Source organism: Cannabis sativa, chromosome 9 (assembly GCF_029168945.1).
Source record: "Cannabis sativa cultivar Pink pepper isolate KNU-18-1 chromosome 9, ASM2916894v1, whole genome shotgun sequence".
Classification (NCBI taxonomy): domain Eukaryota; kingdom Viridiplantae; phylum Streptophyta; class Magnoliopsida; order Rosales; family Cannabaceae; genus Cannabis; species Cannabis sativa.
The window spans coordinates 49,793,627-49,864,155 of NC_083609.1; the positions used below are offsets into that span (position 1 = coordinate 49,793,627).

Genomic DNA, 70,529 nt, shown 5'->3' on the forward strand with positions numbered 1-70,529 from the left:
TAAATAACTAAAATGTATATGATCATGAAAAATAAATTAGGCGTAAAAATTCTTTTTAGTATCGAAACATATAGAAATGTAGCGGTACGCCTATTTTAAGGAGTGTTTTATAGAATTTTTATTGGAATTTTATTTCTCAAGACACTTTTTGTGAATTACCTTATTATTATACTAGAGAATCGCGGGTTTTAAAAATTTTAGAAATTATAATTAAAAAAAATAAATATGAGTGAAAGTTTAAGCCCAATACTTTTCAATGTTTTATGAATAATATGTACATATGTATAAAATATTTATCTGTTATATGTAATTAACATTGATATTAATCATATAAAATAAAAATTATGACCGGTGGCGTAGTGGACTTGCAGTTCATACTTGCACTTGCGGCTTGTTCCAGTGCATGAAGTTTCCTTGTTCTCATGCATGTGCTGCATCTCAGGAGCGAAGTATTAACGCGTACACACTATGCTCGCCATATTACACGACAGAATATTAGAGGAGGACGTATGAAGGAACAATTATGTCAGTTGGTGACGAGGATGATTGGCAATTGCCTGATAACATAAAGAACATGACAGTTGGAGTGCATGTTGAGAAGCAAGCAGTAGGGCGACCCAAGAAGCAAAAGGTTGGAAGAATTAAGAACAACTGAACTGCTTGTAACAGTGAAAGGATTATTAAATCACGAAATTGTAGCAAGTGCGGTGCCAATGGGCACAACAGAAGCACTTGCACCTACCGAGGTTAAAAATGAATTTTTAGTTTATTTGTATTGTGATGTCTTGGACTATTATGTATTGTTATTGAATTAATGTTGGACTACTTTAAATATTAGAATTTGTGATATTTTATGTTTACGTAATTATTATAATTTGTTGCATGAAAGAAAGGCATAAAGTTTGTATGAACTCTTAAAAAAACATAAACATACCAATAAAAAAAACTAGTTACATTGTTATCTTAATAAATACCAATTAAAAAAAACATATTTGTTCATGCTAAATTCTGGTAAAACAAATCTACACACCACCGCTCTCTAAATTTCTTCATATTGTCATCGTGCACATTATCAAACGTAGTCTCTAGCATACTATGCTCGATGTGCTCTATCACATACATCCCGCAGTCACCGCTGTATGAGACAATAAAAAGTAAATAAATAAAAGTATGCAAATTAAATTCAAGTTAAATAACAAAAAAATCAATTGTAATTAAGTTACCTTGATTTCGTCTGTTGAACAACGCCCCGGTCCATGACTTTTGAAGTAAAACTTCTAACCTGGCTCTCTGAGGCGGTAAGTTGAGGCACGAGGATCATGTCATGAGTCTCGAATAGGCCAGCCTGCAGCATCAAAGTTGGTAGTAATTTTTCCCACATTGCCAAGTGACTCTTTAATTCATTCGGGGAAATCGATCTAAGGCTCGAGTCAAATATGTTCAACAACCAATGATCCAAATCTACATCTAGTGTCACCCAATGCTTTGCACTATCGAAGTAGAAGGCCATATATATTCTCTCCTTATTCTTCCAACTGGCCAAGTACTGACCTTCATCCCCTTGAATCAAATCTGATATGCCCTCATCCCACTGATAGTTAGCGTGGTCATCACCCGCAGCTTCCCACCGAGCAATAACTCATGCTGGGAAAATACACGGCATGATGACACATCTATTTGGGTACACCTCCGGATAAAAGTGTTGTCGCCTCCTCATCAAATGAAATGCCGCATCCAAATGCTAAAACATGAAAATTAAATATGCCAGAGATTAAATAAAAAGAGTTAGATAAAGTCTTTAAAAGCAAAAGAAGTAAAAAAGTCTTAAAAACTTACATCGTCCCCAAGCCATGTCCTAGGAGTATTTAGTTCGAGGAACCAAGCCGAATCGTGTCTACCGGTGAAGCACTCTCTCGGGTACTTGTTCCCAATCTGGCCGAGTACCCAACTGTGAAAAGTCCTGAGCAGCTTCCGATCAACCACTCTAACTGGGTCCGCATTCACGAGTGTGTTCGTAGCCCTAGACTTCTTTTTCATTTCAGTGTACTCATCGAACCACCTAAGGCCGCTTTCTCTTCCTCCGGTTCTCCAAGAGTTCTGGAGCTATCTCTAACACCTGTACCTCAGAATCCTGAGTATCCCCGATGTTGGTGATATTCGTCTTCTCAGGTGTACAGAACATGTCATCATCATCCGGTCTGTAATTATTTGGGAGAATGAAGTCATTTTCCGGTGACTGAGCCTCTTCTTCTTCTTCTTCTGGCTGTGGCTGTGGCTGTGACTGTGAATTTGTCGCGATTTCCCCTGATGGGGGGTGGCTTCTTGAAGACTCCATTTCTCTCTTCGATTGCATAAATATGGTCTCGGGGTACTGCGAGTTCAGTATAATTGACGAAACGAGGTCCGCCCTTCCTCTTCGGCGAGGATTCCTTCTTGAGAGGAGACTTGGCCAACTTCGGACTTCGCTGTCTCCGCGGGCTGCGTCTCCTTGGGCTTCGGCCCCTGGAGTTCTTCCCTCGGGGACTGCGAGATCGTGAACGCGGTATTGGTGATTTGCGCTTGTCTTTACCCTTCTCTAACTCTGCCAGAGAATTCTCGATTCTCTTGTGGGGTTCGGCCATGGCGAAGAATTCGACTAAGGATTCTGGCCTTCGAGCTTGTAACTCCTTCCAGAAGTCGGTCCTCGGCAAAGTACCTGTTATCAGCATACAAACAAGCGAAGACTCGGGAGCCTTCTCGACTTTTGTTGCCTCTGCATTAAACCGTTTAAAATAGTCTTGTAAAGACTCACCAGGTTTTTGTTTGATGTTGGCCAAAGTCGTATAAGGCGGCCTATAGGTCATCGTAGCCTGGAAATGTGTGAGGAATAAGTCGACGAAGGTTTCCCATGTCGATATTGATGCCTCAGGCAATTGGGTAAACCAATAGTGGGCGTTCTTCTCGAGTGTTGCTGCGAGAATGCGGCATTTTGCAAGCTGTGGTACCTGATCCACCTCCATTATAGTATTGAATTTTTCAAGATAATCTATAGGGTTAGAAGTACCTTTATACTTTAGGGATTCGGATAGACGAAACCCCTTGGGAAGTTGGGCTTGTCGCACTTCTGTAGTGAAGGGCGAGGTACCATGCAACTTGTATATGGGCTTTCGTTGCTGCTCGAGCATTTTCAAAGCTTGCAGAAGCATGCTTTGGTCAATTCCTCTAGTCGCAGGAGTCGGGGCTGCTGCGACTGCGGGAGTCCCAACTACTGCGGCGAGATTTGCTGGGACATTGATCCCAGTGGTCGCGATCGGCGCGGTGGGCGGGTTATTGTAAGTGTTGACACCCTGATCGTCCGCATGGGGATCACGGAATGTCTCCGTATTATGAGGGGCGCGAGAACACGCTCTAAAAACTGCGTTGAGGTGATCACGCAGATCACCTCGATGTACCTGGTAATGTCCTCCCTGTTGCGTCTGTACAGAGTCGGACCTTGTATATCTACTCGGTGTACGACCATGCGATGACGAAGAGGCTGATTCTGCGTCGTTGTCTCTTGATGGTCGACTGCGAGGATTGCGTTGTTCAGGGTCTTCATCAACCTCCGTGCCTTGGTTTGGATACCTTACGGATTGATCCCTTGATGTTGGATGGTTCAGGTCCAAACCTTCAGGGTTGGTTCTTCGTTCCCTGCGTACACGGTTAGTATGACGTCTAGAATTTGTTACCTGAGGGTTGTTCGTGCGAGTAGCAGGAACTCGAGGGGGGCGTCGAGCCCGATTTTGTCCATCTACTTCGGCCTGTAGTGCACGCAGTTGGTCCTGAATCGCAGTATATTGATCAGTGGTGAGCTGGATGATTCCCTCGGATACCACTGCCGGAGTGACGGGGGGAAAATGCATGGTTGCTGGTGGTGTGGATGTGTCCCTGACTTGAGGGTCAGTTGTTTCTGGGAACAGGTTGAGAGGTCTGATATTGCTTCTCCCTACTCCGCCATTAATGACATCCACAGGCGGCATTCCAGCTCCGGATAATGGTACGTTCATCATCCGAATGTTGATGGACCCGTTGTTAGCTCCTCCGTTTGTTTGATTTCCAGCCATGATGGTATTTTTCTTGAAATGAATAAAATCTTAGTTCTCGTTTCCCACAGACGGCGCCAAATGTTGTCGAGTGAATTTCGCAACACCAACTTATATGATATCATTAGTGACAAGAAGCAATTTACGTGAAAAGACAAGTGCAAGTATTCAACCTAGAATGGCGAGTACTCAACTGGGAATGAGAAATAGTTAACCAAAAACTGGAAAATAACAATGAGACAGAGAAATTATAGTGGTTCAGTCAGACTATGGTCTGCTTAGTCCACTATAGCAAGAGATTCGTAGGTGCCATTTCACGGTGGATCACCCCTTTATATACAAAGCAGGTATCCGATCAGTTGTACAAGGATTGCATTCATTGTTAATCCGTTTTTACACATTGAATTACAATAATTAACCTAAGCAATGTTAACATTAATAAATGAATGACAGTTACTAAGTTCATCAACGTATGCGTCTTCCGAATCTGCGAGTTGACTATTCATATTCCGATGTTAAGCTCGCAGGGTTATCATTATGTTTAGGATGTCTGCGTCCTTAGGTAGTTGCTTTTTGTAGACATCGTATGTCGAGCTGATAGAACCTAGACATGCGAGTCTATATTGCATTATAAAGGCTGCAGGGTTCTTAAGACTAACTCGTATTTACAGAGAATCGTTCTCCTGGTTTACACAAGGACAAGGGGAGGATGCTCGCATATATTCGATATATGCGATCTACCCTCTTGTTTCGGATGCGATTAGACTTCGGTCATGCTCGCCACCTCTCGCTGGTTATATCTTAAGCGAGGTTTAAAACTTCGAGGAGTCCCTTAGGGACATCTCAGCTTTCTGTGGAAAATCTGAGTATACGTGTCCTTTAAGTAGGGGTCTGGTCTCAAGTTTCTAGGTGAGAGAAATCTCACTATAACAGTTACAGTATCAGCCTATACTCAGTACACTGGTCATACTCCAGGTGCTAGTCATACTCTAGCCTGTACTGATGTGATACGTCAAATAGTACAGAACCACCAACCCTAGTATCAGCCTATACTCGGTACACTGGTCATACTCTAGCTGCTAGTCATACTCTAGCCTGTACCGATGTGATACAGTGTCAGCCTATACTCGGTACACTGGTCATACTCCAGCTGCTAGTCATACTCTAGCCTGTACCGATGTGACACAGTCGGATGGTTCGAAGCCAACATACATATCTAATGTAATCTAACAGGCTTCCTACATGCACGCTAACACATGTAATATATATGCATACTGTTATACTAATCTTACCTCAAATCCGAATTCAGGTGTGCCGGTCAACCTGACTGGAACGAACTGCGCGGCGGTTTACAGGCTTCTAAACCATAACAATCACAACACTATAAGTGATACGCTAAATCACTTCCCGAAGACTTAAACTAGAAACTAAAAGTTTCCCTATCGATAAAAAGCATGGCAATACCCCGAATAACATAGAAACGAGAAAATTTAGGGTTTCTGAAAATCACCCAACTGGCAGACCGGTTGCACAACCAGAATTCCGGTTTTGGAAATTTCAGAACCCCATCCGGAATTCCGGATGCACAACCGGAATTCCGGTTCCTCGCAGGAAACATTCAAAAATTCATACTTTGCTCAAATCAATTCCAAACCATACCAAAACTTCCAGACCTGTTCTAAATACCCCAAAGAACATTTCTAAAGCATTTACACGGCCCAGAAACACACAGAATCGAAAATCACCATTAAAGCTCCAAGTTTTGAGTTCAAAACTCAAACTTGGTTAAATCTAACTAACATGCATCAAAATCAGTTCAAATCTACTTACACATGCATACAATAACCTCTGTAAACACAGGAATTCGACCTCAACAAACACAGCAACAAAACTCACAATTTCACTTGAAAAACCATAGCTTTTGAACTACAAATTCTCAAACTAGAACAAGGATAACTAGCATGCATTTCAACCTATCCAATCACATTCAATTCAGTATTTTAAACACAAAAACAACAACAACAACTAACAGCAGCAACAACATAAAAACTAGCATGCAAACATCATCTTTTCATCAAAAATTCAAGAAAATAAAAGAAGATAAACTAGACAAGGATTACCTTCACTAAAATCACTCTACACTTGAGAAGAACACTAGAATTTTGCAAAGAATCACATCCCTAGCAGCCCCCCAAGCTTGGTCGAAAAGAGAGAGAGAGAAAGAGCTTGAAATTCTAACTTTTCTAACTTTGAAATTGTTTTTTGAATAATGAGAAAATGAAATGTTATTTTATCACTTTACCTCAGCCAAAAGAAATGCTACAAACACTTATAATTACACCATATAAAGTCCACTAAAGGACAAAATAACAATGGGGTAAAATGACCATTTTGCCCCTTCCCACTAAAATAGAATAAAGAGCACTAAAGGGGTATTTTGGGAAATTCTAAATTTCCGACCAATCCTGACATTCCCAATGTCTAAATAACCTTCCCCTAATACTAACATACTACGTTGTGATTTTACTGAGCCAAACACCGAGTTCCATGTTACCGGGCACCGGAAATGTAAAATTATAAAAATCACTAAATGACATAAAATGCATTTCAGAATTCAATAATAACAGTATAAATAATTATTTAAATATCTATAAATAATTTTCCATAATTAAACATAATTAACTGCTAATTTCCAAATTAAACTAAGCGGTCTTTACAAATAATTACTAAAAAAACATAACTAATAATTAATAAACAATAAAAATTAATAATTACTAAAAAAACATAATTAATAATTAATAAAACAATAAAAATTAAAACAATAATTAATAATTAATACTAAAATAATAATTAATAATTAATAATAATTAAATAATTATTATTTAGTATAAAACAATAATTAATTAGTTATATATGACACTGCTTTGCATGGGAGAGATATCAGTAGTGTAGTGATCGAGCAAATCAAATCTTTTGCAATAATTTAATTAATTAAATGCAATCAATCCAATTAATTAATATATAAATATTTGACTGTAATTAATTCATAATTTTTTTCTTTTGCCATTGATTTCGTAGATTTAATGTAATTTACTTAATTATATATATGGGTTCTTTACCGAACAAATTCTGTATGCATGTATTGTTTTTATTTGATTATAATTGTAATTAAAGACCTTACTAATTGTGTTTCATATTTTATATCATCATTTTTATATTTTACTTTCCACATATATTTTCTCTTTATATATTGCTATGGGAAGAGTTTGAACAATAATTATTAATAAAAAAATAAAAATTGAACAATAATTATTAATTAATAAAAATTAAAACAATAATTAATAATTAATACTAAAACAATAATTAATAATTACTAAAAAAACATAACTAATAATTAATAAAACAATAAAAATTAATAATTACTAAAAAAAACATAACTAATAAAAATTAAAACAATAATTAATAATTAATACTAAAACAATAATTAAAAATTAATAATAATTAAATAATTATTAATTGGTAATAAAACAATAATTAATTAAAAATACTTAATAAATCATTTAAAATAAAATAATACCTAAAACAATAACTAATTAATTAATAATTAATAAAATCAAAAAAAAAAAAAAATACACGGGTCTAATGGCTACCAATCAGACCAATTATGAAGGTCCGATTGGTAGCCATCGGACCCAAACAAAACCCATTTTTGGCACCCATCGGACCCACTTATCCCCATGAGACTCGGACCCTCGGACTTGGACCATCGGACCCAAGACACTCGGACCCCATCGGACGCGTACCATCGAACCCCTACCCATGACCGTCGGACCCATACCATGGACCATCGGACCCTCTTCTTCCCCACATCCGAAACACCCCAATCCCTTCTCCTTTCACAGATCCGAAACACCCCAATCCCAATTCCACAAAAAATTTCTTAAATCACAAATAATTCCAAACAAAATCACAAACCTAATAAATCTTAAACACTTTCCTAAAAAAAAAAAACAAAATAATCAAACCATACCTTCGATTTAGACATGGTTCGGCGTGGATAGGTGGGCTTGTCGTCGATTGGATGGGTCGAAGGCCGCTGCGCCGTGCGCCGTCACCGTGGGTTGAGGCTTCGGGTTTTCGGTGGGTTGAGGCTCACAGGTTGAGAGAGAGGAAGAGAGAGGGGGGCTGGGTCCGAGAGAGGGGGGCTGGGTGGTCCTCGGTGGTCGTTGGAGGTGGTGGAGGTGAGCCGTGAAGGTGAGCTTTTGGGTGAGAGAGAGAGAGAGACAAGCTTTAGATTTGGTTTGGTTCAAATGTGAGGGGTATTATGGGGATAAAGGAAAAGTAGCCATATATGGTCTATGATATAACATTGAGATTTTTTCTATTATAAACTTAAAATGTAATAAATTTACATTTATGACCCTAAAAAAGGAAATAAACAAAAATAGAAACTATAAAGTTGTTAATTACAAAAATGCCGGCCAAGCAAAACGGAACACCATCTTCTTCGTGACCCAGCCGCAGCCTTCTTCGTGACCCAGCGATCCAACCCCAACAACCCAATCTCAACCATCTTTCTTCCAAAACCAGCAAAATCAAAATCTAAAAAAATGTAGAACTCCTAGGAAACAAGCTGAATCCCGAAAATCCAAAATCAAAAACGAAAAGGAAAAAAAAAAAAACCAGTAAACCTCCATTGATGTACAAAAAAACTCAAAAACAACAATCATTGAACAAAGAAATCGCGATCAGAGGAGAAGAACCGAGTAGAAGGAGAGCTGGAAATCAAAGAAACTCACCCATGATTGAATCAGAAGGAGAATTGAAGGTAAACAAATTTTTTAATGAACGTGAAAAAAAATTTTAGTGTAGATGAATAGAAATTTGATATTAATTGATGAAAACCGGATTAAATTGAAATAATAATGAAATATTGATGAATCTGAGAAAAAAACAACAACGGTTTGCATGAAAATAAACATTAAGGCATATAAATAGTTGCTACAGTGTTTTATTCTGAAACTGTTGTTTACAAGTTGTTTTACAGTGGAATAATAGTTGTTTGGGATCTACAAACTGGAAAATATGAATCTACTGTTATTAATTGGTGATCAGTTTTGAAATAGTTGTTTGATAGTTGATTTAACCTATATAAATAGTCGGTCAGATGAAAGTGTTAGATGCATAAGTTATTGTTGGAAAGAGTTGTTTATTGGTTGTTTTGACAGATTAAAATAGTTGTTTGCAACTACAAAAACTGAACCAAGTAAATAATTTACATTATTTCAGGAAACGGAACCATTACAAATATTGGTGCAGAGCAATGGGCATTGGGATGACAACAGAAACTATGTTGATTATGAATCAAGTGGAGAATTAATTTCGACCAAGTGCACTTTTGAGGAACTAATGAGAATAATGATGGAAGAACTCCAATGCAACCATGAATCAACACAACTACAACTGAAATATCAACTGAAGGAAGGAGGCCAACCACTACAAATCAAGGATGACAAAAGTCTGTTGTTCTACATAAAGCTATTAACGAAGGAGGTTGATTTCACAAGGTACCCATTGTGTGTGAACAAAGCCAGTAACACGACACCACCTAACCAAACAATGGTGTGGAACAATATGATCATGGAATCGTATGAGAACAACGCAGTACAGGAAGACTTGCAGCAACCTGGAAACAACACGGCAACAACTTCCAAGCAACAACTATCTGCGCAGACGATGGGATCTGGTGAAGTTGATGCATTTTTCCTAGAAACAGTAACAGTGTCATCAGAATCAACCATACAACAACCAGACAACAACAGAGAAAAAACTACAGCAGTAGATGAAGATTTCGACTTCACCGACTATGCAAAGCTTGTGGCTGCAGAAATGGTACAGCAACTAGAAAACAACCAGGAAGAAGAAGAGGAAGTGGACAACACAGAAATGATGATCATCAATGACAAACGACATGAAACAATAGAGAAGGGGCAAATTTACAAGGACAAAGAAACATTGATAAGTACACTATGCTACTTTGCAATCAAGAAGACATTTCAATACAAAGTAGTGAAATCTTGCACAAAAGAATACAACATAGTGTGTTTGGACACAAACTGCAAATGGAGTTTAAAGGCTACAAAAAATGGAAACACAGAAACATTCATAATAAGGAGCTACGAAGAAGAACACACATGTGCAGTTACAATAAGATTTGGAGATCAACGACAAGCTACATCAAAGTTGATAGTAGACTTTGTAAAACCAAAATTCTTGAACCTGAAAACAAAGTGCAGCCCTGCAGACATAAAGACAGAAATGAAAGACAAATACGAAATAAAGATGAATTACATGAAAGCATGGCGTAGTAAAGAGCGAGCACAAACCCAGCTACATGGAAATGCTAAAGAGTCGTACAATCTCTTGCCAAGATACCTGTACATGCTACAGAAAACAAATCCAGGTAAAAAAAAATTTAAAAATTTTACTTTGAAAATATTTGTGAAAAAACAGTTGTTTTTGAGTTGTTATTTCGTTGAGTACATGTTGTTTGAAAAAATCCTGTTTGATTAAAATTCAGGAACATTAATAGACATAGAGAAAGATGATGATGACAGTTTCAAATATGCATTTGTTGCATTGAATGCTGCTATAAAAGGTTGGCCAAACTGCAAACCAATCATCGTGGTAGACGGTACATTCCTAAAGGCCGCGTATGGAGGCACGTTGCTCACTGCCAACACACAAGATGCAGAATCTAAAATTTTTCCACTAGCATACTGCATAGTTGATTCTGAGAACGATAAATCGTGGGAGTGGTTCTTAAAAAAAATAAGAGAAGCATTCGGGGTTCGAGAATGTCAATGCCTAATATCAGACAGACATGAAAGCATCATCAAAGCAACTAGGAAAGTGTTCCCTGAAATAACACATGGCTACTGCATCTTCCACCTCTTGTCGAACCTCAAAACAAAATTCAAGAAAAATGCAAAGCATTTCAGAGTGCCATTCTATGCAGCTGCAAAAGCTTACACAGAAATGGAGTTTGAATTCCATATGAGGGAGCTAGACAACTTGGATAAGCGCATAAGACCGTACCTGGAGAAAATTGGCCATGAAAAATGGTCAAGGTATCATTCAGAAAACAACAGGTGAAAACTAATAAGGAGGATAAAATTAATGATATGTTCACCTATTTATAGCGTTGTATTTGCGTTGTTTTTGCGTTGCGTTTGAGTTTTTTTCCAAAAGTAGAACTATGACAGAAACTGTCCAAATTGTAGGTACTCTACCATGACATCAAACATAGCTGAGGCACTGAACTCAGCAAATTTAGCAGCAAGGGAAACACCAGTGACAACATTAATGGAGTGCTTGAGGGCACAAATGCAAGAGTGGACATACAATAATAGAAAGGAGGCACAAAAATGCACAACAAGGCTGACACCATCATCTGAGAAAAAACTCATAGGGAACTATGTACAGTCATTGCGACTAACAGTAAGTTCAGATTATCGTTCGCATAAAGTAAAATTAAAACAGTTGTGTTTGCATAGTTTTTTGGTTGTTTTAAAGTTGGTTTAAAACTTGCAGGTGAAACCAGCAAACCAGAACCTGTTTGAGGTGATAGATGAAGACAGAACAAGAATAGTAAACTTGAAGGAGAAGACGTGCACATGCAATAGATTTCAAAAAGATGAAATGCCATGTAACCATGCAGTCGCCGTCATGAAGGACTTGAACATAAACACATACAACTACTGTGCACAATACTACACATCAAAAGCATGGCTGCAAACATATGAAGAAACAGTATACCCAGTTGGAAACGTAAGAGAATGGGAACTTCCAGATTTTTTTGAAGAAATCATAGTGTTGCCTCCAAAGGAGAGAATCAAGTCTGGAAGGCCGAGGAAAAGAAGAATGGCAACAGCTTGGGAAACAAAGAAACAAAACAAGTGTGGCAAGTGTGGACAAAAGGGACATAACAAAAAGACCTGCAGAAGAATTACAGCATAGAAGTGGAAACAACTACACATCAACCAAAAAACAACTATATTAAAACATTTAGAAAACACATACTGCATATTACGATTGGTTGTTACATACATTTTTTTATTGTGATTTTTTATGTGGAGAGATATTGATAATAGGGAATTGGTATTATTATCATTAATATACAAAAGAACATCAAATATTATAGTTAACTAATTAAATGAGTGGAAGAAGGTTGAAATTAATAAGAAGGAAAAATAAACTACATAAAGTGATTACAAATGCAATTTAGTTGTTTATCAGATGGTTGTAATAAGGTTGTTAATAGTATGCTGTCATGAGTAAGAGTAAATATAAAGATTAAAAATCCAAAAATATGAACAAATTAAAAACCAATTCCAATTAAGAAAAAAACATGATAGAAACAACAACTTGTCTATGATTATGAACATAATCTGGTAATAGAAAAAACAAAAGCTACATAAAAAAAAGTAGTATTTCCAACAACAACCAATAGATAACTAAGACAAATTCTTCTTTGGACCCTTCGGAGGAGCCTCATCTTCACTATCAATAAATTCCACTTCTTTCATGCGAGCATACTTATAGAACAACACAGCAAGCCTATCACGGTGTTTCTCAACATCAAATATGGGAGGAATCGGTTTCATATCAATAAAGTATTCGGCGAACGATGCAACGAAACAACCACAGTCACTGCAAAACAACCAAAAAACAACAGCAGAAAAACTTAGAAAAGGAAAATAACATTACAAATTTTAAAAACATTTGAAAATAAAAATAAAAACAACTTACTTCGAGGTTTGTTGAGGCAAACCATCAACCTTAACAACTTCGAAAGGGTCTAAACAAACCGGTTTGTTTTCCTTTTTGAACTCATCAAACAAAGCAAAAAAGTGGGGCAACAACACCGCAAATGGCTGACAAGCTTTGATAGCAGCACTATCTTTCATAGCAGTCGACAAGGAGTTGTACATGTACACACGCCTTTCCTCAATATTCAATCGACCAAGAATCCAATGTGATTCAGTCTCCATATGGATGATAAAGAAAACATGATCGCACAAATGCCAAGGGGAACCACATAACATTTTTCTACCTCTTATATAATCAGCAATGGCATGTGTCAAGTGCTTATCAAAGAAAGATTTTTTTCCTGTGCAATAAATTTTTCATACAAAGCATGAATGGTTTTGAAGAATAAGCAATCGGTGGTTGTGAACTTAACCTTTGGCTCCTTTGCATACTTTCCTTTTTTACGTAGATAGTAAAAAATGATGTCCAGATGCTGAACAATAAAAAATGAGAAATGTTCGAAAATCAGAAAATGAATTATATTTCAACAACTAAAAAACAACCAACAAACAACATGAATAAAACTATAGACTGAAATTTTTGAAAAAAATCAAAAGAAAAAATAAATTAACTTACAGAATTAGTCAAACATTGGCCAGGATATGCAAGCTTGTGGAACCACATCTTGGTTGCAACATCTTCCACGCCAAAACGAAAAGGGGGAACAATCTTATCCTTACCCTTCAAGTAAACCTTCTCCTTATCATGCCTAACATTTAAAAAAAAAATGAAACATAAATAGTAAAGTAAAAAACAAAAAATACAAAAACACAACAAAAATGCTGAAAATAAACACTTACGGATCTTTCTTCGATCGGCGTCCTTCACCAAGCCACAAGTCAAAATCAATCTCGTCTTTATGTTCTACATCTTCACCAATCTTATCATCGAGAGGACACAACCCAGCCACATACTTAACAACTCCATAACCAGAACCATCTTTAGAACTAGAAATGGAAGAGTCATACTCCATAAACGGAGACGTCAGCGCTATGGGTTTCTTAGATTTCCTCTTGTCAACAAGAGGAGTTTCTTCAACGGGAATTGGGTCATCTTCAAGTTCAATGTTAGAATCAACATTGAGACCTGTTGCACCCATCTAATATATTTTTTCCACAAAAATGAAAGAAAATAGACAGTGTTAAACACAAAAAGTATGAAGAAACTAAAAAACAACCAAAAAAAAAAAATATACCTCAAAACAAACAAGACGACGATCCGTAACCTCAACATTTTCAGAAACTGAAATCTGTTTACAAGGATCACCACCAATTCCATCTGAAGACATCTGTTTATATATTGTATTAAAAAGGAATTAGATCATGGTTAAAAAATAACAACCTTTACACAACCAAAAAACAACACAAAAGCAACATTACCATAAGCTCAACTGCTTTTACCCCGGACTGAACAGTAGCCTCAACATCTATTTGAGTAGGGCCGTCATTGAAATCAACGAAATTCTTGATACAGAAAATAAAGGAAAAAGAAAATGGAAAAAAGTGAAGTTATTTTTTGTTATAGACTTCAACAACTAAAAAAAAACTACATAACAAAATAAAAACAACAAGTAAAATAATAAGACCAACAATAAATTCCGAACAACATAATCTACAAACACAGCCATATAAATAACATAATAAATACAAATAAATAGTCTGAAAATAGTTGCAAATTTCTGAAAAATAAAACATAACAAGAGACATAACAATAACATAGAATTACAAGAGCACTACCTAAAACGGACTTACAACAAAATAAACCACACAAAGTAACTAAAACCTAGTTACATTGTCTACTTATCTACCTTCTCCTCACTATCAGTGGCATCATCATCACTGCCATTATCATTTTTTTCTTTTGAGTCAGAATCTTCATCGGCTTGATCATCCTTCTCTTCACCTTCACTACCCTCCCCTTCGTCATCACCCATAACATTCTCTTCTTCATTTTCATCAGTTTCTTCAGATTCATTTAAATCAAAATCTGCTTCATCACCACCTCCATCATCATCATTGGAAGAGTCACTGCCTTTTTCCTATATTGAAATTACAAATTAAATTAGTATAAAACAACTTAAAAAAACCGAAAAACAACTATTGAAAAACTAAAATACCTTGGCATAGGAATCGGCAAAAACAGTAGAAAACTGTGTCTGCATTGAAGCCATCTGAGCACCAAAAGAAACAAACTGTGCAGACACAAACTCTTTCAACTCAACCAAATCAGATGAAATCTTCTGTTGGGAAGTATGCAACGAATCGATCTTGACCTCCAACCCATGAAATTTCTCAGAAAAGGCCTCAAGCTTGACAGAAATGTCACTCTGAGCAACAGTTGGCTCTTCGGGGACAGGAAGACTCTTGTAAGAGTTGAAGTCGGTGTCGAACTTGAAACTGCTCAGTTTCAAAGCTTTGAACTCACCAGCCGTGGGCCTCATATTTGAAAGTTGCAGCTGATCAAAAAACACCAAAATTAAAATTTCAATTATGAAGATTAATAATAATGAAAAACAACACAAAAACAACTACTGAAAAACCAAATTACAACAAACAGATATACCTTATCTTTGGAAACATCAAAGATAGTAGTCTTCAAAACTTTGAAAGTAGGTTGACTATTGCATGTCCACTGAGTGATCCTTGGAATACGAGAGCTTTCCTTTTGGCAGTACTTACCTTTCATGTACTTACAACACTCGTAGAACCAAACTTGAAGAACATGAGGACAACCAATCAAAGTGTAAAAAACACTCGGCCTCTTTCCCGAACTCTTTGCCTTCCTAACCCCCTCAACCCAACTATCAAGCTTACCCTTCAATGAGGAAATAGTCAATTCAAAAGAACTCCGGCCCCAAGCAAATTCATTGTACCTCCCACTATCTACAACATCTAAAATAGACTTGGGTACATTTTTATGCTTAGTGCCACTAAGCAAGAACCACTCCACGAAATACAAAACTGCCAACTTCACAGCATCCTCATCAGAATCACCCCACCTCTTGGTGGTAAAACATTCCCTAACAGATTCCTTAGTGATAGAGGACGAAGTTGGCCAATATCTTTCACAAAGACTATTAACCTCTTGCTTAAAATCTAAGACACTACAGTCACCTTCACAGCCTAACCCAAATAATCAATGCAAATTCCTCAATGCTAAACCTAAGCCTAACACCGCGTATCATTACCCACAACTCAGCATCATTAGGTTGCTGAACCTCTCGGAGCAACAACCCATGAAACACTTGGGGTTGAACTTTAAAATCGGGAAGGTTAAGGAAATGACCAAAACAGGTTTTTGAAAAGATTTCAAGCTGTACATCTGAAAGACAAGATTTAATGTTCTCTATCACCTGGAAAGTAGCAGTGGAAAAGGCTTTAGCAATGAACAGATTCTTCTGGTCATAAATATAATCCCATTCCTGTAGCAATATAAACAAAATAAATCAGGACAAAAACAAAAAAAACTAAAAAAAAAAATAGAAAACAAATAATAAAAATAATATTTTTTTTTAAAAAAAAAGACACCTTAGGGGGATTTTTCTTTGGTAGGTCAAATCCTTCAACCTTCACTGAGGTCCTAGCATGGACCTGCAACAAAAAAGAAAAACAAAAGCAACAAATCTTAGATACAATAACAATGAATATATAAAAATGTAGTAACCAAATTACAGCCAATAAAAAACCTAAAAACAACGTTTATGAAACCCTTACAGTATGATAAATGTAAGAGATAAACAACTTTCAAAAAAATATAAACAACTAAAATATAAACAACACTGTACAAACTCGTTGTTATGAAATTTCGAAAATGGTAGTCGATAATAGTAGTGTAACAAACAACCGAGAAAAAACTGACAATAAACATATACAAAACTAAAGAATAAACTGAAAGATCTTGTTGCAATTGAAATTAGTAAAATGCTTCTCAATACTAATAGTGTGTAAAACAACCGAAAACAAATTCACAATAAACATATAACCAACCAATGGGGAAAAGCAATTCAAAACTGTGACAAAATACGAATTGAACTGGGTTTTTTTTCAACAACCAAACAACAACTGAATAAAAACAACAAAACAACATCAACCACAATACATGACAGAAATACATAAAGAACACCAAAAAAACATAAAAACATCCTAATAAACACCTAAACCAGTGACCTAAAAAGCTCATGTAAAAATTAACACAATAAAAGGAAACCAAGCAAATTTAAATTACCTTTGATTCAACTTTGGGCTTTTGGTCCTCACCATGCACTTCATCCTCAAAATCAGAATCTGAGGAAACCTAGAACAAAAAATGGGGAAAACTTTAAATCATCAAATGTAACACCAGAAATAAAACAACCAGAAAAAAACTAAAGAAAAATTTAAAAACAACAAAGAGAAACTTACATCGCGTGCAGACTTGGAAATTTTTGCTCTCTTAGTCTTAGGAGCATCTACTTTAACAGGAAGGGCTCTTTTCTTAGAGGCCAATGTCTCTGGAACATCAGCCACTAAATTTTTAGCAATTTTTTTTAACCCCATTTTAGGTTCGACTTTGGAAGTAACAGTTGGAGCCTTCTTCGATTTTTTAGAAACTTTCTTCGCCGGAGATGGTGATTTCGAACCACTTCTAGTGGTTGCCATTTATATAGAGAAAAAATAGAGGAGGATGACAATGTAGGTTGAGGAAAACGTGGGTGAGGGCTTGGAGAAGGTGATCGTGGGAAGAAAAAATTGGTTAGGGCTTGATAATGGTGATCGTGGGAAGCTCGGTTTGAAGAGTGGAAGAATCAGGTAAATGAAAAATTCAAAAAAAAAAAAAACAAGAAAGGATTTATGAGGTGGCGTGCGTGTACGTGTGTAAGGAAGAAGGGAAAAGGTAAAATTGTAATTATTAAACTTTTTGAAAAGTAAAATTGAAAAATGTAAAAGTTAAAAAAGTTTAAAAAACCGTGTAAGGATAAAAATGTAAAAAAGGTGTCAATTTTGACATGAGGTGTAAAAATCTCTATAACATTTAGGTTTAGAGAAATAATATTAGGGTTTGTTATGTATAGAATTTCAAATTTCCCATTTCAATTTGGGTGGTAAAAATTTAATTTATTCTAAATTAGAACGTTGCTATTATAATATAGAATATTGCTAATAAGTAGTACTTGGGTCTAGTACATTTTTTTGTTGTTATATTAGCATTAGTATCAGGTCTTATATAATTTTAAAAAATATTACTAATAATTCATGAAGCTGTCACTTATAAAATGTGCTGGACACGTGCCCAACAGTACTCCCATAATTTGTTGAAGAAGAAAAAAAAAAATGATAGTTATTAAAAAAAAATTGATTGATATGAAAATTGTGAAGAGAAAGAGAGTAAAAGGCAGTTACACTTGACAAACATAGTTATAGAGAAACCTGGAATGGGATGGAAGCTCTTCTGTAGTTGAACTTCCTTCCATGGCGGGGATCCTTGTCTGCCACTGCGATGGGCATGGACCTACCCTTCTCCTTCCAAACTCACCACGAAAGACAAACACTCTTCTGTGCAACTACAGTGCACAAAACTTAACATTCGTTCGAGGACAAAAGCTCTTGAAAGATCTCTCCACTTGGGGAATTGGCGGCCCTTGTAATTACTTTACCCAAGTTTTCCATCCCACCCAACTCCTTTCTGCTATCAGGTTCGCTTACTTACTCTCCTCTCAATTTCCCCAACTGAATTCATCATTGTCGTTAACATTACTGAAGAACTTGGATTTGGAAATTTCATTTGTAGATATTGCCATGACCATCGGTTAAGGTTCATGATAATTGGCAAAGGCTCAAATTGTCTGTTTGATGATTTGGGATTTGATGGGTGTGTTATTCTGAATCGGATGGAGTGGATGGAGATGAAGGAGGTTGGAGTATACAAAGTTGGAAGTGGTTACAGATTCAATCGTTTGGGGATGCAATGCTCCAATGAAGGATTTACAGGCCTTGAGTTTGCTGCTGGCATTCCTGGGACTGTGGGTGGAGCCGCTTACATGAATGCTGGAGCAAATGGCCAGGTACTTTCTTTTCTTTTCTTTCTTTCTATCCCTTACCATTACAATTTTGAGCTGAGTTTTCCTAAGATTTGGATTGTGGACATTGACACATTATTCTCTGGTTGAATTCCAACAGTCTTAGAAAAGGTTAGCATTTAGCACTATGCTTTTTGTGATTGTCTAAATTACTTATTTTGAACTACTACATCACACTTGATAAATTTTAATTTCGAATAATTTTTTTAAATGTAACATTTTGGTTATATTAGACTGTGACATATATACGTTGGTAATGTTACATTTTGTGAGTCAAAACAAGTTCCAAGTATTTTCATTCATCTGCATTACACCTCAGTTTCTTCTTTCCCCTTTGATCCATTTCAATAATGACACGCCTTGTTGTACTAGCGGGGTGCATCTACACATGTAGCATTCATTGGTTTACTTTAGTGGTTTTTAATATGTTTGTTTGGCATTTTGGGCAACTATACTACTTCTACTGTGCACTCATAGCAAAGGTATGGCCTAATTTTGCTTCTTGAGTTGGTTTGTGTTTCACTCTGGCAAGTCTGCAACAAGAGGTTGTCGCTTAGAACTTACCTTGTAGAATTGGTTTTGGTTAATAGTATTGGGTGACAAAGGATGTTGTTGGAGCTTACTGTTACTGCTAAAATGGCTACGAGTTATCCAAAAAAAAAAAATGTTACATTTTGGTTACATTTTAATATATATTCTTGCAAAGGGTTTATTTGATATGATATGGATGTATAGTATTTTTGTTTACTTAATTGGACAGTAATTGGTTGTTTTCTAGGAGACAGCTAATGTTGTTGAGAGCATCGATGTTGTAACTATTGATGGGAAGTTGCAAAGATTTGAAAGAGCTGATCTCATGTTTGGCTACCGTTCATCTCCCTTTCAAAGGATGCCAAACTTGGCAGCCATTGTTGCTGTCACATTTCGGCTGCAGAGCTCAACAATATCGAGGACAAAGCTTCAACAATACTTAGAGAGGTACGCACTCACAAAGACTGAAAAAAAAAAAAAAAAGCTCAAAAATATGCATTCATACAATAGACTATACTATCCGAATGGTTTCCCACGTTGACGGTCTTAAAAGCCAGCACACTCCTTTAATGAGGGTAGCACTTGAACCTCAAGAACTATCTTGAAACATGTTCCTAATATTATTCCATTTTGAGAGAATTGAAAAGCACTATCAGATTTGGGATAAAAAATAATAAAAATTATATGATAAAAATATAAGGATTTTACTTAGTGTGTGAAGGGGGAAAAGTGAGAAATGGTTCAAAGTTTCGGAAATAATATTTGTGTTTTACATATTGACTAGTTTCAACTAGCTTAAGATTGTCACTGGTTTTTATGAACAGAAGAAGAGCATCTCAACCAATCGGAGAAAGAAGTGCCGGATCAGTCTTTAGGAATCCATCAGATTTGGGTATTGGAGCTGGAGAGTTGATTGAAAAAGCTGGACTTAAAGGTTTTAGAGTGGGAGGGGCAATGATATCAAAACTTCATGCAAATTTTTTCATTAATGCTAATGGCTCAACATCTCAAGATATGCTTGACCTCATTGCTGTTGCTAAGGACAAGGTTTATCAGAAATTTGGTGTAGAGCTCAAGGAAGAAGTTTTATATGTTAATCCCAGTAAAGCTGCTTCATAATAATAAACTGGTTGTGTAGAAAAAAAAAAGGAAAATAGTACAATAATTAAGTTGTAATTTGTTCAACTGAAAACATCATTCAATCAAATAGCTTTCAATGTCTTTTCTTCAACATCCTTTGATGTTTTTGAATCTTCTGTTAATTTGTTCCTTCTACCTTGGAAAATTCATTAATGCATGCCGTGATGGCCGGATTTTCCAACACTATTTCTGGTAAGAGCTTTGGTTATGAAATGGGTGAGAATTCCAATGGGACAAAAGAGCAGGCAAAGAGAAACCGAGTGCCTGGTCTCTATATCGTTTTCCTGTCCGTCGTGAAACACTTGCCTGAGAACAAATCGAATGCCAATAGAGTGTTGGAGCTTTGAGTGATAAACAAACATAACTACAAACCAGTAATAATACCGTAAAAAGTTAATATAACACAAAGAAGGCTACCTTGCAGCAAAGAGATCAACAGCCAACAAATGAATCCAAGCAGAAGCCAGAGTCATCTCACTGGAGAACATCTTTGCTATACCTGGCAGCTGCACATATTAGACAGGAAGAGGAGAAATTGTTGGATAACAAATATTTAAAAAATTTCTTTTTGGTCAGAAAACAGTTCAACCTGTTAATTGTTCTACTAATTACACACCTCTGGCAGCAAGTATTTGCTTGTGAAAATCATGCCTATCGTTTCAGGCGTCCAAGATAGGTATAGTAGATATGCATATAGAAGACCAAGCATCACGTACGGTATGCTGCTTTGCATAGATTTTTTTGTCTGTCATTTACTTGATATAAAGCGTGTTAGTTTAAGTTACACAGTGTGAATAATTTCTTAATTAAGCACACGGTACAATCTATTTTAAAACTATAAATGAAGTTTTAGGAATGATAAGGACTCAATTCTCTACAATTGAAAAGTTAAAAATTCTGAAATTTAGTGGGAGAATGATTTCAGTATAAAAAAGAAAAAGAAAGCAAATTTTGAACTGAAAGTAAAATAGCTTCATATGTAGTATCACATGATGAATGATTCAGTGTAAGAAAACTTACCAATTCAGATTTAGGAGCTACAACCATGAGAGTATAAAAGGGGAGAACTGCTACTGTTCCCAAGCCAAAAACACTATGAGCAATTTGAGAATTTGCCAACCCTACACAAATAAAAAACAATCATTTTCATTTGAGCCTAAGACCTTTAATGAAGTTTGGGACAGTTTCAAAATAGATATATAGGAGAAAAAAATCACAAATCAATGGCCAATAATTAATATTGATGAGCAACGATAAGGAGATTTCTAACAGAATATGCCATCTATTCATATGCAGAAGATGTAAGAAGGTATTTTGCATATTACAAGGAGGGAAACCACTGAATAGCTAACAAGAAACTATTATCATTTTAGTCATACCCCTGAAGGGAAGATTTAGTAAAAAAAAGGAGTGAGAATTTATATGATTCTTTTGTCTGCAAGTGGAGCTGTTCACTCTATTATGGAACATTAAACTTAATGAACTTTCTTTTACCTGTAGCAATTGAATTATAAAAAAAAAGAAACTAACAGTCTAAACCAAAGAAAGCATTTTATAAGATTGAAAAGCTTGAAATGGAAAGAAGGATCACATGAGGCATTAATTCCAGAGACTTTCTGATATAGAACAAATCTCTCAGGTTTAGGTCTAACAATAACTCTTGATCCTCCTTTGAAACTCCAATCCCCATGTAAGTGAGCCCTCTTTGTGACAACTTGTTGGCCAAAGAGTTTAGTGCTATTACTTCGGAGTGAAAGAGCAAACCTTTGATCCACTCTATCATTATGCCAGGGTTTTATACGCTTTTCCAAGATGTCAATCTAAAAGAAATGAAGCACTGAATATGAGAAAGTTTCCTGATCTCAGAAAGATACACCAACTTTCTTATGTTAATATACTACATAAAGAGGAATAAATATCATGTGATTGTTATGTAACGTTTTCAGGTTCCCTTCCTTCCTGGTGTCTCATATTTATTTTAATAAGAAGTTACCTTAGATTATCAATATAGATTAGATGCAACAAATGACACTATATATCTAGAATGAGGGAATTTGAAGTTAGGTGGACTGGTGAAGTCAAACATTTACTTTGTTCTAGGACATTCAGGTAAGGCCATACGCATTACAGAGTCTAAAGTGTTAAAAGCGAAATTCACAATGACTTTAATTATAGAATGAAAAGAAATTAAGTAAAAAGGTCCATTTCTGGAAAAGCTTGATCTTTATGGTATTGCTGGGAGACCTGATTATGATTTAGAAATTGGAATTCAGTGAGAACACATCCAAGTTTCTTTTTGGCTGAGTGAAGAAGAGCTCACATAAACTCAAGAATACAACTAGAAATTAAGTATATCAGTCCCTTACTAGTAATCCAAATCCATATTACCATTTATATGGCCTGTGTAATCCTTGATAATTGCTTAAATTTATTTAATAGCTAACTGTGTTTCCTTAAATATAGTATTAATTGTTTGACTCCAACAAGGTTTCCGTTTGTTTTCTCCTCTCTTTCCGAATGAAAGAAAGGGAGATCCAATAAATATGATTAAACAAAAACAATGCAGGCGTACTCGAATTTACATAAAGCCAACCAATCTCAGATCTCTCACAGAAGTCTGATCTCAAACAGAAACACTAATACTAATAATTGCATATAAAAAGAGCTCTCAAATGAGAATTATGGGACATCAGAATATTTATTTCATGCAATGGGAAAAACCCATTTGACCAATCAAAACGAGTGTTAAAATGAAACTGAATAAACGGTTATGGAGGTCCCATATTCATAAACCAAAATGACCATTAACCGATAACCGAGTAGTCAAAAAGAAATTGAAGAAAGAAGATACCTTGGAAGAGATTGAAGAGTGGCCAATGCAGAAAGAGGTCATATTCAGAGCAAGAGTAAGAAACCAACTATTAAGCAGAGGAATATGGTATCTGTATCCTTCATTTACAAGTCGCTAATATAGTATGATAGAGAAGAACATAGCAAAAGAGTTTGCCACTCGGAAGTTAGCACTGCAGACATTGACACACACAGCTTAAAGAAAGATAAAGAGAGAAGCAAAAGGTAGAGCAATGAAGGGTAATACCGCACTCAACTCAAAGAGAGAGAGAGAGAGCTTTACAAGTTTGCCTAAATCAAGCGAATAACGACACAAACCATCTTCTCCTTCCACTTGGATGGATTGTTTCTTTTTATGTTTTAAAACATCTGTTCAATTCAAGACTCAAGTGAAGCGAACCCACCAATTTTGATGGATGCCAACCTCAGCCCCCCCCTTTTTTTTTAATAATAATGAATCATTAATAATTTTACAATCTCAATTTTCGACAATAGTAATTCTTTTTTTTAAAATATTAAGAATTCTTAGAATTTTTACATTTATAAAAATTTAGTTCTTTTGTTATGTTCTATCACATTATTCAGTTTAAATACGGATGTGTTTTTGTAATTTAGCATCATTACTCTTAAATTTGACCATTATCAAATCGTACCCTCTCAAAATAAAAATGAGAAAAATTCAACATTTTTTTTAATAAATCTTAAAAAATTAATATAGATCTAAAAAAAATTATTTTGAATGATTATAAAAATTAAAAACAATATTAAAATTTTGAAATTAACTAAGCAATTTTAAAAATTATTTATCTTTTACTAAAAAATTCAGTTAGATATTAAAAAAATATGTATTAAAAATTCAATTTTTTGTAAAAATTAAATTTTGCAGACAAACTTGAATCTATTTTATTCTTCTAAAAAATGTAGATTTGTTTAAGTAAATATAACTTTTTTTTTTTAATTTAAATTCTAACTCTTTTTTGAAATAATTTTATATTATTATTGAATTTTTAATTATTTTTCTTTATTTGTTAAGATATGAGTTTATAAATGTAAATAAGCTTGATTTTTTCTTCAAAAAAATTTAGTTTGTTTAAATTATTTATTGCATTTTCAATAATTTTGATTTAATTTTTAAAGATACATGTTTATACATAAAATAAAGTTTGAAAATATTTTTCTATGAATAATTTAAATTAATATTTTTTAATTGATTTTTCTTATTATAATCAACATAAAGAAGAGCCCTAACAGATTTGAATCGCCTCCTCCCTCTCTCTTGTTTTATCGGCTGTCCATCATCTCTCTCGTTCAAGAATTCATGCACACATAGTCTAAATTGGAGAGTTTTTCGGCAAGCTTGAGGCAATGGTATAGACAATAAACTTGAGGACAAGATATTATCATAGGAGAAGACTATTGTATTGATCTTCTTAATTGATGCCAAAGTTTTCTCATTCCCACATCAACGTCTTTTTCTGTGAGGGGTTCAAGAGTAGTTGTCTGAGAGTGGTTCGGTTCGGATCAAGTCCTCAGTTTCAGATTTTTGTTTTCATTTATTAATTTACTATTATTAGTTTAATTTCAATTAATGGTTTTATGGGATTAGAATTATAAGGAGTTCATTCCTTAATTAATTTTAATGTTGTGATCGTGTTTATGTGTTGAAACTAATTAAATTTTTCCATTAGTCTTGTCTTTTGACATGGTTCTTTAGTCTTGTCTTTTGACATGGTTTTTAGTTTTTTCCTTTTTGTTTTTTCAGGTTCGAGTCTTTTCTTTTGGCATGGGTTATGTAGCTCAGAATCATCATGGTGCTATGGTAGAAACATTCAAGAAGGGGAAGATTAGATATGTTCAACCCGAAATTGCTGAGATAATAGGCATTAAAGAAGTATTGAGTTGGATTGCAACTCATTCGTGGGATAGAGTCATGTTGGAAACAAATAGCTTGGTGTGTGTCCAAGCGATTCAGAGCGATATTTTATGCCTTCACAATTTGTGTTTTGTAAAACGATCTACAAATAAGTTGGCTCATTGCTTGGCAAGAGACTCTTGTTTCTCTACAGGTCGTGTGCTTCAGTTGGAGGACTGTTCCTCTGAAGTGCGTTCTATTGTTTTGAACGAATTTATTAATTAATAGATCTTATGATTTTTATTCAAAAAAAAATTATTTTTTAATTGATTTAATATTTTTATCATACTTTTTTAATAATTTTTATTAATTTTTCCGAATTAATAGAATATTATAATTTTTAAAATTAATTTTTTTAATAAAAAGAGGCAAAATTTTGTATTGGTCAAAGTTTAGGGGGTAAAAATGCTAATTTTTAACAGTAAAAAAACGAAACCTAACAGAAGGAGAATAATTATATAATCGTTATATTTTAAGGAGAATTTTTAATAAGTTGTATATTTTAGGGGATGAAGGCAGATAGAGTCTAAAACTCAGGAGACAAAAATGCTAATTATTTTAATAATAATAGTGAGTTTTTTTTCTTCTAATATAGTATTCATTCTTAATACATTTAAGAGAAATGCTAAAAAACACCAGTGGTGCCTAGCACCTTCTTATGTGTCAATATCGCTATTGGTCCAACTAAGTATCGGGTCCCATATAATTTGATCGTAACATTTCTGATATTTCTATTTATTGTAAACTTTTATATCTTTTGTATTCAAAATACTAATTTATTCAATGAAGTTGATATTTCATCTAAAAAAATTATTTCTTTATGCTAGTATGTGAAACAAACATACGTTTTAATACAAAATAAAAATATTTGTGTGACTTGTTTAGCTTTTAATATTTATTTAATGTAAATTGTATGAGTAATTTACCACTTATATTTTATATATTCCGATAAGAATATAATTTGATTTTTAAACTGTTATCACATAAAATTGAAAGATAAATTAAATTATATTATTGCCATAGAAAGTTGATGCAATGAAAATCAATTTCCCTTTAATTTTAATTTGTTGGTATTCATTATTATTGCCTATTTGTTAATTTTAATTTAATTTTATTAGTTTTACAAATTCTTTTTTCGATTGTCATATAAAATAAAAAATTTAATTGTTTGACACTTAAATATAATTCTCGTAGAAACAATCTTACTTACTTGAATATCATTTATAAAACAACACTTATATTTGTGTATGTTATTTTCGCAACACATATAAATGATCTAACAGAAGAATCCCAAACTCAAACTCAACAGATCATCTTAAAAAAGCTAATCAACTCTACAGGAGTATGCTTCGCGAAAGCAATAGAGGATTGTTAATCAACTAAACGTTACTGCAAGCAACCGCTCTCAATCAAACAGTAGTATTATTTGTAACTGCCACCACAATGGACCCAACAGGAATCTGTGAAGTGTTCGAAGACTCAATCCAAATCGCCCCAGACGACATAACATTCACCCTCAACCCAGGTGAGGTAGACGAACCTCAAGAGGAAAACAAAGTGCTACTTGAGAAAATAATAAGCAGATATAAGGTGGGAAAGGCGGCGATACAGGGTTCTTTGAAACTCTCATGGAATGTAATCAGAGGATGGAAGTGGAAGGAGATTGAAGATGGATTATTACAGTTCACTTTCGCTCATAGGAATGATGCCATGAACGTCCTAGCTAGACGCCCCTGGTTCGTATGTGGGGCTTTGCTAGTTATTATGCCATGGCCGGCCTGGTTAACCCCGCAAGAAGTCCGGTTCGACAAAACACCCATATGGTCAATGTGGAGAGTATTCCCCCTTTCTACTGCAACTTGTCCAACCTAAAAGAAATGGTTGCAAAAGCTTCCCCTGTTTTCGAACTACCTCAATGCATAGAGGTGTTGGAAATTATTTTACCAGGATCTAGATTTACTAACAAGTATGTTGGATTAACAACCTAATATGAATTCTAAAACAATGAAAATAAACACATATAAAGTTAGAAAACCTTACAGTGGGTGCAGCGGAATAATATGACTCCTTCCGTTCAGATCTCTCCCTTGATTCCTTTCTGTAGCAGAGCATCACCAAGATCTGAACCTGGATCTTCTTTTCTCCTTCTTTGATGCAGAAATTCCATAGTCTTCCATACTATGATTGAGATACCACTTGATGTGTGTGGGCACTACTCATCTCACTCAAGGGAATTCGAAAAACAGAGAAGAAAGAAAGAAAGAGAGTGGCGGTTTCATAGTGTTTGAGAGAATAAACTGTAAAGTGTGTGTCTCAAACCTGAAGCCTTTACCTTCTATTTATAGAATACCACATAGGGTTAAAGTTGAATTATTTGGCATTTAAAAAATTGAAAAATAAAATGAGAAATAGGGGCAAAGGTGGCCGGCCATGTGTTAAGGAAACACAAATCATTCCACTTTTCCAACTTTCCTATTTCATCATTTCTAGTTTCCCATTTTCTCAAAATTGCCAATTCTCTCTTTCAACTTCATAAATGTCAAATCTAATTATTTAATAACTATAAATAATTATTAAATAATATATTGTCATTTATTTTATTTATTAATAAAAACTAATCAAAGTTTCCCAATTAATAAATATACCCTTTAAACTCTCTATTTACTGTTTTACCCTTGCTTAGTGAAAATTCATAAAGTAGACATAGTCTAACTTTTAGAATTATAATTGATTAATTAAAATCAATTAACTGAGTCTTACAAGCAGTATGGCCTCAACTAGTATGGGGACCATGGGTCTATATAACCGAGCTTCCAATAAGTCGAACCGAATTTACCAAGTAAATTCCCTAACTTATTAATTCCTCATTGAATCCACACTTAGAACTTGGAATTGCACTCTCAGTCATATAGAAACGCTCTATATGTTCCACGATATAGACACGTCATTAGTTATCCATTGTTATAACCCTAATGTGATCAATGATCCTTTATATAGATGATTTACACTGTACAGGATTAAATTACCGTAACACCCTACAATGTATTTTATCCTTAAAACACTTAACCCTGTATAAATGATATTTCACCTAAGTGAAATGAGATCTCCACCATTTATCTTCGTTTGGTTAACCTCGAAGGAAATCATCCTTTACTTCTATTTTCCAAATAGAAGCTATAGATTCCATATTTATGTTAGCGCTCCCCCACTCAATTGTATTACCGTGTTCCCAAAATGTACGTATTACCCTGATACAAAACTGGGCTTAACTAACAAATCAAAGAACACGAGTAACACTCTTGAAATTGAGCCTAACCATATCAGGATTTCAATCATGTGATCTAGGATCAACAGTTGATATTGAATTGAATAGATATTTACGGTAAATTTCAAAATCTAATTCAAAGTTCAATATCGGTCCATTCCAATGCATACTCCATGCATCCGATACTGGTAAACTTTGCCAATGTCCTGGAAAGGACATAACACTTTTCCAAGGTGTAAGAATACCTATCGCTGATTATACCATGTCAGTCTAAATCCAGTGTTCTGACAAATCAGGGAATCAACTTTTGAACATATAATAAAGATTATATTCCACTGTGTTGACAACACTATAATCTTTAACCAACTCATATGTTCTGGACTTAAAAGGAATTCATACATTATATACATATAATCATGAAATAAATCATGTGAACCATGCAACATAAAATGTTATTTCTGATCTTTATTAATAAGTAAATATGATTATATGAAATGAGTTTTATTTAGGGCATAAAACCCAACAAACTCCCACTTGCACTAATATAAAACAAAAGGTGCATTTCAAATAATCACTAACACCTTGATATACCAATCAAGTGTAATAGTAGTATACTCCTCGTAATAGGATCTGATAGGTTGAATTAAACACAACCTCTTCTCCACTATTACTCTTCCTTAATCACAAAATCCTTGATAATGTGAAATTCCTCTCTATATGTCTACTCTTTTGGGATACCGGATTCTATACTTTTGGGCAACTACTCTTTTGTTATACAGGAAGTAACCCTAGTAGTTAAGGCAAGTTGGAACACTACCACAAATGTATAGAACTTTCCTTAGACTGAAAAAGTATCTTTCCTGCAACTTTTAACATTCAGTCTCTTTCTGGTAGACCAAGAGATTTAAGATAGGTTTTTACACTTCTCCAAAATCACTACTCCACCCCCAAAGTAATCACCATCTCATCAGCAGACTTTCTAGCACAAAGGCAAGTCTTGAAATCTGATGTGGTGTAGTCTAAGAGTTTCAAAACCACCCTTATTGACTAACATATAGTTCCTCTTCTTAATCTTAAAAATTTACTTGATTGTCTTCCAATGTTCCTCTCCTGGATTAATCTGATACTTACTCATTACTCCCACTCAACAGCAGGTGTCTGGTCTAAGGCATACAAAAGCATATCTGAGACCTCTCACTGTTGATTTAAGAATTCTTTCACGGCTTTATCTTCTCTGGAATAGTTGAGACTTTTCCTTAGATAAATAAAATCTATGTCTAAGAAGTTGTGAAGCTTCTATAGATTGCCATTGGAAAGAAAATGCTTCAACATCTTACTAAAGTAAGTTGCTTGCATTAAAGTAAGTAATTACCAGGTATACCACAAGCCATAGGTTTAGATAAACTCAAACCTATAATACTAGGAACAGGAAGTTTTGTCAAGTCCATTGAATAGACTTATTAACGAAAATTTCCTTTCATGTCCTTGTAACAGAAAACTTTAGGTTACTCCATGTGAATGGATCAAACCATAGTTCTCTTGGCTTTCTTCTTAGTTTCTTATCTTGACAATCCATTACTTGTTTAAACTCACAATGGATTTTAATCACTAGTGTCTTCCAAGTTATAAGAAGGTAAAGTTCCTAGAAACTCTCCCACTACAACAAGGTACCGTGAACTATGTCAAAGAAAACTAAATGGTATAGACCTCTTCGGTTGTGTTAAGACAACAGAGGCAGTGGGATCATCTTGTAAAATAAGATGATAGAACACTTTTGGAATCAAGAAAAAATATCTCCTTTATCTGCTACTTTACTTTCAGACTTAGTCATTTTCTTAGAAAAGTAGTATTTGTTTAAACAAACACTTTCTTATATAATGACTATGGGATGCTCCACCCCTAATCACTTAGAATAGCTAACAAACATGCAAACCAAGGTTAGCAGTTCTAGCTTTTCTTAAGATTAGGTCATCCATGAATCTAGTAATGATTTACATTAAGTATACAACCATTACATCATTCTGAAATTATATTATCATAGAAGGATTTAGGCAATAACCAGTAACTAATCATCAATATGCAACTCGAATTTCTGGGGAGGTAAGTTTGGATATTATTCAAAAATCAAATTAATGATCTTTGAACTGCATATCTACTACCTTTTTCTCCACCCCTATCAGTTCGCAAGATCTTTAACCACTTACCATTGCTAGAAATTCATGAAATTTTTTAAACATTTCAAATTTCTTTTGCATAAGGTAAAATCTAGAGTGATCGTTTTAAGAATACAACGAAAACTCATATCCACCCCTGAATGTACATCCATCTACGAATGAGATGAACTTACTTTCAGTGGATATAGGCATATTAACTCTTTTCAGAGAATGATCTTGTCAAAACCACTATGAACAAGATACAAATGCCATAGATTTATAAAATATGTGGTTGTATCTTTTGATGACTTACTTTAGTTACATCAAAGAGTTCTTAGAATAGTGCAAGTGGATTCTGGTCACAGAATACTAAACTCATACAGTTTAAATCCATTGAAAGAAAATGGTTATAAAACACTTGTGAAAGTGTAACTGTATAATTAGTAATTCTTTCTTGAACCACCACTACTAATCTAACTCTATGATTTGCCTATACAAGTAGGAGATATCTAAGATTGAGGATTTATATCATTTTGGGATAGAATTCCGGGAATATAATCATATGCGTCATCTAATTTCTTAAGAGAAAATAAGACTTTATATGATTTATAGACCATTCATCCAATGATATGTCATTAAGCTAATTCGAAACGAATGAGCTAAGAGGAATTAGGATAATTTCGTTTTAAATAAGAATCCAACGATGCTCCGATTAGCGAGAGTCAAAGTAATCTTATTTATACAATCTTCTTGTTTCATATTGTAAAACACTAGTCTAAGTTGTCATCAATTGATGAACAGCTAGATGTTGCATATACAATATTTATCTTTCGAGATCTAACGCTATTTTGTTAGTCTAATGGTGAAAATCCATTAGGGATTTATCTCATTAGAAAAACAAATCAAGTTAGACCAACAATGAAGATTCGAAATTAAACTACAATTTAATAACAGAAAATAACATGGTTCAATACAAATTCATACACAATTCAGAAATTATGAAGCACATAGCAAGTAGGAATGACAAGTGAAAATACTAAAACATACAATCCTAAATAATTTCCAAGGTTTTCAACAAACTGATATCAGTGTCCCGTTTAGGCGAGAGTCAAAGCTACCAATCATTGAATAGAGTTGTCAGCTCATCTAAAATGTCAAACATTCTAGCAACCTTTTATTCGATCAAGATTTGAATCCGCGTTGTCCCGTTTAGGCGAGAGTCAAGGCTATTCTATCTTATGAGCTTCCACCATTGTTTCATATTCTTGCAAGTCTTATATAGTCGCCACCATTAGGGTGATCATAAACTATATAAAAAACTTACAAGATTACTTATCTTTCGAGATTAAACGGTGCTAACTTGCTAATGAACGTTCCTCCATTAGGGAGGATTACTCACTAAAACAATAGCTATGTAAAACCAACAATGGAGATCGAATATCCTTATAATAATAAAGCTCATTATTTAATGAAGGGTTGTATTTTCTTCTAATATTTATTTTAATCCATTTATTTTAAATATATATTTATTTAATTAAAATTTCCAATTTAGAATGAAAAATTTCAAATATAAATTTTAATTTAATATTTATAAATTACACTTAGATAGATAAATAACGTGAATTATTTCCATCTTAGTAATAATTTCCATAAATATTTAGAAAATTATTCAATTTAAGTTGTTTCAAAATTAATTTGAATTAATTTACAACTCAAATTTAATTTTCTATAAATATATATTGCATTTTCGAAAATGCTTTAAAATAAAATAAAATAAATCCTGGAAAATTATCTAATTTTATGTTGGCCCAAAATTAATTAATAAAAATTAATTTTCAACAAAAAAATATAATTTTCCTATTTAATTAAATATCTAAGAAAAATTTCAAATATTTAAGTATCGTGATTAAAAAATCAACTTAAATATTAATTTTCTATTTAATTAAATACACTAGAAAAATACTTCAAGCAAAACAGATAATATCTATCTAGACTTTCATAGACTAATTAATCCAATTTCTAATTATTATATATTTTAGTTCATTTATTTTAATTAACCATCAAATGAAAAAGTCACTGATTTAAGTTGGTCCAAAATTAAATAAATAATTTTCAACTTTAATCTATTTTTCAAATAAAATTCGAAATTTCTGCATTAAAGAAATGCAATTTCGAAATTTTGGGAAATGATTAATAAAATAAAATAAAATATATTCTGAAAATTATTCAAACTTAAGTAATTCTGAAATAAGATTCCAAACTTAAAATAATTTTCAACTTTAATTAAATAACATGAAAATAACAATATTAAAGTATCATGATGAAAATCAACTTAGATATTGAAATTTTCAATTTAATTAAATGTATTAAATTCAAGAAATAAATAATTAAGTAAAGAGGAAACTTAATTATTAATTCTAGTTTAATACTAGGAAAATATTCTAAACTTAGATTGTACCAAAATTAATTATGAGACAATTAATTTCACAATCAATGATATTTTCCTATTTAATATTAGAAATAATAACTAGTATTAGAAATAACTGTCTAGAATATATCATTGACTAAGTGTTTTTCTAAAATTAACTTTAAAATATTACAATGAAAAATAAATTTCATATATTTTAAAAGTTAATTATGTTGCTAATTCAATTTTAATTAGGTTAGACTAATATAATTAACCTAATACAATTATTTAAATAAGACAAATGGGCCTTCACAATTGGGGTAGTTCATGTGAGGGGGAGCTGGGTTCAGTATGTCGTACCCACTTCTATGGCCCCCAACTCTCACACAAGGCCCAAAAGAGAGGAATTTAACCTTAAAATAAACAATTGTTATTCATTGAATAAGCCCAAATCTAATTGGGCCTAAATAAATTTCCTTATGTCAAAATTTATTTTAGCAACCTAGTCCATTTACTTAGTAAAAACTTAAATGGGCTCCCTATATGTATCTAAGTCCAAAAGCAAACATATAGGCTCACACAGGTCAAATGATTTGGATGGACCCTATCATGTTACTAGGTTTACACAGATGAAAGAAGTACAAAATTTACCTGTTACAAATTATTTATAAGATCTATCGTCAATTGGACTATGATTAAAATCAGATCATTGGACCATGATCTGTCAACAAGTTAATCATAGAAATTTAGATCAGATAAATAATAGGTTTGTTAAAAAGTTTGAATAAACAATATTAAATAAACAAACATTGTCCATGTAACAGATGTGAATCAAGATATTAATATAATTAAATTATTATTCTTAAACTAACCAAATAAAGGAAACTAATTTTAAAATATCTAGGTTTATTTGAATCAAAATAAATTAAATATCTAATAAGATCAATGATTTAAAAGGAAAGAATCTCCAATATCACTTTCAGATCTTATAATTTAATAAAATAAACCAATTTTAAAATAGATTTGGTTAAATAATAATTACCATAATTATATGTCAAAATATCTCAAATTAAGCAATATTCAAATCTCTACAAAAATATCTATGTTATTTAAATATTTAAGATATAATTTATAAATTTCTAATAAGGAAAAATGATATATATAGAAAAAATATCATTTTTAAACTTATAATTTATAAATAATTAAATATTTAACAAAATAACAAATTTTTGAATTTGAACAACATTATGGTAAGTATATCTATAAAAATATCTATGTTAATTTCAAATTTATTAATTATTTAATTTGTCATATAAGATAATTTTAATATAATATTTTAAATAAAAAGACAAAGTTATCTTTTAATTTAAAATATCTTAAATATCAAAATATCTAATCTTATAATTAAATAATAAATAAATATTAAAGAACTTAACAAATTTTTAAATCTGACCATAATAGGAAATATTTAAAAATTGGAAACAATCCAAAATAGAAATATTTAAAATTGGAAAAATTCCAAATTGAAAATATTTAAAATTGGAAACATTTCAATTTAGAAATATTTAAGAAAGGAAAATTGAATTTTGGGAAACAATCCCATGAAAAAAATTGGATTTTTGGGGAAAAACCCCAAAAATCGCAATTTTTGGGAAACTGCCCAGAAAGGCTGCCCAGTAGGCTGCAACTGCAGCCCAGGAGTGCTGCTAGCAGCCCATACGCGCGCGGACAAGGGCACCCAGCAGGGTGCATGTGCGGCAAACGTGGGCGCTGGCAGGGTGCACATGGGTGAGGCTCACGGGCGGATGCAGGGTGCACTCGGACGTGTCACGCGCGTGCGATTGAGCACCCTGCATACCCGAAATCCCTATTTTTCCAAAATTCATAACTTTCTCATTTTTCATCAGAATCGAGTTCCGTAAAAACAAAAATTGCTCAATTTTTCACAAGGAATCCAAATAAAATATTTTCAAAAATTGAAAAAAATATATTTCATGGAAAAATTTCGTACAACATAAACATTCATCACATAAGCACATAAACCAACATGAAACCATCCAAATCAACACAGAACATAACAATCATCGTTTTAATTCATATTACATGAAAGTAAATCATTACCATGGCTCTGGTGCCAGTTGTTGGAAATTATTTTACCAGGATCTAGATTTACTAACAAGTATGTTGGATTAACAACCTAATATGAATTCTAAAACAATGAAAATAAATACATATAAAGTTAGAAAACCTTACAGTGGGTGCAGCGGAATAATATGACTCCTTCCGTTCAGATCTCTAGCCCTTGATTCCTTTCTGTAGCAGAGCATCACCAAGATCTGAACCTGGATCTTCTTTTCTCCTTCTTTGATGCAGAAATTCCATAGTCTTCCATACTATGATTGAGATACCACTTGATGTGTGTGGGTACTACTCATCTCACTCAAGGGAATTCGAAAAACAGAGAAGAAAGAAAGAAAGAGAGTGGCGGTTTCATAGTGTTTGAGAGAATAAACTGTAAAGTGTGTGTCTCAAACCTGAAGCCTTTACCTTCTATTTATAGAATACCACATAGGGTTAAAGTTGAATTATTTGGCATTTAAAAAATTGAAAAATAAAATGAGAAATAGGGGCAAAGGTGGTCGGCCATGTGTTAAGGAAACACAAATCATTCCACTTTTCCAACTTTCCTATTTCATCATTTCTAGTTTCCCATTTTCTCAAAATTGCCAATTCTCTCTTTCAACTTCATAAATGTCAAATCTAATTATTTAATAACTATAAATAATTATTAAATAATATATTGTCATTTATTTTATTTATTAATAAAAACTAATCAAAGTTTCCCAATTAATAAATATACCCTTTAAACTCTCTATTTACTGTTTTACCCTTGCTTAGTGAAAATTCATAAAGTAGACATAGTCTAACTTTTAGAATTATAATTGATTAATTAAAATCAATTAACTGAGTCTTACAAGCAGTATGGCCTCAACTAGTATGGGGACCATGGGTCTATATAACCGAGCTTCCAATAAGTCGAACCGAATTTACCAAGTAAATTCCCTAACTTATTAATTCCTCATTGAATCCACACTTAGAACTTGGAATTGCACTCTGAGTCATATAGAAACGCTCTATATGTTCCACGATATAGACACGTCATTAGTTATCCATTGTTATAACCCTAATGTGATCAATGATCCTCTATATAAATGATTTACACTGTACAGGATTAAATTACCGTAACACCATACAATGTATTTTATCCTTAAAACACTTAACCCTGTATAAATGATATTTCACCTAAGTGAAATGAGATCTCCACCATTTATCTTCGTTTGGTTAAGCTCGAAGGAAATCATCCTTTACTTCTATTTGCCAAATAGAAGCTATAGATTCCATATTTATGTTAGCGCTCCCCCACTCAATTGTATTACCGTGTTCCCAAAATGTACGTATTACCCTGATACAAAACTGGGCTTAACTAACAAATCAAAGAACACGAGTAACACTCTTGAAATTGAGCCTAACCATATCAGGATTTTGATCATGTGATCTAGGATCAACAGTTGATATTGAATTGAATAGATATTTACGGTAAATTTCAAAATCTAATTCAAAGTTCAATATCGGTCCATTCCAATGCATACTCCATGCATCCGATACTGGTAAACTTTGCCAATGTCCTGGAAAGGACATAACACTTTTCCAAGGTGTAAGAATACCTATCGCTGATTATACCATGTCAGTCTAAATCCAGTGTTCTGACAAATCAGGGAATCAACTTTTGAACATATAATAAAGATTATATTCCACTGTGCTGACAACACTATAATCTTTAACCAACTCATATGTTCTGGACTTAAAAGGAATTCATACATTATATACATATAATAATGAAATAAATCATGTGAACCATGCAACATAAAATGTTATTTCTGATCTTTATTAATAAGTAAATCTGATTATATGAAATGAGTTTTATTTAGGGCATAAAACCCAACAAGAGGATGTTATGGGCATGAGTACTTTACGGTTTAGAGCCACCATAGACCTCAACAATCCCATCTTCGTTGGTTTTTTCCTTCGAAGACAGAAACTCAAAGACCTATGGATTTAATATAAGTACGAGAAACTACCGAAGATTTGTTTCAAATGTGGCCTATTCACACACGATCAGAGTACTTGCTTCAAAGCACCCACAATGGTTAAGGATGACCAAGGGAACTTTTATCCTTTGTTTGGCATATGGTTGAAGAAAGATGCCCAGGAGAAGTCCACTTTCACAATGCCATTGCCTAAGTGGTTTCAAGGTTGGGTGATGCAAAAACGACTTGGGAAGGATCCCATGTTGCGCAACCAAGTGAAGGTACAGAAGGCACTTCGAAATGGGGAAAAGGCGGAGATAAGGGAGTGTAGAATGCAATTCCCTGGGAAGAGACGAATCGTCTCCGATTCAGATGAAGAGAGTGATGCACCCACGGCGGAGGAGGTTATTACCCAGCTCCCACTCATTTATCTCCCAGGTATTGGAGAATTTGCTCCTTTCGGCAATAACTCCAAAAAGGTCTCCGTTAGTGACCTGATTGAGGCAGCTGCAGAGTACGCAAGAAACACGTCAAAGAACAAAGCACAAAAGAGGAATAAATTTGAAAGGAACACCAACCAAAATGGACCCCCATCTCAATTCGGTCTGAGAGTGAAAGTGGACAGCCGTTGGAGGAAGGCGACACTGGAGGCGTACAGACCAAAGCATCAAATATTCCCATTTTGGTGGAACAAGGTGAACCCAGCAAATGCTCTCAGCTTGTCGTCTCCCCTGAGTGTAACAAAGCAATAACAGGCGCCTATCAAGGAAAGGTTGTGGAAAGCCCCTCAAATCCCTATAAGGCCTCCCCACTAGGCTCTCAAGCCCAGATTATTCAATGGCCAAGTAAGGAATGTTGGGCCCAACCCAAAGCTAGCGAATTGCTAATAGGCTCTCTAACTATAGATAAATGCCATAGAGAGCCAACCCTTCTAAACCCAATAACAAGCATTGATGAATTTAGAGTCCAAGAACACCTCCAAGGCCCGAGAAAGAGGAAGGCCTCTGATGATTTCATAGTCAGCCCACCAACAAAAATAACCACCATTACAGAGCAGAGTAAAAATGCAGAACAGTTAAAAATAACCATAGACATTGATCAAAGTGATATCTCAACAAAAAACTGCCCATTAGTTCTGAATCCCCTACAGTCAATCGACAAAACCTCCTTCTAGCTGGGATGCGACCTGAGCAGTAGCTCCTCAAAGCGGCAGGGTAGACCAAGGAAACAAACCCACCTGGCCTCAATCGAGGATGATGCTCAACCCAAAAGGCGTGGGAGGCCGCCTAAATCGCAGAACGGTCTCTCTGTTACCCCGAAGCCGTTTAAATGGAGGAACAAGTCGAAGTCGACCACTAGTATGGGAGCCACGATAACCAACTTATGGGAAAGTAAAGCTTTTGATCTCAAGGTGGACCTTCATAATCGCTTTGTGGTGATCGAAAACACAGGCTTAGATATTACAAGGTGCAAAATAACAGAACTCAATGAAGATAACACAGAAGGCCACTCATCTAAACAACCACAATATGATATGGATTTTTGTTTTGGGGGCTATGGAGACTTGCCTGGAAAAGTCTCCACAGTCGCCATGAAAATCTTGGCTTGGAACTGTCGTGGGCTAGGGAATGCCACGACAGTTCGGCAACTGACGGTGCTTGTCCGTCAACACCAACCCGAAATGGTCCTATGATCGGAGGCTCGTATTCCCTCACAAAAATTCCAAGCTCTAAGTAATAGGTTGAAGTTTGCAAACCACCATTACATACCTCCAATTGGGCTATCTGGTGGACTTGGCCTATGTTGGATGCAAGGAGTTCAATGCAAGATTACCTCAGCCAACAAATTTGTTTTAGAAGGAGAAATCTCTTCAGACCCCCCAGGACAGGTTTGGCAACTGTATGGTATGTATGCTCCTCCCCACGAAAGAGATATAGAAACCTTCTGGACGACAATCGGTGAGAAGTTAGTCTACAACCAAGCCCCAACTTTGATCTTGAAAGATTTGAATGGCACCCTAAGAGATTCGGAATGCCTGAACTACTCCAAAAGAGGTAATTACTCTCGCTATGCTTTTGATCTTCGCCGTATGGTAAATTGAATGGGGCTTGTTGATCTAGGATTCCTTGGTCCCCCCTATACATGGTCTAAAAGCAGTAATAATTAGCTTCATAGAGGTTCGATAAAAAAGGTCCGTCTGGACCGAGGTCTGGCCTCCATGGACTGGAGAATCCTCTTCCCGAGTGCGTTGATAAACGTGTTGGGTTTTATGCCCTAAATAAAACTCTTTACAATCTGATTAGTTATCAATATAAGAAATTTGAAGTGATTTATGTTTGCATGAATTTTACATGCTAATGGTTTAATATATTTATTACTTTTATACACAAAATCAGTTAAATCCAGATCATATGTTTATTCACAATTACAGTATCGTCAACACAGTGGAATGTGATTGTGATCATATGAATCAAAAGTTTTGGTCCCTGTTTCATCAGTGTTATTGGATTTACACTAATGTGATAATCAGCGATGATGTATACTTACACTTGGAGTAAGTGTTATGTTCTTTCCAGGACATTAGTAAAGTATACTAGTTTCGAATGTATGGAGTATACATTGGACTGGACCGATATTGCAACTACGTTAAGATATTACAAACTTACCGTTATATATATCTTTCCAAGTCAATATCAGTAGTTGATCTTAAGATTAAAAGAATCTAAATCCTGATATGCTTAGGCTCAACTCAGGAGTACTATTCATGTTCTTTGATTTATTAGTTAAGCCTACTTTTGGGTTAGGGTGATACGTATATTTTGGGAACATGATAGTATGATTGAGTGGGAGTGCTGAACATAAATATGGAATCTATAGCTTCTACTGGTGTATAGAAGTCAAGTGATGATTCCCTTCGAGCTTAGCAAATAGAAGTAAATGGATGAGCTCTTGTTTAATTGACTAATTATTAGATCACTAAACACCATTTACAGGTAGCTAAGTGTTTTAAGGGGCAAAATACATTGAGGGGTGAGAACGGTAAAGAAATCCCATCTCGATGTAGATCATCTATATAGAGGATCTTTAAATCACAATAAGATTATAACATTGGTTAAATGAGATAGCATATTGATATCGTGGAACATATAATATGATCTATATAAGTCTGAGAGTGCAATTCTAAGTTCTAAGAGTGGATTCAACGAAGAATTAATAAGTAGGAATTTACTTGGGAAATTTGGTTCACTTATTGGAAGCTCAGCATATAGATCCATGGTCCCCATTCTAGTTGAGAACATTCTGCTTGTAAGACTCATTAATTGATTCGTGATTGATCAATTATAATTCTAAAGTTAGACTATGTCTAATTTTATGAATTTTCACTAAGCAGGGGTGAAATTGTAAAGAAAAGAGATTCTAGGTTTATTTATTTATTAATGAACTTTTTATGTCTAGTTAATAATTAAATTAAATGACAACATTATTTAATAATCTATTTTAGTTATTAAATAATTAGTTTTGGCATTTAAAAGGTTAGAATTGGAAAATTGGCGTTTTTGAGAAAATAAAAATAAAATTTGTTAAAACTGTAAAATCAAGTGAGGCCCATTAACACACCATGGCCGGCCACTATTTGTGGGATTTCAAATTAATATTTTCATTATTTTAATGCCAAATAATTCCTAACCTAAACCTAGTAGTTGCCTATAAATAGAAAGTGATGGTTCAGTCAAAAATACACATCATTAGTTATCTGACAGAAATTTCTCTCTTCAGAAAAATTGAGCCTTCCCTAGTTTCTATACCTGGCCAAAACCCTCTCTTCTCTTTTCTCTTCATAAATTTCTACCCTAGTGAAAGAGTAAGTGCCCACACACAGTAAGCAGTAACTCAATCATAGATTGGAAGACTGTGAAGGATCAAACTCAAAGAAGAAGGACATTCGGGCTCAGATCTTGATAATACTCTGCTACAGAAAGGATACAAGGGTTAGAGATCTGAGTGGAAGGAGACATTAATTCCGCTGCATCAATGTAAGGTTTTCTTAACTTTATATGTGTTTAATTTATCGTTTTAGAAAGTTCATATTTAGGGTGTTAAACAACATACTTGTGAGTAGATCTAAGATCCTAGTAAAATAAATTCCTACAAAACCACCTGTCTGCCACGGCATTTGATCACAGGCCAATCCTTTTAGACACCAATGTCGGGGTTAATTGTAGGGGTCGGCTGTTCAAATACGAGAATATGTAGGCGAGGGACATACACTGTTTTTGGGTGGTGAAAGAGGCATGGGCCAAGAGACTTCACTTGCATCCCATGATCAATTTCCATCGTAAAGTAAGACACACTTGCCGCAAGCTGAGTAGTTGGAACAAGAAACAATTTAGAAAGCTAAGTGTTCAAGTCCATGAGGCCACCGTAGAGTTGGAAGAAGTGGAGACAAACAGACTGGATGATTATAAGGCGATAGAAACAGCTCAAAGTAACCTCAACGAGGCTCTGATCAAAGAGGAAATACATTGGAAACAGAAATCACGAGTGCAATGGCTTCAAGAGGGAGACATGTGTTCGAAATTCTTTATGGCCTCAACGATAATCAGAAGAAGAAGAAATTACATACAATGCATAAAGAAATCTCCCGAAGACAGCTGGATCCGAGATTAAGATGAGATTGCTAAGTGTTTTCTTGACAACTTCAAAGAATTATACAAAGGGCAATCAACCCATACGAAGCCTGTACTAAATGAAGTGTTTCACAAGCAGCTTGACGAAAATGACAACCTCTTCCTCAACACCATCTCGGATGCCTTAGAAGTAAAGGCGGCAATTTCGAAATGGGCAAGGACAAGGCTTCGGGACCCGATGGGCTGCCTCCAAGCTTTTACACGCATCATTGGGCAACAGCCAACACGGATCTTGTGGAGATGGTTTCCTTCTTCTTCGTTCACAAGGAACTGCCCTCATACATAAATGACACCTCAATTGTCTTGGTGCCAAAGAAGGAAAAACCCGACTCTAACAAAGGATTATCGCCCCATCGCTCTTTGCAATGTAGCATATAAAGTAATTTCCAAGATAATAGCTACAAGGCTTCAGAGTGTCATTCAAAAAATCATTTCTCCAAATCATGCAGCTTTAGTCAAAGGGAGATGTATAGCCGAAAACACAATGATAGCTCGTGAGATAGTGCATTCTTTCTCAAGAAAGAAAGGCAAGAGAGGATTCATGATGATCAAGCTGGATATGGAAAAGGCTTACGATAGAATGGAATGGGATTTTCTGTTAAACGTTTTGACCCACATTGGATTCACTTCCCCCTTCACAGAGTGGGTGCAAGCTTGCATTTCGGTAAAGCAGATTAGGCTCCTGCTCAACGGGGCAGTGGTTGGGAAATTCAAGCCGGAGAGGGGCATTCGACAAAGGGATCCTCTATCCCGACCCTATTCATCATTGTCGCTGAAACTCTGTCAAGATTGCTCCAGCGGAATGAGGAAAGGGGGCGGATTGAGGGATTCAAAATGGGCAGACAAGGAGTGACGGTGAACCACCTTATGTTCGCTGATGACATCATGCTTTTTGGCCAAGTAACTATGAAAGAAACAAAGGCTTTCCGAGAGTGTCTAGACTTGTATTGCCTATGGTCGGGACAAAATATTAACATACAGAAGTCTTCCATTTACTTCTCCAAAGGTGTGCAACGGGAAAAAGTACAAGCTATATCTCAGTATTGGAGAATGAGGAAAATGGCTCCCGACACGATATACCTCGGACTTCCCCTCTTCGGATCAACAAAAAGAACAGAAGATTATAAACCCATAGTTGATAAAGTGCTCAACAGAGTCCAAGGCTGGAAAGCCAAAATGCTGTCCTGTGCGGGGAGGGCCAGCCTCATCAAATCAGTGGGCACTACGCTAGCCAATTATGTTGCGTCTTCGGATGTCATACGAAAATCCACGACCCACCGAATTGACAAAACGCTTAGGGACTTTTGGTGGGGTGACTCGAAGGATAAAAGAGTGCTACACCCGGTAGCATGGGATACACTATGCCGCCCCAAAACACAAGGGGGTTTGGGATTTAGATCCATGGAAGCCATCAACAAAGCTTTTCTCATGAATTGGGTGTGGAAGATACTAGAAGATGATGCTGTCGGAAATTATTTTACCAGGATCTTAGATCTACTCACAAGTATGTTGATTAACATCCTAAATATGAACTTTCTAAAACGATGAAATAAACGCATATAAAGTTTAGGAAACCTTACATTGGGTGCAGCGGAATATAATGACTCCTTCCGTTCAGATATCTAGCCCTTGTTTCCTTTCTGTGGCAGAGCATTATCAATATCTGAACCAGGATCTCTTTCTCTGAATCTTTGATGTTGAAACTCCTTCTTGCTGAAAGTCTTTCTTCACGATCTTCCTCACTATGATTGAGGTATCACTTGCTGTGTGTGGGCACTACTCTAACACTAAGAATTTCGAAAAATTGAAGAAGAAGAAGAAAGAGAAGGGTCGGCCAAAGATAGGGAGAGAGAAGGCTCAGTTTTTTCTCTGAAGGAAAAAGTAGAAAATTTAAGTGTAATTTTCCTGAAGCCTTCACTATCTATTTATAACATTCCACTAGGGTTAGGTTTGAATTATTTGGCATTAAAATAATGAAAATATCAGTTTAAATTCCCTACAAAAGTGGCCGGCCATGCATAGTGGATTTGGGCCTCACTTTTTGCAATTTTGCAATTTTATCTTTTCTGCATCTGATTTTCTCAAAAACGCCAATTTTCAAATTCGACCATTTAAATGCCAATTCTAACTATTTAATAACTATAAATAATTATTAAATAATATTGTCATTTATCATATTTATTAATTGAACCATACAAAGTATCATAATTAACAAATATACCCCTATAAACTCTTTCTTTACAATTTCACCCTTACTTAGTGAAAAATTCACAAATAGACATAGTCTAACTTGAGAATTATAATTGATTAATCAAAACTAATTACATGAGTCTTACAAGCAATATTATCTCAACTAGTGCGGGGACCATGGGTCTATATAATCGAGCTTCCAATAAGCAGATCAAGAATTTATTACTAAAATTCACTAACTTCCACCATATAGACACATCATTAGTTATCCATTGTTATAATCCTAATTTGATCAATGATCCTCTATATGAATGATCTACACTGTAAAGGGATTAGATTACTGTTACATCGTATAATGTATTTAATCCTTAAAACACTTAACCCCGTATAAATGATATTTCAGCTTATGTGAAATGAGATCTCCACCATTTATTTTCGTTTGGTCAAGCTCGAAGGAGATCATCCTTTACTTCCTATTCGCCAGATAGAAGCTATAGATTCCATGTTTATGTTAGCGCTCCCACTCAATTGCACTACCGTGTTCCCAAAATGTACGTATCACCCTGACCTAAAAGTAGGCTTAACTAACAAATCAAAGAACACGAATAACCTCTTGAGATTGAGCCTAATCATAACAGGATTAAGATCATTTGATCTAGGATCAACTAGGCGATATTGACTTGAATAGATATTACGGTAAGTTTAATAAATCTAACTCAAAGTTCAATATCGGTCCCTTCCGATGCATACTCCATGCATCCAACCTGAGCTTTACTTTAACCAATGCTCTGGAAAGAACATAGCACTTCTCCAAATGCAAGTAAACTCTGTTGTAGATTATCATATCAGTAAAACCCTGTGTCTGATAAATCTAGGAAACTTTATTCACATAGTCATGTTTACTTTCCAATGTGTTGACAACATAATAAACAGGATCAAATATGTGAAAAGGGTTTCAGACGAATTCATACATTATGTACATATAATCATGAAATAAATCATGTGAACCATGCAACATTAAATGTTATTTCTGATCTATATTAATAAGTAAATCTGATTATATTGAAATGAGTTTTATTTAGGGCATAAAACCCAACAGATGCAAGCCTATGGAAACAAGTGATGGAGGAGAAGTATGGCAAAAACACAAGCTTCCTTGACTTGGAAACCCAACTGAAGGACTCCCCTATATGAAAAGCTATGCTACTCGCTAGATAAGATATGATGGGAGGGCTATGTAGGAAAATTGGAAATGGTGAGACTACATCTATTTGGTTTCATTCGTGGGTGCTGGGTCCCGTACTTCAATCCCAACCACGGCTTGATGCTACGGAAGGGATAAGTTTGGTGAGTAACTTCATAGAAAATAATTCGTGGAAGGAGGAGATGGTGAGGACATGGTTCCAACCGACAGATGCAAGACGAATCCTAAATATTACCCTTCCCAACTCCTCTACAAGGGACTCATGGTTATGGCTCCCTGAACAAAATGGAAAGTTCAGCATAAAGTCAGCATACAAAACAATCAAAACTCTTCATGACACTCCAAGCCAAAACACCAAGTGGAGATGCATTTGGGGAGCTACTATGCATAACCGGCTTAAAATGGTTTGGTGGAGAATCTTAGCAGACTGCCTTCTAACTAGGGGTAAGCTCATGTTTATTCTCAACCTCAATGATACCTCTTGTCCATTATGCTCTCTACAAGTGGAATACTCTTTCCATATCTTTTGGGAGTGTGAATTTGCAAGAGCGCTTTGGTTTGGGAGCATCTAGAATATTCGAACATCGGAAGTAAATGCTTCTAATTGGGAAGAGTGGATTGAATGGTTCCACATGGGAGTTAATCGGCCAACTCATACTGACTTCAATATGATATTAAGTGGAGCTGCCATTATTTTTAAAAAAATCTAGCAGGAAAGAAATGCGCGAGTTCATCAAAGCACGATCACACCGACACACATCCTTCTCCAAAGGATCAATCGAAGGCTAATGGAAATGTGTGAGTTTCACAATGCACAACCACCAATTCACAACAAATGGCTCCCCCCAGCAGGATGGACAATGTGTTACACTGATGTAGCCATAGGAGAAACCTTCTCAGTTGGGGTAGCATTGTTTAGGAATGAGGAATGGGTCGTATTAAATATATCCACTAAAAAGCTGCAGTATAGTGAACCACTCGCGGGTGAAGTGGCTGCTATAAACTGGGGTGCTGAAGTTGCTGTAAGTCTAAACTACAACAATGTTATTTTTCAGTCGGACTCGAAGGGCGCAATTGAAGTAATTACCACTGATCACTCAAGGGTTAAGAAACTCAATCACAACATCCAACCGCTGGTGCAAAGGTTTCACACCATTGCTCACCGTGTGGAGTTATGGGAGGCTACTTGGATTCTGAGAAGTCTCAATGGTGTAGCCGACTTCGTGGCTCACTGGGAAATTCAATCTGGGCAGTTTGGGACAATTGAATTGACCAATTTTGTCAGTTTCTTGCCATCTTGGGAGGCAGATGGCTGATCTGGTTTTTTTCTGTTTTTTTGTTGTTTTTTTTTCCTGTGTTTTTTATGTCCTAGTTTGTTTCTAGCCGGGTTCTGAACCCTTTGTTTTCTTTCGGTTCTAGCTACTTTTGTGTGTTCTGTTTTTTCTCTGTTTCTCTTAGTGTTGTGTTTCTCCTTTGGAGGTAACAGTTATCAAAAAAAAAAAAAAAAACATAAATGAGGTAACAATGATTATATTATAAATCATTACCAAATTTTTAAAACAATAATAGAACTGTAATAGTAATTTTATTATAATTATGATTATACCAAACGAAACATAATCACATAAATAATATAAACTACATTATGCCATTTTTTTTAATCATCTCTCCAACAGATTATATAAACACGTAAATAATTTATTATTACAAAAAACTAGCATAAACATGTTAAAATTAATAATACATATTAATGTTACGAAAAATTATAAAGCTATACGCAAGTGCACGTAATCAAGCAGTACTCACACAAATAAAGTCGAACTCACAAAAGACTAATTACCATGAATTAAATTTATTTTTTCTTTTTGGTTGACAAATAATTCTTTTAAAAGAAAGTAAATATAAAAGTTGTTTAACACTGAATGAGAAATTAAGAATGCGAATCTTGCTAATCACCATTTCTCTTTCTTTATGTGATGACATATTATAAAATTAACTAAAATTCTTTTCAGATCATTAAGGTCCGAAACCATATATTATCTATTGCATTTCTGAAGTATACTAACATACAATTTACATTAAATAATAATTTATAAGTCACAAAAGCTATGCAAATACTATCATTTAACATCAAAACTTAAATTTATTCAATTAGAGCATTCTCAATACCTACTTTTCAGATTTTATGTTGAAATTATAAATCATGCATAAGGTGATCAATCTCCAACATGTATTAAACACAAATGAATAAATGCACAATCAAGAAAGAAGAAATAGCATTAATATTAACTCATGGTATAAAATCAACTAACATTCATCATATCCCTATATTAGGAATTTAGTTCATAATTTCCATGTTCAAATCTACAATTAAAATAAAAACAGAAATTGACATAAGAAATTAAAAAGGGAGAAGAAAGAAACTAGTAGAAAAATTGCTCGGATCGCCACGCTCACTCTAGAAGTCTTTCTCTTTGTTTCTAGGATTGTATTTTTGAATATCCTCCTAAAATTCGCCACTTCTTTTTTCATTAAAATAGAGTTTTTTTTAGCCCAAAATTGAAGAAAAGACAAAGTTGCCCATGTCCCGTACGGAGGCATCACTGGGCCACCAATAGCCTCGCCCCGGGGGCAATAGAAAATCAAATTCAAGGCTTCCTGTAGCCATCTCATTGCGGCCATAAGTCGATGCTCCCAGCGGCCACGAATATTAGTCGCGACTAAAATGTTCCTACTTCGACCTCTCTCAGTAACATATGCATAACTTTCACATACGAACTCCAAATAAATTGATTCAAGATACGTTAGAAAGATGAAAAAGATATCTAAAACTTTTATATTTTGACTTTGTCCAAAATCTGATCAGAACATAGTCGAATTTAGGCTTGGAGTTTCAGCTTTATTTTCTTGTAAAATTTTCTCTATTTTATAAATCATCGTTTTCTAAAATCTGGCCAATTTATACATTCCAAGTGTCGAAACTTAAAACAAAAGAAAATAAGCGTAATTCCATTCCAAAAAGTGAAAGAAAATTAACTGTAAAAATGACCTAAACAATAGGCAAATTAACTCAAAAAAACCAGTTATTAAGGTTTAAGAGGGCTCTTAGTTGCATCAAAACCCAGAGCTGGATTGGCCCCGAACCCCAACCCAGATCTGGGGCCCTGCCCAAACTTGGGACCCAGGCCTAGACCTCGACCTCAACTTGGACATGGACCCCAACCTTGACCCGTACTCGAACCGTGCTTGGGACCTCAACCCCGACCCTTGCCTCTTGCCTCGGACCCCAACTCTGGACCCGAAAGCCAATTTGAATCCTGAACCCTAGACCCCCAATCTTGGCTTCGGCCTCGAACTTGACACCTTGTCTTAACTTTATCACAGTACAACCTAAGTTTATAAATATTACAATATAAGCTAATGTTCTATTTTTTATGTATTGTAAATAAAATAATTTATATTGTATTAAATAAATAATGAAATACAGAAGTCTATTCCAAGCATAGTATTATTTTTATGGAATACAATACAACCCTTTATAGGGCATGTAAACGGATTATGCTATATTTTCACTTTATCATCACACATTAAAAAGAGATGGTCTTTAGCTACTTTAGCTCATCTTTATCACGGAGTGCCCTGAGTTACTCCTCAGTATATGTACGTATTATTCTTTACATCTCCTTCTAGTGTGTGATAGTTATTGCGCTTGGCTAGTCATTGAGATGAACGGTTCTTTCTAGCCAAAAAAAACGAAGGTATACAGCTGCATGCTATATTTTCACTTTATCATCATACTTAAAAAGTGGGAACCAAGTGCGTTAAAATAACTACTGTACAAAGTCAATATGATGATAAATATATATATATATATATATCTTTATATTTATATATTAAAAGTGCCTATCTAACGGCAATTCTTGGTTTAACGATTCTTGGTTTAACGATTCTTTTTGGGTTATCTGTTTATTTTAACAGAATATACTATTCTTTAACAGAATATCCATAATTAATTTTATATTATTTTATAAATTATTTTATTAAAAAAATAAAAAATTATAAATATTCTTTTCAATCGTTAACTGAAAAGATAAAAAATAATATATAATTTAGCTACAACCTAAAATTTTGGAAAGTAGTTAAGTATTATCGATATCGATGATCATACATTAACTTCTCCTTGAGATTAATTCTCTCTCAGTTTATTTAAAAAAAAAATCTCTAAGGCCGTCGTCTACGATCAACAAGGTCCTCCCGATGTCGTTACAAGGTACGATCCTCAGTCTCAGTTACTTAATTAGGGTTCAGGAACTTCTAATCTTTGAATTTGGAAGAAAATTAAGGGCTTAATAATGGTTCTTCTTGTTGGAAGAATTGTAGAATTGCCGCCTGTAGAAGTGAAAGAGAACGATGTCTGTGTTAGGATGATAGCTGGGCCTATCAACCCATTTGATATTAATCGAATTGAAGGTTTTGAGCTTTGGCTATGGAACCTTTTAAGCTTTGTAAAACCTTATAGATACTCATCTCTATGAAGGCCGAATCGATGAGTTTTTGATACTTAACCATTATAGGGGTATATCCTGTGAGGCCGCAAGTTCCAGCTATCGAAGGATATGAAGGTGTTGGAGAGGTGTACATCAAACAGCTTCGGTACCTTTACTTAAATCGTTGGGAGATGGATAGGAGATTACTCAAATCACCGTTGTCGCAGAGAGATCTCACCTAGGTATTCTCCTTCTCTTAATTTCTGTTTCTCTTTACACTTTTTTGTTATTATTCTCTTTCTCTTAATTTCTGTTTCTCTTTACACTTTTTTGTTATTATTCACTTTCCCAACATTTTCAAGTTTGGTCTTTTGTATCTCTTTCACATTCTATTTACGGTATGTGTAGGTTTTTTAATAATTGATTGCTTGTTTATTATTTTGAGAATTTGGGGTATGAGATGTTATTGTTTTATGCTATGGTAAAAGGCTTCAGGGATTTATATACTATAGTTTACTCATCTTATTTTTCTAAGACCAGAAAACAGAGCACAAAGTCCTTGCATAAGTTGGAAAATGGTGAGGAAGTCAATCAGGAAATGAATATTCTAATGGAATAGAAGGGAAAAATCTCTAATTCAATACATATGTGAGTTGAAATCATTATACTTTCTCACATCCAAAACAAAATGTGTATAGTTTTATATTTGTTGAATATTTTTTATTTATTTAGTTTTTTTTGTTAATGAATCTATTCAGCTTCGAATCAAAAAGAGATAGAGGAAGATGAGATGCAGTGGTCTCGGGATCAGTGTTCAGGACGCAGAAAAATGAGAGGGTTTCCTTGAGAATGCAGGTAATTTTTTATGTTCTTCATTATTTGCCATATTTATCTATTTTTGCTTAGCTCCTTTGTTTAACGGATTACAATGTCCTTCCAGTGCCTTCTTTGCATTGATTTTGAAATTTGGATAACCTTGAATATCTGCAGTATGTCAACACATTCATTGAGATGTTTTTGATTGGATATATCTACACTAACCTGGCTATCTTTTACTGTATTACTATGTTCTGCACAAAGAACCTGCTTTCTTGCATTAATTTCGTTGTTATGTGACTTTGAGTTTCTCGTGATAGAATTTGGTCCAAGATGACTTCATCAGATTCTAAGAAGCTTACCTTTGAGGAGTGGCCCAGCATAACTATAAGAAAGATTGTTGGATTATAATTTCTGGAAAGGTCAGATCTCAGTTTGTTTCTTTAATTTCTTATGGTATATGGATGTATATCTCTATGAATAGCGGGCTTATGAATTGATATTATTTCTAAGCACAATTGATCGATTGCTTTCTGATTGTCTCTATTCATTTTCATATAGAATTCTTTTTTAAGTCCTTTTGTTGGTAACATGTGCTATAACTCTTTCCTTTTATGTGTAGTTTTTGTTGCCATTGTTAACGCTTAAAGTTGAAATCTTGTACACAAAAATTTTAAAAAAAATTGTGTACATGTATAGTGGATGTGATAGAGACTTGGATTATTAGTAAAGGTATTGTTATTGAGTGATTCTAGCATGAGAAAAGATATCAAACCTACAGTGATTTTAATATTTTCTGCATGGCTGGTAGTGTCAACAGTTATTACAGAAGAAATGAGTTGTGATGGCTCTTGTATTGGCTGCTCTGTTTGTTGTTCTGTGTGAGAAATTATGGTAGCAATCTTTCTTATCATTTTTCTCTGTATTGAATAATTAATATTTAAAAATTATGGCTCTTGTATTGGTTTAACGATTCTTTTTGGGTTATCTGTTTATTTTAACAGAATATACTATTCTTTAACAGAATATCCATAATTAATTTTATATTATTTTATAAATTATTTTATTAAAAAAATAAAAAATTATAAATATTCTTTTCAATCGTTAACTGAAAAGATAAAAAATAATATATAATTTAGCTACAACCTAAAATTTTGGAAAGTAGTTAAGTATTATCGATATCGATGATCATACATTAACTTCTCCTTGAGATTAATTCTCTCTCAGTTTATTTAAAAAAAAAATCTCTAAGGCCGTCGTCTACGATCAACAAGGTCCTCCCGATGTCGTTACAAGGTACGATCCTCAGTCTCAGTTACTTAATTAGGGTTCAGGAACTTCTAATCTTTGAATTTGGAAGAAAATTAAGGGCTTAATAATGGTTCTTCTTGTTGGAAGAATTGTAGAATTGCCGCCTGTAGAAGTGAAAGAGAACGATGTCTGTGTTAGGATGATAGCTGGGCCTATCAACCCATTTGATATTAATCGAACTGAAGGTTTTGAGCTTTGGCTATGGAACCTTTTAAGCTTTTGTAAAACCTTATAGATACTCATCTCTATGAAGGCTGAACTGATGAGTTTTTTTTGATACTTAACCATTATAGGGGTATATCCTGTGAGGCCGCAAGTTCCAGCTATCGAAGGATATGAAGGTGTTGGAGAGGTGTACATCAAACAGCTTCGGTACCTTTACTTAAATCGTTGGGAGATGGATAGGAGATTACTCAAATCACCGTTGTCGCAGAGAGATCTCACCTAGGTATTCTCCTTCTCTTAATTTCTGTTTCTCTTTACACTTTTTTGTTATTATTCTCTTTCTCTTAATTTCTGTTTCTCTTTACACTTTTTTGTTATTATTCACTTTCCCAACATTTTCAAGTTTGGTCTTTTGTATCTCTTTCACATTCTATTTACGGTATGTGTAGGTTTTTTAATAATTGATTGCTTGTTTATTATTTTGAGAATTTGGGGTATGAGATGTTATTGTTTTATGCTATGGTAAAAGGCTTCAGGAATTTATATACTATAGTTTACTCATCTTATTTTTCTAAGACCAGAAAACAGAGCACAAAGTCCTTGCATAAGTTGGAAAATGGTGAGGAAGTCAATCAGGAAATGAATATTCTAATGGAATAGAAGGGAAAAATCTCTAATTCAATACATATGTGAGTTGAAATCATTATACTTTCTCACATCCAAAACAAAATGTGTATAGTTTTATATTTGTTAAATATTTTTTATTTATTTAGTTTTTTTTGTTAATGAATCTATTCAGCTTCGAATCAAAAAGAGATAGAGGAAGATGAGATGCAGTGGTCTCGGGATCAGTGTTCAGGACGCAGAAAAATGAGAGGGTTTCCTTGAGAATGCAGGTAATTTTTTATGTTCTTCATTATTTGCCATATTTATCTATTTTTGCTTAGCTCCTTTGTTTAACGGATTACAATGTCCTTCCAGTGCCTTCTTTGCATTGATTTTGAAATTTGGATAACCTTGAATATCTGCAGTATGTCAACACATTCATTGAGATGTTTTTGATTGGATATATCTACACTAACCTGGCTATCTTTTACTGTATTACTATGTTCTGCACAAAGAACCTGCTTTCTTGCATTAATTTCGTTGTTATGTGACTTTGAGTTTCTCGTGATAGAATTTGGTCCAAGATGACTTCATCAGATTCTAAGAAGCTTACCTTTGAGGAGTGGCCCAGCATAACTATAAGAAAGATTGTTGGATTATAATTTCTGGAAAGGTCAGATCTCAGTTTGTTTCTTTAATTTCTTATGGTATATGGATGTATATCTCTATGAATAGCGGGCTTATGAATTGATATTATTTCTAGGCACAATTGATCGATTGCTTTCTGATTGTCTCTATTCATTTTCATATAGAATTCTTTTTTAAGTCCTTTTGTTGGTAACATGTGCTATAACTCTTTCCTTTTATGTGTAGTTTTTGTTGCCATTGTTAACGCTTAAAGTTGAAATCTTGTACACAAAAATTTTAAAAAAAATTGTGTACATGTATAGTGGATGTGATAGAGACTTGGATTATTAGTAAAGGTATTGTTATTGAGTGATTCTAGCATGAGAAAAGATATCAAACCTACAGTGATTTTTATATTTTCTGCATGGCTGGTAGTGTCAACAGTTATTACAGAAGAAATGAGTTGTGATGGCTCTTGTATTGGCTGCTCTGTTTGTTGTTCTGTGTGAGAAATTATGGTAGCAATCTTTCTTATCATTTTTCTCTGTATTGAATAATTAATATTTAAAAATTACAATAATTCCAATAATATAGATAAAAAGTGTTGACTAAATTATTTTGTCTACAGTGGTATGCAAAAAGCTCTGTTTACAAGTTTTTATAAAAATTCGTGCATTTCTCTATGTATATGGAGTATGGTCCTCTCATTAGTTTTCACCTATTAGAGTGTCTCCTTTTTCTGAGAAAAATACTACAGAATTTGCATGGTCATCTTCCATCATTATTCTGTGTATAATTATTTATTTACACAGCTTTGTGTCTTTGCCTATTAACTCTTTGTCTCTTGATTTTCATTTTTCAGACATCCAACACAAACATGTTTCATGTCATCTGTTGATCTGCACACTTATTACTCATACCAGGTAATAAATTCTTTTTGATTTATTTGTGTACTTTGATAGTAAAAAAGAAGAGTTAAAATTTGTGTATTTTGTTACTCACTATAAACTTAAAGAGATGGTTACTTTTTAGTACCAGTAATGAAATATTACATTTTGCATTTTGCTTTTTTGTTTTGTGCGTGTTTGGGTATGCGTGTGAGTCTGCATTAATTTGACAACAATGCGGCAGATAACAAGGGTGGTATCTTGTCTTAATACATTATAAATGGAAGTCTTGGAGACATGTGTGTACTACCATAGAAACTTGTGGAAACCAGGAATGTTCAATTTATATAAAAAGAATTTACTTTTTAGTTTTTTGTGAAACTAGGAATGAAGCAAAATTATGATACTCGAGCTAATAATCTTGATTTTGGACCAGTTGATGAGATCTCAATACTTCATGAGGTGCTTGGTGAGAGGCGTGCTTATGATCGCGGAACAGGTCGCAAATTGAAAGGTCAATTGTCAAGACAACACACACAATCTGCACCTACTCAACAAGTGCCTATGGACTTAGCGCGACAGATAGCTAGATTACAAAGGCAGGTTGAACACATGAGTCAAAAACTTCTACTTGAGGATCGTTTGCCACCCAACGAGGACATATTTTCCAGATGTTCATGCAGATGATATCACAGTCATTGCCTATGATGTAGAAGATGTCGCAGGTACTTCAGACGTCACAGATGCCACAGATGATGCCGATGCCACAAATGCAACAAACATCACAAATCCCAGGAGTACAACCTACACCTTCGCAACAGACTCGAGGAAATGAGAATGGTGGTGATGATAATGAGTCCACGTCTTAGATGTTTAGTTTATTACTTTTGTTAGTATAAGTATTTATGAACTCTTTTAGTATAAACTCAAGGAAATCATTCGCATAATTATACCTTTAGTTAAAAAAATCTAAATAAAATTAAAGAACTAAATTTTAAATAAAACTAATATTTACGTGCCTCGGCACGTAACTTCTAACTAGTATATATTAAAAGTGCCTATCTAACGGCAATTCTTGGTTTAACGATTCTTGGTTTAACGATTCTTTTTGGGTTATCTATTTAATTTAACAGAATATACCATTTTTTAACAGAATATCCATAATTAATTTTATATTATTTTATTAAAAAAATTAAAAAATATAAATATTCTTTTCAATCAATGTATAATTTAGCTACAACCTAAAATTATGGAAAGTAGTTAAGTACAATCGATATCTTCTCCTTAGATTAATTCTCTCTCAGTTTATTTAAAAAAAAAATCTCCAATGCCGTCGTAAAACCCATTTGATATTAATCGAATTGAAGGTTTTAAGTTTGGCTATGGAACCTTTAAAGCTTTTGTAAAACCTTATAGATACTCATCTCTATGGGGGCTGAACTGATGAGTTTTTTTTGATACTTAACCATTATAGGGGTATATCCTGTGAGGCCGCAAGTTCCAGCTATCGGAGGATATGAAGGTGTTGGAGAGGTGTACTCGGTTGGTTCTGCAGTGAAGGGTCTCTCACCTGGCGTTTTGGTCATTCCATCTCCCCCTTCCTTCGGTACATTTTTATTTTCCTTGTTTATAGTTCAAAGTTTAAACCTTTTATGCATTGTTTTTTTTTTCGAAATTGTGTTGAGAAAAGTATTCTGTATTTATGTAATGTAATCTTTGATTTTACAGATTATAACAAATGGCCATGTACAGTTTTATATGTTAGTTCCTTTACTTAGTTCAATGACCAGTGATGATTATAGCTTGTGGTATTGTTTCTTGGCAAGAGTATTTTCTTTTTTCATTTTCTGTTTGGGGAGAGAAGGAAAAAAAATATGAGTAGTTGTGGAAGAAGTGGTGCTATAAGACAGTATATAAGATCGAAGGTGCCTTGTTTGAGATGGACTCCTGAGCTTCATTACTGTTTTGTTCATGCAATTGAAAGACTTGGTGGCCATAAAAGTTAGTTCATATATATATATATATACTATAATATACAAGATATTTATCATTTAATTATTGTTTGATTATATTCTAATTAATTTTAATTTGTGTAGAGGCTACACCTAAGCTTGTTCTTGGATGTTAAAGAACTCACCATTTCACATGTCAAAAGCCATCTCCAGGTTCATTCATTTCTTTTTTTAATTTTCCTAAAAATATTTAATTATTATAATTTTTTTATAAAGACCTAGAGAGCTATATGATACATATATCTATATATAGACTGGATATACCTATTATATAAATGTACTTTCCATTAAAGTGCTTCTACAAAGCTTAAAATTAGATCGTATGACCTTTCCCATCTTTGCATATATAAACTTGGCTTCATTTATTTATTATTGGTTCATTTTTGAAATAATATTTACACTGTGCCAAAATTGGGTGAGAGAAAAAGATTAATATCTCTATTCAAATCTTCTAATATTAGCATTATCATGATGAAAACTATATCCAGTCACATCATCTTTATTATTTATTAATATTAATTAATTTCTTAAATGTTTTTTTTTTCTTCTATTTTTATTACCAAATTTTGTATTATTTTTAATTGTTTTTTTTTTGTTTTTTTTTGGGGTATATATTCTTAAAGTCGACTCTGAGTTCCATATGTTTACGCACAAGATTGCCACTTTTGAAAATGCTGCATGTTTTCAGGTTTGTTATTAGTTATGTTGGTGTTCTCTTGCAGTGCATTTTCAATATGGCATCCTCATTTTGGTTGGATTTGCAGGCATTGATTCAGTTCAGTGATGCGGAGATTGCATCTTCCGCAAGGAATGCCTTGGATGGAAGGAGCAGAGGTATGCTCTGTAACATACCTTTCTTATTATGGAATTTATTGATATTAAGGAGCTGTTTGAATTTGACATTACTACGTATCCATTAACTTACGCATCATGTTGGTATTTTATTTTAGGTATCTCCTTTCAGATCATGTTGGTTCATGCCACTTACGCATTTCATAATCTGCCCACACTGATCTAAATATAAAATTCCAGTCTCATCGTAGCAGGTAAGACTACAACAAGAAGATCTCTTCTCTCTTCTTCATCTTTTGTGTCTAAAATAGTGATTCTTTTATCTCCTTTTGTATTTGTTTGTTAGCGGTTTTGGATTTTGAGATGCTTCTAATTGATGTGTACTTTTTGTCATCTATGGTGTTTAGTGAAGCCTGCTAGCCAGAACACAGATGTGTTGCAATTTAGTAATTTCCTTGATCTTCTAATTGTAGTTTAAATTTAAAGCGTTCTCTATCAACTTGGCATTATATTCTAGAAACTTTAATGTCATTCTCTTTTTGACCATAGTTTGTGCAGTCTTGTTGCTCATATATCTCCTTTTTTTGACTGATGATTTTATATTTTTAAGTTCACAATAGACAATAAGATTGAGTTGTAAACTTATGCACACATTTATACGTTCTTTTCCGCCCCTGCCTTAGTTTCTTCCGTTTTGGATTGCTGCATTTGTTGTTAGGTGACACTACCTAGAATTTTCAAGAGAATGTGTAGTCTAATGCAAAATTTGAATACTAATTAGAGACTTTTCCAATTCTTATCCCTAATCAGTTGTATGTAGATCCAAAACGAATGATGAGTTCAAAGTACAATCAATTCACCATTCAAGCAGCTGAACTAATGGAAGATTAGGAAGAAGTTTCACTATACTCTTTTTAGTTTTTCTAATAATATTCCATATATTAAGACTTGTTTTAATAATTTTTTTTTTTCTATTTTAAGATTGCACATTTTCTTTAATTTTTGTTACATAATGTTTGGTTTAAATTTTGTAAAATTTATATCTTGTTCCTCTAAATTTTCTATAAGTAAATAATAAATATTATTTTGTTATAACTTATATATACCCAATTATATTTTACAAACTAAATATAATAGCACAAATATTACTTTAATAAGACAAATCATTCACATAATCATACCTTTAGCTACAAAAATTTAAATAAAAATAAAGAACTAAACTTAACTAAAATGGATATTTACGTGTCTCGGCACGTAACTTCTAACTAGTATATATATATATATACATAAAAAGAAAAAGATAAGAAATTTGAGTAAAAACATTTGGTGTCAAGTCAATGATAAATAACTTTTATTCCCAAATAATCTAACATGCGACTTTAAAGAATTGTTTAACGATGTAAGTGGTGTGTCCAAAACTACTTAATGGTGTCGTACTATATAATTTAATATCAAATTTCACATCTTTTAATTTTATAATTACTTTAAAAAGTTGATAATCACTAGTATAATGTCTAACTCATAGTAGTGTTAGAGTGTTGACAATAATTGACTTACCTAGAAGACTATTTTACTGAAAAATAATATAAAAGTCTCGACAAATTAAATAAATTTAATTAGAGTAATTATGATGAGTTTACTTTAAAGTGGCTATAAATATCCTTTGCAACATTTTATGAAGTAAAATTTAGGAGTCTATTATCAAATGTTAGGCACTATTAGTACATAATAGTAATAATGCTTGTAATACAAAATATCCCTCGTGTTGACTTTGAAAACTTCACACAGTTGCTTCTCCCACCAAAGCTTTGTGGCACTGAATATTGAGAGTTTCATGAATCTTGGTTGCTTTCCCGTCCAACCAAATAAGTTGGAAAAGACATGAACTAAAGTGAATATTAAGAGAAAAACAAGCAAGAGCACCATTCTTGTCAACTGTAGGCACAGTCTCATATCTTATTAGCCTTAATGGAATTATACAAGAAGAGTTACCTTTTTCTTGTCCTCTTTTTCCTTTTTATTTTCTCTCTCCAATTAAGCTAAGAATATCCTTATTGTTTAGAGAAAAAATAAAAGAAATTGTGGATCTCCAAACAAATTTTGTTTCCAACTTTTCATTGTAACTTTTTAGCTAAACATAATTATACTTGGTATTCCCTCGGTGCATGCCAGGTGTCCTATGCCTGCCACCAACATAGTGACCCCCAAGAACATTATATTTAACAAGTGGTGGTATAGTGGTGGAATTTCAACGACAAATAATACAGCTCACAATTCACAAAAGCTTATGGGACAATTCAAGGCATGTATTCCACATAACATCCACCAATAATATAACCGAACAATAACCTACATTTTACACGTTCTCTTCTTGAAAAGCTAAGCAAAAGCTAAACTGATATCAAAACTGAAGCTCTCGAGTCAAACTATGCATTTGGAAAATTGTTTTATGTTTAATCCCAATTGGACGAACATTTATGAAATTAATAGAAAAATCAATTTTCATTAAATGGTTATTATTTAAGATGTTTAAATAATCTCCTTTTAATAGGTTATTCTTTAACTTACTTCGAAGAGTGACATTTTTTATTAAAATAAGTAAAAATTATTATTAAATTTTATTTTATTCTTTTCATCCTCTTCACATTTTTCTTATTTTAGTACTCCAAATCAAACAACTCTTAAAAACAAACATACATAAGATAAATTTGAAAGATCAAATCACAATCACAATGCCCGTTTCATTAAAATGTGTATACTGCAAACTACATATCTCACAGTCAACATTACAAATTTAGCAAGGGTTGAGAAGTTTCTATTGTTTTTCATCATGGACACATCAAGATTTGTCTATATTCAGAAAACATAAACTTTTGATCATTTAAGAATTGAGAATGCATAGGTGGATAAAATTTATATATCTATATAAAGGAGAGATATGAGACGATGACGTGTCACTTTAAAATCTCTTTAATTAGCATTAATTGTTCTCTCCTTAATTCTCTCATTTTTTTTAATTTTTTATTAGCTTTATAAATATTAACTAGGACATAATATCGGGCTTTGCGCGATTTTTATAACAATTGATAATTATATATACTTAAAATTATTTTATATATTTTTTAAGATTTTTCTATTTTTTAAAAATAAATATATATTTTATACTTAAGGTTACAATTTCTATTATTATTATTTAAAGTGTATATCTATATAAATGAGAGATATGAGACGGTGACGTGTCACTCTAAAATCTCTTTAATTAGCATTAATTGTTCTCTCCTTAATTCTCTCATATTTTTTAAATTTTTTATTAGCTTTATAAATATTAACTAGGACATAATATCTGGCTTTGTGCGATTTTTATAACAATTGATTATTATATATATTTAAAATTATTTTATATATTTTTTAAGATTTTTCTATTTTTTTTTAAAATAAATATATATTTTATACTTAAGGTTACAATTTCTATTACTATTATTTACAATTTCTATTATTATTATTTAAAGTGATTTTACTACTATTTAACTTCATGTTTATGGAACAACTTAAATTATTATAATATTAATCTATATATTGTTATTTTTTTTTCTTGGACCATTGTCCAATAAAATCATGTTTATGAACTATTACCGATATTAAATAATTGTGCCAATTGTAATATTTAATAGATAAAATAGCTTAATTACATATCATAGTTCCGAAAAAAATAAATTAGATGTTTAATAATAATAATAAAATGTCTAAATACAATACAGTTTTTTTTTAAAAGAATTGACATCGTATATATTATTTTGCCCAAAGCCAATTACCTGAGGATGATATCATTGACTCTGTTTTATCTGGCATCAATGAGCGCCTAACTGAGGATGAAGTTGGACTCCTTCAGGCCACTTTTTCTGTCCATGAAATTAAGAAAGTTGCATTCCAACTTGCAAATGATAAAGCACCAGGGTTAGATGGATTCAATGGTTGTTTTTTTTCAAAAGAATTGCATTTGTTGGGGGTGAATGTCATTAATGCTACGCAAAACTTCTTGAATGAAGATGCGGACATTGCCGCGATCAACAATACGCTCATTGTTCTTATCCCTATAAAAAGCCAAATCCTGAGCAGATTACGGACTACCGTCCTATTAGCCTTTGCTCCACGATTTACAAAATCATATCTCGGGTCCTGGTCAGCCGTCTCAAACCCATTCTAAGTCGCATAATCTCCCCCTCTCAAAGTACTTTCCTTCCAAACCGATTAATCTCAGATAACATTATCATTGGCGAAGAGGTTATGCATTCCTTTTCTCACCGCAAAATGGGCCGCCTTGGATGGATGGCACTAAAGCTTGATATGGCCAAGGCTTTTGATCGTGTTGAATGGGTTTTGTCCGTCGAGTAATGGAGAAATTTTCTTTTCCTCACCGATTCATTCACCTTGTCATGGCTTGTGTCTCTACTGCAACTTTCTCTTTCTCCATTAACCAGCAGGTTCTTGGGCATGTTAAGCCTTCTAAAGGAATTCGCCAAGGGGATCCGCTATCCCCATACTTATTTCTTTTATGCTCTGAAAGTCTGTCCTCTCTAATTTGTCTCAAAGCTCAACAGGCCCAACCCCGCAAACATTCACTTGGAATAAAAATTGCCAGGCGTGCTCCGACTATCTCTCATCTTTTCTTCGTTGATGATAGTCTTCTTTTTAGTTCTGCTTCTCCTAATGCTGCGGCTGTCAACAAGCAAATCCTACAAGACTATAGTCTGGCATCCCGTCAATTGGTAAATTTTGCCAAGTCGACCATGTTTTTTTCTCCAAATACCAGCACTGAGATCAAAACCAGTATCACCACCATCCTTGGCATCCCTGTTAGAGACACTATTGATAAATACTTGGGCCTTCCTCAATCTTTTGGGAGAACAAAAAAGAATGCCTTCAACTACATTAAAGATTGGGTTTGGTCTCATCTAAACAAATGGAATTCTAAGCTTTTTTTCCAAAGGAGGTAAAGAAGTTCTCTTGAAATTAGTAGTCCAGGCTATACCCTCCTATGCTATGGCTTGTTTCAAGCTCCCTGCCTCTTTTCACTCTAAGCTCGAATCCATGATGCCTCGATTTTGGTGGGGAGGAACGGAGCACAACCGTAAATCCATTGGAAAAATTGGTCTTCCCTTTGTTTTTCAAAATTTCATGGGGGTCTCGATTTTCGCTCAATGAAAGCTTTCAATCAGGCATTGTTGGCCAAACAAGCTTGGCGGCTTCTTCAGTCTCCTCACTCACTTGTTGCCACCTTACTCAAATCTCGTTACTTTCCAAATACAAATTTTCTTGATTTGGGAAAGGGCCATCGACCTTCTCTTGTTTGGACTAGTATCTCTTGGGGCAAAGAACTTCTCCAGTCAGGTCTTCGAAGATCAGTTGGTGATGGTACCACAATCTCCATTTTTAATGATGCCTGGATCCCAGGATATGGTAAACTTCATTATCTTAGACACCGCTCAGATGTACATATGACTGTGGCAGATCTTTTAACACCTACCAATGGAACCTCACCTGTCTCCAAACCACCTTTCCTGCGGAAATTTGCCAAGCCATCCTAACCACCACACCTGACACATATTACTGGTCCCTTACACCCCATGGCACCTGCACAGTCAGTTCAGGCTATCATCAAGCCCATAGTCAGATACACCGAAATGACCCAGCACCTTCGGATATCACAGCCTCCCAAATTTGGTGGAAACAGATGTGGACACTCCCTTTACCTCCCAAACTGAAACACTTTCTTTGGCGTGCTTGCCATGATATTCTACCCACCAGTCACAACCTTTTTAAACGGAAAGCTCTACCTTCTTCACGTTGTTGCCGGTGTTTTTATTATGATGAGGCCCTAGAGCATGCTCTTTTTCAGGTGCCCAACTGTCCAGGAGGTATGGGAAGTAACTAGTTTTCATGATTTTATTGCTAAAAATATATTTTTTTTAACTTGTTTTGACTTATTACATCTTGCTGCCACCACTTTTACTGCTAAAAACTATCATTACTTTGTGTGTTTGTTGTGGAAGCTTTGGAATTGGAGGAATAGATGGTTACATACTGGTTTATCTACAACACCTGCCCAGGTGCTGCTCTGGGTTACAGACTTCTAGACCAGTATCAAAGTTGTAACGACAAGGCTTCTTCTACTAGTCACACCCAGGATGTTTCTTTGCTGTCCAAGGAAAAAGAACCACCATTCCAAGCTATAATCTCCGACTTTCAGTAGATGCTGCCCAAGATGCACGATTAAATAAAATGGGATTCGGTATGACTATCCAAACAAACCAAGGAGATGTACCCTTAAATTTGGCAATGCCTTGGCGTGGAACTCACCCTCATTTACTAATGGAAGCACATGCATTATACTTTGCTCTTTCTTGGTGTCATAACCATTCTATTTATCTAGATGCCATTGTTTCAGATTGTAAGGTTTTAGTAGATTATATTTCCCTAAAGCTTTTATTAGTTACATCCCAAGAGGGGCAAATGAAGCTACCCATTATCTAGCTAAAAAAACTTTAGGCCTAGATCAGGAGGCTGCTTTGTAGAAGAATTTATCTTTACAATTGTAATTTGTATCCAGGATTCTTTGCTTTCTGTTAATGGATACAGGTTTCATGCTAAAAAAAATGTACATTATAATTATTTAAAATATTTTTGCAAATGTTCAGATAATCTAGATAATTAATATGCCGAGAAAAAGTATCTTCTTTTTTACATGTGCATATTTTATATTATACGCGTGTAAAATAACTTGTTTAAATCTTATATTTGATAGGAAATTATTTAAATTTTTTTAAAATTTATAAAATATTATAAATAACTAAAATGTTCACCATTACATTTTTAATTATTATTTCTATGATCCTGTAGCTTTAATTTTGCATATAAAGTCTATCTTCTTCACTAAAAAATGTCTAAAATACATATAAATTTAAAAATTACACATATACAAATTCATTAATTTGTACATAGAAAAGTAAAAACTAACTCTTAAATTTTTTATTTGATATTATGAATTATATTTTATAAAAATCATTATTAGATAATTTTTTTATTAAAATAAATTATAAGTCAATATTTGATACACATCATATGTATTATAAGTATGCGACAATTAAATGTGTGTTATCAAAATGAATTAAAAATAATCTTTAATTGCAATTTTTTTTTCTTTTGATTAAATATCTACTCTTTTTATTAAAAAAAAAATTCTAAAATATCAATAGAAATTGTAAAACTCCTTATTTAAATTGTAAGTATATACAAACTATAAAATTACATTATTTGTCAATTAAAATACTAATTAAAAAATATATATATAAATATATAAATATATATATTTATATATATATTCATTATAATGTGCGATGTGATCTTTGGTCTTCCTTATTTGTTCTTAAACCAACTATTAATTAGACATTCATGAATGCCACACCAAAAAGTTCTTAGAAATTTTTATTTTCTTTCCTCTTTCCAATTTTAATAATAAATAAAATATTCTCAATGTTATTTAAAATAAATAATATGAGTATTAATTATATATACAATTATTAAATAAATTAAATTTTATTGTAAAATAATTAAATTAATTTAAATTTAAATAAATAATGCTATGTATATACAAAGTATATAATTTTATTAAATTTTGAAACCTATAATAATTTCTTTTAACTGACCTATAATTTTAATTTGACAATACCATAAATTTTTTATTGAAATTAAGTCATATAATTCATGACATTTTATTATTTAAAATTATTTATTAGTTATATGTTAGATAATATTTTTAGTTAATAAATCTTCACACATAAAATTATTAGTAAGTTATGTTTCTTTTCTTTATATTGTAATTTATTTGTTATATATGGTGCATTATGGATTTTGAATGTTTGAAATGTTATTGAGAAAGTTTAAAATGTACCACTAACTCTTGCTTTAGTATTTTTTTTTTAAAAAATATTTCAAAGCTCTGGAGAATTTCTTTTTAAGGTGAAATACTAAGTATGTGCTGTTATTTTTTTTTAATTATTTGTACAAATAAGAAATAAATAGCATCATTTCAAAAAATTAATTTAATTTATAAATATAATATTCAATTTATTTCTAAGCACAAATAATAGTTCTTATTACAAAATTCTCAATTTATTATCAAATTTGTACTATATTTAATATATTTAAACAATTTTATTGAAACTTATATTAATAATAAAATAATAAATAAAAAATTATAATTTATTTAATGGTCATATAAATATTATAGAAAAATATTTTTTAGCCCTAAATCATTATTAGAATATCATATAAGTAATAATATTTAATTATTTAAATTTATTTATATGTATAATAATATTAATACAATGTAAAGGCCTTCAAAATAATTTTTCAATATTAAAGGTAGGGTGCGTTTGGTAACACATTTTTAATTAATTTTCTGTTTTTTTAATTAAAAAAGTGAAAATATTTTCCAAAAATATGTTCTATAAAACTGTTTTTACTTTTTAATTTTTTAATAGAGAATCAAAATTTTAAAAACTTTGAAGAAAAAAATCACTTTCAATTTTTTTCTTAATTTTTTTTAATCAATATATTGGACTCTGACTCCAACGTAAACCTTGGGACCCGGACTCCAGCCTCGACTCCAGTCTCCGATGAACCACGATCCCGGCCCCAGACCCGGACTTGGACCCGACTTAAATAAAATTAAAAAAATAAAAATTATCGAACACACTTTTATTTTCTGTTTTTAAAATTAAAAAAACAAAAGTTGGTTATAGAATACAATTTTATTTTTTTAAAAACACAAATTTTACTTGTATTTTTGTGATTGAAAATTTAAAAAATAATAGTATTACCAAACACTGAGATAGTCAATGGTGTAAAAAAACAAAAACTGATTGTAAATATTATTAAGTTTAATTATCACAATTTTTTTTACATATAAATGGTCCTATGTAACTATGTAATAAATGTAAATAATATTTTTATAATGGTAATTTGGTGAATTATTTATTTTTAATATGAAAATGTATTTTTGAATAAAGAAATAGTACTTAATATAGTAATTTTGGATAAATTTAATATGAGATTTTTTCAATTTTAACCAAAAAAAGTAACGATATTACAAAAATACTTCCAGCTGGCCAAATAAACAAATATACATCTCAACTAAAAAAAATTACACAAATACCACTTACACACACCTTTAGCTCAGGATTTATGCTTCCTGGGCAACTATCACGCAACCATCGCGCAACCATCGTGCAACTACGCAGCAACCCAACGCAATCGAAACGAAAATTCAATCAGAAAGAGAACCACCATTAATTTTGGCGACTTCACCTAAGAAGACGACCAGAATCAATCAAAACAGAGGCTGTTTCAAATTCATAAAAAAAAGTGTAGAAAAACTACTACGAAACTAAAATTCAACTAGAAATCCAGTTTAATTTGCATAAAACTAATGTCCTGACTTCAATTTTTAGATCCATAAAAGGCAGATCTCAAAAAGTTGAATTGGAGTTCCCAAACAATCCAACTAAAGTATAATAATAAAAAAAAAAATACATCAATACTATAGTAAAATGTTTATCCTGGTGTATTTTGTTGTTTTCCAAATTTCTAATGGTGAATTTGTTCATATTAAATTATAAAAAGACATGTAGATAGAGTTATGTACATGAAAATATTGTTTTAATTTTTAATGTTTCACAACAGTTGCATTACAGTTGCATAAACATTTTGCTAACAGTTATTTCGTCTAATTGAAACCTTTGTTTGATGCAACATTCGGCCAGCCACCCAGCAACCACCCAGAAACTTTCGTTTGAATGAAACATTCGTCTGATGCAACCTTCGGCCAACCACTTAGCAACCACTATGCAACCATCGTCTGATTGAAACCTTCATCTGATGCAACCACCGCGCAACCACGCAGCAACCACTCTGCAACCATTGTCTGATTGTGTAAGTGATGATAGTGTAAGTGGTATTTTGGTAATTAAAATTACATAAAAGGTATAAATATTGACTTTACCTTATGGATGTATTTTTGTAAATAAAATGTCAATTTATATTTTTTATGTAATTATTCCATTTAATATCGTTGGTGTAATTATAAAAATAATAAATTTATAAATAATAATAATTTTAGTCAATATAAATAATAATAATTTATATATGAGAATATTTGTAACAATTTAAATATATGTATTATAGATATAATTAATTATAGTAAAAAATTGATAAATTGTTTTTATTATACATAAAACAAATAATAATATTTAGAATATGATTTATTATTTTCATATAGCTAAAAGACAAAAAAAAAAGGATATTGTTGGAAATAAAGCTAAAGATTAGACGAAATTTAACTTTAAAAGGGTATATACTGCCTTAGTATATAGTAGGATATGAAGTTATAGGTGTTGGAAATATTTTACCAGGATCTAGATTTACTACCAAGTATGTTTGATTAACATCCTAATATGAATTCTAAAACAATGAAATAAACACATAAGAGTTTAAGAAAACCTTACATTGGGTGCAGCGAAATATTATGACTCCTTCCATTCAGATCTCAAGCCCTTGATTCCTTTCTGTAGCAGAGCATTATCAAGATCTGAATCTGGATCTCTTTCTCTCCTTCTTTGATGCTGATTTTCCATAGTCTTACATACTATGATTGAGGTACCACTTGATGTGTGTGGGAACTACTCTATCACTCAAGGGAATTTCGAAATTTAGAGAAGAAAAGAGAGAGAAGGGGCAGCTGGGCTTTTCTCTAAAGGAAACAATGTGCAAAGTCATGAGTTTCCTAAAGCCAATACTTCCTATTTATAGAATGCCCTCTAGGTTTAGGTTAGAATTGTGTTGCATTAAAATAATGGAAAAATAAAATGGTAAAAGCTTATGCATAGTGGGCGACACATATAAGGAAATTGGGCCTCACTTTGTAACTTTTCCATTTTGTTATTTTTCATTCCCATTTTCTCAAAAATACCAATTTTCTAATTTAACCATTCAAATGTCAATTCTAATTATTTAATAACTTAAAAATAATTATTAAATAATATTGCCATTTAATATATTTATTAATTTAGACATATAAAGTATCTTAATTAATAAATAAACCTAGAATCTCTTTTCTTTACAATTTCGCCCTTGCTTAGTGAAAATTCATAAAGTAGACACAGTCTAACTTTAAAATTTTAATTGATTAATTAAAATCAATTAACTGAGTCTTACAAGCAGTATGGTCTCAACTAGTATAGGGACCATGGGTCTATATAACCGAGCTTCCAATAAGTCGAACTTAATTTACCAAGTAAATTCCCTAACTTATTAATTCCTTATTGAATCCACTCTTAGAACTTGGAATTGTACTCTCAGTCATATAGAACGCTCTATATGTTCCACGATATAGATACGTCATTAGTTATCCATTGTTATAATCCTAATTTGATCAATGATCCTCTATATAGATGATTTACACTGTAAAGGGATTAAATTACCGTTATACCCTACAATGTATTTTATCCTTAAAACACTTAACCTTGTATAAATGATATTTCAGCTAAGTGAAATGAGTACTCCACCATTTATTTTCGTTTGGTTAAGCTCGAAGAAAATCATCCTTTACTTTCTATTCGCCAGATAGAAGCTATAGATTCCATATTTATGTTAGCGTTCCCACTCAATTGCACTACCGTGTTCCCAAAATGTACGTATCACCCTGACCCAAAAGTAGGCTTAACTAACAAATCAAAGAACACGAATAACACTCTTGAGATTAAACCTAATCATATCAGGATTAAGATCATTTGATCTAGGATCAACAGGTGATATTGAATTGAATAGATATTACGGTAAGTTTTAATATATCTAATCAAAGTTCAATATCGGTCCCTTCCGATGTATACTCCATACATCCGATACTGGTAAATTTTGCCAATGTCCTGGAAAGGACATAACACTTTTCCAAGGTGTAAGAATACCTATCGCTGATTATACCATGTCAGTCTAAATCTAGTGTTCTGACAAATCAGGGAATAAACTTTCGAACATATAATTAAGATTATATTCCACTGTGCTGACAACACTATAATCATTAACAAATTCATATGTTATTTCTGATCTTTATTAATAAGTAAATCTGATTATATTGAAATGGGTTTTATTTATGGCACAAAACCCAACAAACTCCCACTTGCACTAATATAAAACAAAATGTGCATTTTAAATAATCTCAACACCTTGATATACAAATCAAGTGTAATAGTAGTAAACTCCTCGTAATAGGATCTGACAGGTTGAATTAAACACAACCTCTTCTCCACCATTACTCTTCCTTAATCACAAAATCCTTGATAATGTGAAATTTCTCTTTATATGTCTACTCTCTTGGGATACTGGATTCTATACTTTTGGCAATCTTGGTTATTCAGGAAGTAACACTAGTAGTTAAGGCAAGTTGGAAAGGTGCCACAAATGTATAGAACTTTCCTTAGACTGAATAAGTACCTTTCCTGCAACTTTAACATTCAGTCTCTTTCTGGTAGACTAAGAGACTTCAGATAGGTTTTTACACTTCTCCAAAATCACTACTCCACCCCTAGAGTAATCACCATTTTATCAGCAGACTTTCTAGCACAAAGGCAAGTCTTGAAATCTGATGTGGTGTAGTCTAAGAGTTTTAAACACACCCTTATTGACTAACATATAATTCCTCTTCTTAATCTAAAGATTTACTTGATTGTCTTCCAATGTTCCTCTCCTGGATTAATCTGATACCTACTCATTACTCCCACTCAACAGCAGGTGTCTGGTTTAAGGCATACAAAAGCATATTTGAGACCTCTCACTCTTGATTTAAGAAATTCTTTCATGGCTTTATCTTTTCTGGAATAGTTGAGACTTTTGCTTAGATAAATAAAATCTATGCTTAGAAGTTGTGAAGCTTCTATAGATTGCCATTGGAAAGAAAATGCTTCAGCATCTTATTAAAGTAAGTTGCTTGCATTAGAGTAAGTAATTACCAGGTATACCACAAGCCATAGGTTTAGATAAACTCAAACCTATAATACTAGGAACAAGAAGTTTTGTTAAGTCCATTGAATAGACTTATTAACTAAAATTTCCTTTTATGTCCTTGTAATAGAAAACTTTAGGTTACTCCATGTGAATGGATCAAACTATAGTTCTCTTGGCTTTTCTTCTTAGTTTCTTATCTTGACAATCCATTACTTGTTTAAACTCACAATGGATTTTAACCACTAGTGTCTTCTGAGTCATAAGAAGAGTGAGTTCCTAGAAACTCTCCCACTACGACAAGATACCTTGAACTATGTCTAAGAAAACTAAATGGTATTTGTTAGTGTTATTATTT

At 33.4% G+C, this 70,529-nt stretch overlaps 8 protein-coding genes across 22 annotated transcripts; 4 read left to right on the forward strand and 4 right to left on the reverse strand.

Moving 5' to 3' along the window:
- The first annotated feature begins 11,082 nt into the window (after positions 1 to 11,082).
- On the forward strand, positions 11,083 to 12,258 carry LOC133030958 (uncharacterized). Its single transcript, XM_061104073.1, has 3 exons — positions 11,083 to 11,212; positions 11,345 to 11,561; positions 11,655 to 12,258. Exons 1-3 carry the CDS (start codon positions 11,100 to 11,102, stop codon positions 12,078 to 12,080), a joined length of 756 nt encoding a protein of 251 aa, XP_060960056.1. The 5' UTR covers positions 11,083 to 11,099; the 3' UTR covers positions 12,081 to 12,258.
- A 175-nt stretch (positions 12,259 to 12,433) lies between these two features.
- On the reverse strand, positions 12,434 to 13,195 carry LOC133030959 (uncharacterized). Its single transcript, XM_061104074.1, has 2 exons — positions 12,873 to 13,195; positions 12,434 to 12,773 (listed from the first exon to the last, which is right to left on the reverse strand). Exons 1-2 carry the CDS (start codon positions 13,166 to 13,168, stop codon positions 12,578 to 12,580), a joined length of 492 nt encoding a protein of 163 aa, XP_060960057.1. The 5' UTR covers positions 13,169 to 13,195; the 3' UTR covers positions 12,434 to 12,577.
- Positions 13,173 to 16,047, reverse strand: LOC115723655 (uncharacterized). The gene is made up of 9 exons (XM_030653138.2): positions 15,495 to 16,047; positions 15,049 to 15,387; positions 14,740 to 14,970; positions 14,312 to 14,395; positions 14,128 to 14,220; positions 13,733 to 14,031; positions 13,509 to 13,641; positions 13,240 to 13,365; positions 13,173 to 13,178 (listed from the first exon to the last, which is right to left on the reverse strand). The coding sequence occupies exons 1-9, from the start codon at positions 15,615 to 15,617 to the stop codon at positions 13,173 to 13,175; spliced, it is 1,434 nt and encodes a 477-aa protein (XP_030508998.2). The 5' UTR covers positions 15,618 to 16,047.
- Positions 16,048 to 17,933, reverse strand: LOC115721716 (uncharacterized). The gene is made up of 4 exons (XM_061104951.1): positions 17,333 to 17,933; positions 17,157 to 17,225; positions 16,460 to 16,522; positions 16,048 to 16,353 (listed from the first exon to the last, which is right to left on the reverse strand). The coding sequence occupies exons 1-4, from the start codon at positions 17,567 to 17,569 to the stop codon at positions 16,048 to 16,050; spliced, it is 675 nt and encodes a 224-aa protein (XP_060960934.1). The 5' UTR covers positions 17,570 to 17,933.
- Positions 17,934 to 18,216: 283 nt separating this feature from the next.
- On the forward strand, positions 18,217 to 20,749 carry LOC115722546 (uncharacterized). The gene is made up of 4 exons (XM_030651785.2): positions 18,217 to 18,603; positions 18,699 to 18,972; positions 19,766 to 19,965; positions 20,343 to 20,749. Exons 1-4 carry the CDS (start codon positions 18,380 to 18,382, stop codon positions 20,635 to 20,637), a joined length of 993 nt encoding a protein of 330 aa, XP_030507645.2. The 5' UTR covers positions 18,217 to 18,379; the 3' UTR covers positions 20,638 to 20,749.
- On the reverse strand, positions 20,603 to 23,917 carry LOC115722547 (protein ABA DEFICIENT 4, chloroplastic). 3 transcript variants are annotated; one of them, XM_030651787.2, is made up of 7 exons: positions 23,792 to 23,917; positions 23,510 to 23,681; positions 22,250 to 22,478; positions 21,679 to 21,779; positions 21,275 to 21,403; positions 21,076 to 21,164; positions 20,603 to 20,964 (listed from the first exon to the last, which is right to left on the reverse strand). In XM_030651787.2, exons 2-7 carry the CDS (start codon positions 23,549 to 23,551, stop codon positions 20,808 to 20,810), a joined length of 747 nt encoding a protein of 248 aa, XP_030507647.1. In that variant the 5' UTR covers positions 23,552 to 23,681; positions 23,792 to 23,917; the 3' UTR covers positions 20,603 to 20,807. The 3 variants fall into 3 exon arrangements, with proteins under 3 accessions (XP_030507647.1, XP_030507646.1, XP_060960064.1); XM_030651786.2 differs by having other exon boundaries at positions 23,766 to 23,883; XM_061104081.1 differs by having other exon boundaries at positions 23,756 to 23,838.
- A 14,776-nt stretch (positions 23,918 to 38,693) lies between these two features.
- On the forward strand, positions 38,694 to 42,001 carry LOC115723656 (uncharacterized). Its single transcript, XM_030653139.1, has 3 exons — positions 38,694 to 38,977; positions 39,074 to 39,425; positions 41,588 to 42,001. Exons 1-3 carry the CDS (start codon positions 38,694 to 38,696, stop codon positions 41,999 to 42,001), a joined length of 1,050 nt encoding a protein of 349 aa, XP_030508999.1.
- Positions 42,002 to 49,325: 7,324 nt separating this feature from the next.
- Positions 49,326 to 58,324, forward strand: LOC115721729 (enoyl-[acyl-carrier-protein] reductase, mitochondrial-like). Of its 13 annotated transcripts, XR_009684504.1 has the most exons (14): positions 49,345 to 49,685; positions 49,788 to 49,885; positions 49,990 to 50,144; positions 50,443 to 50,550; positions 50,661 to 50,757; positions 51,039 to 51,140; positions 51,946 to 52,014; positions 52,117 to 52,214; positions 52,323 to 52,477; positions 52,776 to 52,883; positions 52,994 to 53,090; positions 53,372 to 53,473; positions 54,290 to 54,350; positions 54,751 to 55,263. XR_009684504.1 is itself a non-coding variant. In XM_061104082.1 (3 exons), the coding sequence occupies exons 1-3, from the start codon at positions 49,673 to 49,675 to the stop codon at positions 50,142 to 50,144; spliced, it is 258 nt and encodes an 85-aa protein (XP_060960065.1). In that variant the 5' UTR covers positions 49,326 to 49,672; the 3' UTR covers positions 50,145 to 50,629. The 13 variants fall into 13 exon arrangements, 1 of the variants encoding a protein (XP_060960065.1); XR_009684508.1 differs by having other exon boundaries at positions 49,332 to 49,685; positions 49,990 to 50,550; positions 52,771 to 52,883; positions 54,751 to 55,266; XR_009684513.1 differs by having other exon boundaries at positions 49,333 to 49,685; positions 49,990 to 50,550; positions 54,559 to 55,266.
- Positions 58,325 to 70,529: the final 12,205 nt, after the last annotated feature.

What these genes read in the sequence shown, in the direction of transcription:
- LOC133030958 (XM_061104073.1), top strand. Translation starts at nt 11,100, where the DNA reads ATGGAGTTTGAATTCCATATGAGGGAGCTAGACAACTTGGATAAGCGC. An exon ending in TATCATTCAGAAAACAACAG is followed by an intron (nt 11,213 to 11,344) that starts GTGAAAACTAAT and finishes TCCAAATTGTAG; the next exon opens with GTACTCTACCATGACATCAA. An exon ending in TACAGTCATTGCGACTAACA is followed by an intron (nt 11,562 to 11,654) that starts GTAAGTTCAGAT and finishes TAAAACTTGCAG; the next exon opens with GTGAAACCAGCAAACCAGAA.
- LOC133030959 (XM_061104074.1), bottom strand. Translation starts at nt 13,168, where the DNA reads ATGTTATGTGGTTCCCCTTGGCATTTGTGCGATCATGTTTTCTTTATC. An exon ending in TTGCCTCAACAAACCTCGAA is followed by an intron (nt 12,774 to 12,872) that starts GTAAGTTGTTTT and finishes GTTGTTTTGCAG; the next exon opens with TGACTGTGGTTGTTTCGTTG.
- LOC115723655 (XM_030653138.2), bottom strand. Translation starts at nt 15,617, where the DNA reads ATGAAAGGTAAGTACTGCCAAAAGGAAAGCTCTCGTATTCCAAGGATC. An exon ending in TTGCCGATTCCTATGCCAAG is followed by an intron (nt 14,971 to 15,048) that starts GTATTTTAGTTT and finishes ATTTCAATATAG; the next exon opens with GAAAAAGGCAGTGACTCTTC. An exon ending in TAAAAGCAGTTGAGCTTATG is followed by an intron (nt 14,221 to 14,311) that starts GTAATGTTGCTT and finishes ATATATAAACAG; the next exon opens with ATGTCTTCAGATGGAATTGG.
- LOC115721716 (XM_061104951.1), bottom strand. Translation starts at nt 17,569, where the DNA reads ATGGCAACCACTAGAAGTGGTTCGAAATCACCATCTCCGGCGAAGAAA. An exon ending in TTTCCAAGTCTGCACGCGAT is followed by an intron (nt 17,226 to 17,332) that starts GTAAGTTTCTCT and finishes TTTTTGTTCTAG; the next exon opens with GTTTCCTCAGATTCTGATTT. An exon ending in CAAAGAAAAATCCCCCTAAG is followed by an intron (nt 16,354 to 16,459) that starts GTGTCTTTTTTT and finishes ATATTGCTACAG; the next exon opens with GAATGGGATTATATTTATGA.
- LOC115722546 (XM_030651785.2), top strand. Translation starts at nt 18,380, where the DNA reads ATGGCGGGGATCCTTGTCTGCCACTGCGATGGGCATGGACCTACCCTT. An exon ending in CAACTCCTTTCTGCTATCAG is followed by an intron (nt 18,604 to 18,698) that starts GTTCGCTTACTT and finishes TTTCATTTGTAG; the next exon opens with ATATTGCCATGACCATCGGT. An exon ending in ATGCTGGAGCAAATGGCCAG is followed by an intron (nt 18,973 to 19,765) that starts GTACTTTCTTTT and finishes GTTGTTTTCTAG; the next exon opens with GAGACAGCTAATGTTGTTGA.
- LOC115722547 (XM_030651787.2), bottom strand. Translation starts at nt 23,551, where the DNA reads ATGACCTCTTTCTGCATTGGCCACTCTTCAATCTCTTCCAAG. An exon ending in ACTCTTCAATCTCTTCCAAG is followed by an intron (nt 22,479 to 23,509) that starts GTATCTTCTTTC and finishes CATTTCTTTTAG; the next exon opens with ATTGACATCTTGGAAAAGCG. An exon ending in CTCTGGAATTAATGCCTCAT is followed by an intron (nt 21,780 to 22,249) that starts GTGATCCTTCTT and finishes TTATTTGTGTAG; the next exon opens with GGTTGGCAAATTCTCAAATT.
- LOC115723656 (XM_030653139.1), top strand. Translation starts at nt 38,694, where the DNA reads ATGGGAGCCACGATAACCAACTTATGGGAAAGTAAAGCTTTTGATCTC. An exon ending in GGGAATGCCACGACAGTTCG is followed by an intron (nt 38,978 to 39,073) that starts GCAACTGACGGT and finishes TCTAAGTAATAG; the next exon opens with GTTGAAGTTTGCAAACCACC. An exon ending in CTTTTGATCTTCGCCGTATG is followed by an intron (nt 39,426 to 41,587) that starts GTAAATTGAATG and finishes GAGAATATGTAG; the next exon opens with GCGAGGGACATACACTGTTT.
- LOC115721729 (XM_061104082.1), top strand. An exon ending in TGATATTAATCGAATTGAAG is followed by an intron (nt 49,886 to 49,989) that starts GTTTTGAGCTTT and finishes TAACCATTATAG; the next exon opens with GGGTATATCCTGTGAGGCCG.